General features: G+C 44.7%; 1 protein-coding gene across 1 annotated transcript; it reads left to right on the top strand.

Annotated features, from left to right (window-relative positions):
- Positions 1 to 39,174: 39,174 nt before the first annotated feature.
- LOC138357696 (uncharacterized) lies at positions 39,175 to 41,457 on the top strand. Its single transcript, XM_069314684.1, has 2 exons — positions 39,175 to 39,485; positions 39,603 to 41,457. Exons 1-2 carry the CDS (start codon positions 39,282 to 39,284, stop codon positions 40,659 to 40,661), a joined length of 1,263 nt encoding a protein of 420 aa, XP_069170785.1. The 5' UTR covers positions 39,175 to 39,281; the 3' UTR covers positions 40,662 to 41,457.
- The last annotated feature ends 30,632 nt before the right edge of the window (positions 41,458 to 72,089 follow it).

The following is a 72,089-nucleotide window of genomic DNA, read 5'->3' as shown; positions in this document are numbered from 1 at the left end:
CTGATGTGGGGAAGTGGGTTAAGGCATACTAGTTATAGCAGCTACTGGAAGGTAGTTGTGCTTTTTGGGTTCGAGGCCCATTGGTGGGTGTTGTCCAAAGATTGTTAATCTTCACTTCTGGTTTAAGCAAGTATGGGCTTATAGCATGGACACGAGTTCTCCCACATTAACAGTGGCTTGATGAAAAACGTTTAGTAACCCCTCACTTGTCTGGTGCCTTTGGGAAGTAGGGGTATTTGAGGTGTATATATACCTCAAAATCTCTACTTCTTTTAAGGGTCTGATGTGGTGTAGTGGGTTACAACGTACTAGTTATGGCAGCTACTGGAAGTTAGTTGTGCTTTCTGGGTTCGAAGCCTACTGCCGGGTGTTGTCCAAAGATTGTTAATCTTCACTTGTGATTTATGCAAGTATGGGCTTATAGCATGGACACGAGATCTCCCACATTAACAGTGGCTTGATGAAAAGCGTATAGTAACCCCTCACTTGTCTGGTGCCCTTGGGACGTGGGGATATTTGAGATGTATATATACCTCGAAATCTCTACTTCTTTTAAGGGTCTGATGTGGTGTAGAGGGTTAAGGCGTACTAGTTATGGCAGCTACTGGAAGGTAGTTGTGCTTTCTGGGTTCGAGGCCCTCTGGTGGGTGTTCTCCCAAGATTGTTAACCTTCACTTGTGAATTATGCAAGTATGGGCTTATAGCATGGACACGAATTCTCGCACATTACAGTGGCTTGATGAAAAACGTATAGTAACCCCTAACTTGTCTGGTGCCCTTGGGACGTGGGGATATTTGAGGTGTATATACACCTTAAAATCTCTACTTCTTTTAAGGGTCTGATGTGGTGTAGTGTGTTAAGGCAAACTAGTTATGGCAGCTACTGGAAGGTAGTTGTGCTTTCTGGGTTCGAGACCCACTGGTGGGTGTTGTCCAAAGATTGTTAGTCTTCACTTGTGGTTTAAGCAAGAATGGCTTATAGAATGGACATGAGTTTTCCCACATTAACAGTGGCATGATGAAAAACGTATTGTAACCCCTCACTTGTCTGGTGCCCTTTGGAAGTGGGGATATTTTAGGTGAATATATTCCTCAAAATCACTACTTCTTTTGAGGGTCTGATGTGGTGTAGTGGGTTAAGGCGTACTAGTTATGGTAGCTACTGGAAGGTAGTTGTGCTTTCTGGGTTCGAGGCCCATTGGTGGGTGTTGTCCAGAGATTGGTAATCTTCACTTGTGGTTTAAGTAAGTATGGGCTTATAGCATGGACACGAGTTCTCCCACATTAACAGTGGCATGACGAAAAACGTATAGTCACCCCTCACTTGTCTGGTGCTCTTTGGAAGTGGGGATACTTGAGGTGCATATATACCTCGAAATCTCTACTTGTTTTAAGGGTCTGATGTGGTGTAGTGGGTTAAGGCGTACTAGTTATGGTAGCTACTGGAAGGTAGTTGTGCTCTCTGGGTTCGAGGCCCACTGGTGGGGTGTTGTTCATAGATTGTTAATCTTCACTTGTGGTTTAAGCAGGTATAGGCTTATAGCATGGACATGAGTTCTCCCACATTAACAGTGGCTTGATGAAAAATGTATAGTAACCCCTAACGTGTCTGGTTCCCTTGGGAAGTTTGGATATATGAGGTGTATATATATACCTCGAAATCTCTACTGATTTTAAGGGTCTGATGTGGTGTAGTGGGTTAAGGCGTACTAGTTATGGCAGCTACTGGAAGGTAGTTTTGCTTCTTGTGTTTTAGGCCCACTGGTGGGTATTGTCCAAAGATTGTTAATCTTTACTTGTGATTTATGCAAGAATGGGCTTATAGCACGGACATGAGTTCTCCCACATTAACAGTGGCTTGATGAAAAACGTATAGTAACCCCTCACTTGTCTGGTGCCCTTGGGAATTGGGGATATTTGAGGTGTATATATACCTCAAAATCTATACTTCTTTTAAGGGTCTAATGTGGTGTAGTGGGTTGCAGTGTACTAGTTATGGCAGCTACTGGAAGGTAGTTGTGCTTTATGGGTTCGAGGCCCACAGGTGGGTGTTGTCCAAAGATTGTTAATCTTCACTTATGATTTATGCAAGTATGGACTTATAGCACGGACATGAGTTTTCCCACATTAACAGTGGCTTGATGAAAAACGTATAGTAACCCCTCACTTCTCTGGTGCCCTTGGGAATTGGGGATATTTGAGGTGTATATATACCTCAAAATCTATACTTCTTTTAAGGGTCTAATGTGGTGTAGTGGGTTGCGGTGTACTAGTTATGGCAGCTACTGGAAGGTAGTTGTGCTTTATGGGTTCGAGGCCCACTGGTGGGTGTTGTCCAAAGATTGTTAATCTTCACTTGTGATTTATGCAAGTATGGGTTTATAGCATGGACACGAGTTCTCCCACATTAACAGTGGCTTGATCAAAAGCGTATAGTAACCCCTCACTTGTCTGGTGCCTTTTGGACATGGAGATATTTGAGGTGTATATATACCTCGAAATCTCTATTTCTTTTAAGGGTCTGATGTGGTGTAGTGGGTTAAGGCGTACTAGTTATGGCAGCTATTGGAAGTTAGTTGTGCTTTCTGGGTTCGAGGCCCACTGGTGGAGGTTGTCCAAAGATTGTTAATCTTCACTTGTGATTTATGCAATATGGGCTTATAGCATGGACATGAGTTCTCCCACATTAACAGTGGCTTGATGAAAAACGTATAGTAACCCCTCACTTGTCTGGGGCCCTTGGGAAGTGGGAATATATGAGGTGTATATATACCTCAAAATCTCTACTTCTTTTAAGGGTCTGATGGGGTGAAGTGGGTTAATGCATACTAGTTATGGCAGCTACTGGAAGGTAATTGTGCTTTCTGGGTTCGAAGCCCACTGGTGGGTGTTGCCAAAGACTGTTAGTCTTCACTTGTGGTTTAAGCAGGTATGGGCTTATAGAATGGACAGGAGTTTTCCGACATTAACAGTGGCATGATGAAAAACGAATAAGAACCCCTCACTTGTCTGGTGCCCTTTGGAAGTGGGGATATTTAAGGTGTATATATACTTCGAAATCTCTACTTCTTTTAAGGGTCTGATGTAGTGTAGTGGGTTAAGGCATACTAGTTATGGTAGCTACTGGAAGGTAGTTGTGCGTTCTGGGTTCGATACCCACTGGTGGGTGTAGTCCAAAGATTGTTAATCTTCAATTGTTGTTTAGGCATGTATGGGCTTATAGCAGGGACACGAGTTCTCCCACATTAGCAGTGGCTTGATGAAAAACGTATAGTAAACCCTCACTTGTCTGGGGCCCTTGGGAAGTGGAGATATTTGAGGTGTATATATTCCTCGAAATCTCTACTTCTTTTAAGGGTCTGATGTGGTGTAGTGGGTTAAGGCATACTAGTTATGGCAGCTATTGGAAGGGAGTTGTGCTTTCTGGGTTCGAGGCCCACTGGTGGGTGTTGTCCAAGGATTGTTACTCTTCACATGTGGTTTAGGCAAGTATGGGCTTATAGAATGGACACGAGTTTTCCCACATTAACAGTGGCATGATGAAAAACGTATAGTATCCCCTCACTTGTCTGGTGCCCTTTGGAAGTGGGGATACTTGAGGTGTATATATACCTCGAAATCTCTACTTCTTTTAAGGGTCTGATGTGGTGTAGTGGGTTAAGGCATACTCGTTATGGCAGCTACTGGAAGGTAGTTGTGCTTTCTGGGTTCGAGGCCCACTGGTGGGTGTTGTCCAAAGATTGTTAATCTTCACTTGTGATTTATGCAGGTATGGGCTTATTGCATGGACATGAGTTTTCCTACATTACCAGTGGCTTGATTAAAAACTTATAGAAACCCCTCACTTATCTGGTGCCCTTGGGAAGTGGGGATATTTGAGGTGTATATATACCTCAAAATCTCTACTTCTTTTAAGGGTCTGATGTGGTGTAGTGGGTTAAGGCGTACTAGTTACGGCAGCTATTGGAAGGTAGTTGTGCTTTCTGGATTGGAGGCCCACTGGTGGGTGATGTCCAAGGATTGTTACTCTTCACATGTAGTTTAAGCAAGTATGGGCTTATAGAATGGACACGAGTTTTCCCACATTAACAGTGGCATGATGAAAAACGTATAGTAACCCCTCACTTGTCTGGTGCCCTTTGGAAGTGGGGATACTTGAGGTGCATATATACCCCGAAATCTCAACTTCTTTTAAGGGTCTCATGCGGTGTAGTGGGTTAAGGCGTACTAGTTATGGCAGCTACTGGAAGGTAGCTGTGCTTCTTGGGTTTGAGGCCCACTGGTGGGTATTGTCCAAAGATTGTTAATCTTCATATGTGGTTTAAGCAAGTATGGGTTTATAGCATGGATAAGAGTTCTCCCACATTAACAGTGGCTTGATGAAAAACGTCTAGTAACCCCTCACTTGTCTGGTGCCCTTGGGAATTGGAGATATTTGAGGTGCATATATACCTCGAAATCTCTACTTCTTTTAAGGGTCTAATGTGGTGTAGTGGGTTACGGTGTACTAGTTATGGCAGCTACTGGAAGGTAGTTGTGCTTTCTGAGTTCGAGGCCCACTGGTGGGCGTTGTCCAAAGATTGTTAACCTTCACTTGTAATTTATGCAAGTATGGGCTTATAGCATGGACACGAGTTCTCCCACATTAACAGTGGTTTGATGAAAAGCATATAGTAACCCATAACTTGTCTGGTGCCCTTGGGAAGTGAGGATATTTGAGGTGTATATATACCTCAAAATCTCTACTTGTTTTAAGGGTCTGATGTGGTGTAGTGGGTTAAGGCGTACTAGTTTTGGCAGCTACTGGAAGGTAGTTGGGCTTTCTGGGTTCGAGGCCCACTGGTGGGTGTTGTCCAAAGATTGTTAATCTTCACTTGTGATTTATGCAAGTATGGGCTTTTAGCATGGACACGAGTTCTCCCACATTAACAGTGGCTTGATGAAAAACGTATAGTAACCCATAACTTGTCTGGTGCCCTTGGGAAGTGAGGATATTTGAGGTGTATATATATACCTTGAAATCTCTTCTTCTTTTAAGGGAATGTGGTGTAGTGGGTTAAGGCGTACTAGTTATGGCAGCTTCTGGAAGTTAGTTGTGCTTTTTGGTTTCGAGGCCCACTGGTGGGTGTTGTCGAAAGATTGTTAATCTTCACTTTTGATTTATGCAAGTATGGGCTTATAGGATGGACATGAGTTTTCCCACATTACCAGTGGCTTGATGAAAAACATATAGTAACCCCTCACTTGTCTGGTGCCCTTTGGAAGTGGGGATACTTGTGGTGTATATATACCTCGAAATCTCTACTTCTTTTAAGGGTCTGATGTGGTGTAGTGTGTTAGGTGTACTAGTTATGGCAGCTACTGGAAGGTATTGTGCTTTCTGGGTTCGAGGCCCATTGGTGGGTGTTGTCCAAAGATTGTTAATCTTCACTTGTGGTTTAAGCAAGTATGGGCTTATAGCATGGACACAAGTACTCCCACATTAACAGTGGCTTGATGAAAAACGTATAGTAACACCTAACTTGTCTGGTGCCCTTGGGAAGTGGGGAGTTTTGAGGTGTATATATACCTCGAAATCTCTACTTCTTTTAAGGGAATGTGGTGTAGTGGGTTATGGCATACTAGTTATGGCAGCTACTGGAAGGTACTTGTGCTTTCTGGGTTCGAGGCCCACTGGAGGGTGTTGTCCAAAGATTGTTAATCTTCACTTGTGATTTATGCAAGTATGGGCTTATAGCACGGACATGAGTTCTCCCACATTAACAGTGGCTTGATGAAAAACGTGTAGTAACCCCTCACTTGTCTGGTGCCCTTGGGAAGTGGGGAGTTTTGAGGTGTATATATACCTTGAAATCTCTACTTCTTTTTAGGGTCTGATGTGGTGTAGTGGGTTAAGGCATACTAGTTATGGCAGCTATTGGAAGGTAGTTGTGCTTTCTGAGTTCGAGGCCCACTGGTGGGTGTTGTCCAAAGATTGTTAATCTTCACTTGTGATTTATGCAAGTAAGGGCTTATAGCATGGGCACGAGTTCTCCCACATTAACAGTGGCTTGATGAAAAACGTATAGTAACCCCTCACTTGTATGGTGACCTTTGAAAGTGGGGATATTTGAGGTGTATATATACCTCAAAATCTATACTTCTTTTAAGGGTCTGATGTGGTGTAGTGAGTTAAGGCGTACTAGTTATGGCAGCTACTGGAAGGTAGTTGTGCTTTCTGGGTTCGTGGCCCACTGGTGGGTGTTGTCCAAAGATTGTTAATCTTCACTTGTAATTTATGCAAGTATGGGCTTATAGCATGGACACGAGTTCTCCCACATTAACAGTGGTTTGATGAAAAGCGTATAGTAACCCTCACTTGTCTGGTGCCCTTGGGACATGGGGATATTTGAGGTGTATATATACCTCGAAATCTCTACTTGTTTTAAGGGTCTGATGTGGTGTAGTGGGTTAAGGCTTACTAGTTATGGCAGCTACTGGAAGGTAGTTGGGCTTTCTGGGTTCGAGGCCCACTGGTGGGTGTTGTCCAAACATTGTTAATCTTCACTTGTGATTTATGCAAGTATGGGCTTATAGCATGGACACGAGTTCTCTCACATTAACAGTGGCTTGATGAAAAACGTATAGTAACCCATGACTTGTCTGGTGCCCTTGGGAAGTGGGGATATTTGAGGTGTATATATATACCTTGAAATCTCTTCTTCTTTTAAGGGAATGTGGTGTAGTGGGTAAAGGCGTACTAGTTATGGCAGCTACTGGAAGGTAGTTGTGCTTTTTGGGTTCGAGGCCCACTGGTGGGTGTTGTTGAAAGATTGTTAATCTTCACTTGTGATTTATGCAAGTATGGATTTATAGCATGGACATGAGTTTTCCTACATTAATAGTGGCTTGATGAAAAACGTATAGTAACCCGTCACTTGTCTGGTGCCCTTGGGAAGTGGGGGTATTTGAGGTGTATATATACCTCACAATCTCTACTTCTTTTAAGGGTCTGATGTGGTGTAGTGGGTTACAACGTACTAGTTATGGCAGCTACTGGAAGGTAGTTGTGCTTTCTGGGTTCGAGGCCCACTGGTGGGTGTTGTCCAAAGATTGTTAATCTTCACTTATGATTTATGCAAGTATGGGCTTATAGCATGGACACGAGTTCTCCCACATTAACAGTGGCTTGATGAAAAATGTATAGTAACCCCTAACTTGTCTGGTGCCCTTGGGAAGTGGGGATATTTGAGGTGTATATATATACCTAGAAATCTCTACTTCTTTTAAGGGAATGTGGTGTAGTGGGTTAAGGCGTACTAGTTATGGCAGCTACTGGAAGGTAGTTGTGCTTTCTGGGTTCGAGGCCCACTGGTGGGTATTGTCCAAAGATTGTTAATTTTCACTTGTGATTTATGTAGGTATGGGCTTATAGCATGGACATGAGTTTTCCCACATTACCAGTGGCTTGATGAAAAACGTATATTAACCCCTCACTTGTCTGGTGCCCTTGGGAAGTGGGGATATTTGAGGTGTATATATACCTCGAAATCTCTACTTCTTTTAAGGGTCTAATGTGGTGTAGTGGGTTACAGCGTACTAGTTATGGCAGCTACAGGAAGGTAGTTGTGCTTTCTGGGTTCGAGGCCCACTGGTGGGTGTTGTCCAAAGATTGTTAATCTTCACTTGTGATTTATTCAAGTATGGGCTTATAGCATGGACACGTGTTCTCCCACATTAATAGTGGCTTGATGAAAAACGTATAGTAACCCCTCACTTGTCTGGTGCCCTTTGGAAGTGGGGATATTTGAGGTGTATATATACCTCAAAATCTCTACTTCTTTTAAGGGTCTGATGTGGTGTAGTGGGTTAGGGCGTACTAGTTATGGCAGCTACTGGAAGGTAGTTGTGCTTTCTGGGTTCGAGGCCCACTGGTGGGTGTTCTCCCAAGATTGTTAACCTTCACTTGTGAATTATGCAAGTATGGGCTTATAGCATGGACAAGAGTTCTCGCACATTACAGTGGCTTGATGAAAAACGTATAGTAACCCCTAACTTGTCTGGTGCCCTTGGGACGTGGGGATATTTGAGGTGTATATATACCTTAAAATCTCTACTTCTTTTAAGGGTCTGATGTGGTGTAGTGTGTTAAGGCGTACTAGTTATGGCAGCTACTGGAAGGTAGTTGTGCTTTCTGGGTTCGAGGCCCACTGGTGAGTGTTCTCCCAAGATTGTTAACCTTCACTTGTGAATTATGCAAGTATGGGCTTATAGCATGGACACGAGTTCTCGCACATTACAGTGGCTTGATGAAAAACGTATAGTAACCCCTAACTTGTCTGGTGCCCTTGGGACGTGGGGGTATTTGAGGTGTATATATACCTCGAAATCTCTTCTTCTTTTAAGGGTCTAATGTGGTGTAGTGGGTTACAGCGCACTAGTTATGGCAGCTACTGGAAGGTAGTTGTGCTTTCTGGGTTTGAGGCCTACTGGTGGGTGTTGTCCAAAGATTGTTAATCTTCACTTGTGATTTATGCAAGTATGGGCTTACAGCACGGACATGAGTTCTCCCACATTAACAGTGGCTTGATAAAAAACGTATAGTAACCACTCACTTGTCTGGTGCCCTTTGAAAGTGGGGATATTTGAGGTGTATATATACCTCAAAATCTATACTTCTTTTAAGGGTCTGATGTGGTGTAGTGGGTTAAAGCATACTAGTTATGGCAGCTACTGGAAGGTAGTTGTGCTTTCTGGGTTCGAGGCCCACTGGTGGGTGTTGTCCAAAGATTGTTAATCTTCACTTGTGATTTATGCAAGTATGTGCTTATAGCATGGACATGAGTTTTCCCACTTTAACAGTGGCTTGATGAAAGGCGTATAGTAATCCTTCACTTGTCTGCCCTTTGTACGTGGGGATATTTGAGGTGTATATATACCTCGAAATCTCTACTTCTTTTAAGGGTCTGATGTGGTGTAGTGGGTTAAGGCATACTCGTTATGGAAGGCATACTCGCACAACTACAGGAAGGTAGTTGTGCTTTCTGGGTTCGAGGCCCACTGGTGGGTGTTGTCCAAAGATTGTTAATCTTCACTTGTGATTTATGCAAGTAAGAACTTATAGCATGGACACGAGTTCTCCCACATTAACAGTGGCTTGATGAAAAACGTATAGTAACCCCTCACTTAATGTGGGAGAACTCGTGTCCATGCTATAAGCCCATACTTGCATGAATTACAAGTGAAGATTAACAATCTTTGGACAACACCCACCAGTGGGCCTTGAACCCAGAAAGCACAACTACCTTCCAGTAGCTGCCATAACTAGTACGCCTTAACCCACTACACCACATCAGACCCTTAAAAGAAGTATAGATTTTGAGGTATATATACACCTCAAATATTCCCACTTCCAAAGGGCACAAAACAAGTGAGGGGTTACTATACGTTTTTCATCAAGCCACTGTTAATGTGGGAGAACTCGTGTCCATGCTATAAGTTCTTACTTGCATAAATCACAAGTGAAGATTAACAATCTTTGGACAACACCCACCAGTGGGCCTCGAACTCAGAAAGCACAACTACCTTCCAGTAGCTGCCATAACTAGTACACTGTAACCCACTACACCACATTAGACCCTTAAAAGAAGTAGAGATTTCGAGGTATATATACACCTAAAATATCCCCACTTCCCAAGGGCACCAGATAAGTGAGGGGTTACTATACGTTTTTCATCAAGCAACTCTTAATGTGGGAGAACTCATGTCCGTGCTATAAGCCCATACTTGCTTAAACCACATATGATGATTAACAATCTTTGGACATTAACCACCAGTGGGCCTCAAACCTAAGAAGCACAGCTACCTTCCAGTAGCTGCCATAACTAGTACGCCTTAACCCACTACACCACATTAGACCCTTAAAAGAAGTAGAGATTTCGAGGTATATATGCACCTCAAGTATCACCACTTCCAAAGGGCACCAGACAAGTGAGGGGTTACTATATGTTTTTCATCAAGCCACTGGTAATGTGGGAAAACTCATGTCCATGCTATAAGCCCAAACTTGCATAAATCACAAGTGAAGATTAACAATCTTTCGACAACACCCACCAGTGGGCCTCGAACCCAAAAAGCACAACTACCTTCCAGTAGCTGCCATAACTAGTACGCCTTAAACCACTACACCACATTCCCTTAAAAGAAGAAGAGATATCAAGGTATATATATACACCTCAAATATCCCCGCTTCCCAAGGGCACCAGACAAGTTATGGGTTACTATACGTTTTTCATCAAGCCACTGTTAATGTGGGAGAACTCGTGTCCATGCTATAAGCCCATACTTGCATAAATCACAAGTGAAGATTAACAATCTTTGGACAACACCCACCAGTGGCCCTCGAACCCAGAAAGCCCAACTACCTTCCAGTAGCTGCCATAACTAGTACGCCTTAACCCACTACACCACATCAGACCCTTAAAACAAGTAGAGATTTCAAGGTATATATACACCTCAAATATCCCCATGTCCCAAGGGCACCAGACAAGTGAGGGGTTACTATGCGCTTTTCAACAAACCACTGTTAATGTGGGAGAACTCGTGTCCATGCTATAAGCCCATACTTGCATAAATTACAAGTGAAGATTAACAATCTTTGGACAACACCCACCAGTGGGCCTCGAACCCAGAAAGCACAACTACCTTCCAGTAGCTGCCATAACTAGTACGCCTTAACCCACTACACCACATCAGACCCTTAGAAGAAGTATAGATTTTGAGGTATATATACACCTTAAATATCCCCACTTCCAAAGGGCACCAGACAAGTGAGGGGTTACTATACGTTTTTCATCAAGCCACTGGTAATGTGGGAGAACTCATGCCCATGCTATAAGCCCTTACTTGCATAAATCACAAGTGAAAATTAACAATCTTTGGACAACACCCACCAGTGGGCCTCGAACTCAGAAAGCACAACTACCTTCCAGTAGCTGCCATAACTAGTACACTGTAACCCACTACACCACATTAGACCCTTAAAAGAAGTAGAGATTTCGAGGTATATATACACCTAAAATATCCCCACTTCCCAAGGGCACCAGATAAGTGAGGGGTTACTATACGTTTTTCATCAAGCAACTCTTAATGTGGGAGAACTCATGTCCGTGCTATAAGCCCATACTTGCTTAAACCACATATGAAGATTAACAATCTTTGGATATTAACCACCAGTGGGCCTCAAACCTAAGAAGCACAGCTACCTTCCAGTAGCTGCCATAACTAGTACGCCTTAACCCACTACACCACATTAGACCCTTAAAAGAAGTAGAGATTTCGAGGTATATATGCACCTCAAGTATCACCACTTCCAAAGGGCAACAGACAAGTGAGGGGTTACTATATGTTTTTCATCAAGCCACTGGTAATGTGGGAAAACTCATGTCCATGCTATAAGCCCAAACTTGCATAAATCACAAGTGAAGATTAACAATCTTTCGACAACACCCACCAGTGGGCCTCGAACCCAAAAAGCACAACTACCTTCCAGTAGCTGCCATAACTAGTACGCCTTAAACCACTACACCACATTCCCTTAAAAGAAGAAGAGATATCAAGGTATATATATACACCTCAAATATCCCCGCTTCCCAAGGGCACCAGACAAGTTATGGGTTACTATACGTTTTTCATCAAGCCACTGTTAATGTGGGAGAACTCGTGTCCATGCTATAAGCCCATACTTGCATAAATCACAAGTGAAGATTAACAATCTTTGGACAACACCCACCAGTGGCCCTCGAACCCAGAAAGCCCAACTACCTTCCAGTAGCTGCCATAACTAGTACGCCTTAACCCACTACACCACATCAGACCCTTAAAACAAGTAGAGATTTCAAGGTATATATACACCTCAAATATCCCCATGTCCCAAGGGCACCAGACAAGTGAGGGGTTACTATGCGCTTTTCAACAAACCACTGTTAATGTGGGAGAACTCGTGTCCATGCTATAAGCCCATACTTGCATAAATTACAAGTGAAGATTAACAATCTTTGGACAACACCCACCAGTGGGCCTCGAACCCAGAAAGCACAACTACCTTCCAGTAGCTGCCATAACTAGTACGCCTTAACCCACTACACCACATCAGACCCTTAGAAGAAGTATAGATTTTGAGGTATATATACACCTTAAATATCCCCACTTCCAAAGGGCACCAGACAAGTGAGGGGTTACTATACGTTTTTCATCAAGCCACTGGTAATGTGGGAGAACTCATGCCCATGCTATAAGCCCTTACTTGCATAAATCACAAGTGAAAATTAACAATCTTTGGACAACACCCACCAGTGGGCCTCGAACTCAGAAAGCACAACTACCTTCCAGTAGCTGCCATAACTAGCACACCGTAACCCACTACACCACATTAGACCCTTAAAAGAAGTAGAGATTTCGAGGTATATATACACCTAAAATATCCCCACTTCCCAAGGGTACCAGATAAGTGAGTGGTTACTATACGATTTTCATCAAGCCACTGTTAATGTGGAAGAACTCATGTCCATGCTATAAGCCCATACCTGCTTAAACCACATATGAAGATTAACAATCTTTGGACAATACCCACCAGTGGGCCTCAAACCCAAGAAGTACAGCTACCTTCCAGTAGCTGCCATAACTAGTACGCCTTAACCCACTGCACCACATTAGACCCTTAAAAGAAGTAGAGATTTCGAGGTATATGTGCACCTCATGTATCCCCACTTCCAAAGGTCACCAGACAAGTGAGGGGTTACTATATGTTTTTCATCAAGCCACTGGTAATGTGGGAAAATTCATGTCCATGCTATAAGCCCATACTTGCATAAATCACAAGTGAAGATTAACAATCTTTGGACAACACCCACCAGCGGGCCTCGAACCTAAAAAGCACAACTACCTTCCAGTAGCTGCCATAACTAGTACGCCTTAACCCACTACACCACATTCCCTTAAAAGAAGAAGAGATTTCAAGGTATATATATACACCTCAAATATCCCCACTTCCCAAGGGCACCAGACAAGTTATGGGTTACTATACGTTTTTCATCAAGCCACTGTTATTGTGGGAGAACTCGTGTCCATGCTATAAGCCCATACTTGCATAAATCACAAGTGAAGATTAACAATCTTTGGACAACACCCACCAGTGGGCCTCGAACCCAGAAAGCCCAACTACCTTCCAGTAGCTGCCATAACTAGTACGCCTTAACCCACTACACCACATCAGACCCTTAAAACAAGTAGAGATTTTGAGATATATATACACCTCAAATATCCCCATGTCCCAAGGGCACCAGACAAGTGAGGGGTTACTATATGCTTTTCATCCAAAAACTGTTAATGTGGGAGAACTCGTGTCCATGCTATAAGCCCTTACTTGCATAAATCACAAGTGAAGATTAACAATCTTTCGACAACACCCACCAGTGGGCCTCGAACTCAGAAAGCACAACTACCTTCCAGTAGCTGCCATGACTAGTACACTGTAACCCACTACACCACATTAGACCCTTAAAAGAAGTTGAGATTTCGAGGTATATATGTACCTCAAATATCTCCAATTCCCAAGGGCACCAGACAAATGAGGGGTTACTATACGTTTTTCATCAAGCCACTGTTAATGTGGGAGAACTCTTATCCATGCTATAAACCCATACTTGCTTAAACCACATATGAAGATTAACAATCTTTGGACAATACCCACCAGTGGGCCTCAAACCCAAGAAGCACCGCTACCTTCGACAATCCTTCAACTGCCACTTCACTGGCAGGGCAACACCACAGTGATCCTCCGGGAGGCGACTCACAGCTGCTGCAGCAAAGCACTTGGTATGGGGACGGCGGCCTTGGGTAGACTGACTCAACTTCCCTTACAGCAGTCCCAGGTCGACTCTGTAAGCAGACACGTCATCAATAACAGGGACACAGTAAAGCACCTCACTTACAGGCTCAGACACAAACGCCCGACGTATCCACTCCATAGATGGCGTTGTTGTCCGAGCACCACCTCACCAGAGGTCAGCAGCGGCGGTGTTGTGAGCTGAACAGGACTGGAAACTGGCCCTTGTGGCCAGTACACTTCGTCCTTGCCAGGTGTCGTCGTCCATTTGGAGGGGGTTTCGGGAGCTGACCCACAGATGGCGTGGTTGTCACTGCTCCGTGCTCGGACGTCGGATCCGGGTCCGTAACACCTCCCCACCAAAAAGAATTTGGTTTGGGTTTCTATAAAAGAGAAGACAAACCAAATTAGTACGGGGACACAACTCCAAATGGACTCACATGCTTTATAAACTGGAGCGGCGAGGCTGCCTTGTCCACAGAACTGTCCTACTGGGCAATTCCGGCACAACGGGAACTTGCAGATAGAAGGCAATGACCTGCCAGATGTAATCGTCCGCATCTCCACTGCGATGCCAAGCAGGGGCATATTCTCACTTCTCTCTAGTAAGGGTTGGTATCGACACGATCTGGGTCGACTCGACACTTCCCTGTGTCGTGACACCAATGATGGCTGGTTACAAACGGCATTTCTGGTACCGTTCCAGCGGTCCTTCAGGGAGTCGGGCACCTGGAATACAGGGGTCTGATAATTTAGAGTGACATCGACAGCGGGTAAAACAGTACTTACAGCATACTCTACTAGGTCCACACCTAGTTCCAACGGGGCTGTTCGTACATCGAAGATGGCATTCGCTCTGCCACCGTCAGGTCGACCAACGTTCCGCACAACGCTGCATTGAGGCTCAGCTATCACGCGGGGGGTGTCAACCTGTCGGAAACAGTCACTCATATTATCGTATCGCGTACCTCCTGTATCTACCATCACCTTCCAGGTCCCCTCTTCGACTGCAACACTCACAGTGCACGTCTCTAATCCCTGGGATCTCTTCACGATGTTCAAGGGAGCCATCATCCTTCTGGTCGTCCACTGGTCCTTACTGAGAACAAGAATCAAACAAAATACCGCTAGGAAACATTTGGTCAACTGAGGGATAAGCTTCCTGAGCCTGTAATGTCCATAGCCGGCTACATCCATTAGCCTGGTTTGGACCAAAGAGGGCACTAGACCTTTCGAACACACCTCACATACCTCTGACGTCTGGGGAATCTCTGGTCGGTTCAATGAACGCTGTACCTTGCCATACCGCAAGTACACATCCGCCTTCGCTCCAGACTCGTTGGTATCCGTGGGTGCCTGCACACAAGGCCTCTCTTCTAGCTCAGGTACTTCTGCCTCCTTAACCGCATGTTCCTTATCGGGCGAAGAATCGGGAGACACTGCTAGAAAACTGTCTACTCTGTCGTCAATCTGTAGGCGAGAGGAAGGATTAAACATACCTAAATCCGGGTCTGTCTTTACCTGGACATTACCATTGCCTGTTGTTACCTCAGACCTTGCTGTTCCGACTGACTCGTCCGCGACCTTGGGAAGATTGTCGCTCCAACCTGTCACCAAGTCGTTGGCTAGTACCACGTCAATCCCAGCTACAGGGAGGGTATCGACTACTGCCAACACACATGTGCCGCTGAAGTAAGGCGAGTCGAGATGTACTGGCACTAAGGGGGCGATGTACTGCGTCCTAGGAAACCCAACCAGGACAACCTGTTGTCTCCCGTCCGCACTTACTCCCTCGGGCAACGAGTTTTTCACGATCAGGGACTGGGCTGCTCCACTATCTCTGAGCACTACAACTGCTCTACCAGTATGATCACTCGATACATACCCGCCTGAAGTGTGAGGGGAAAACAATCTGGGTTCTTCCTGCGTAATCGCCGACTGGCTTCCTGCTGGTGGTGTTACACAGCTCATCATCATCACCTCCCTACGTGCGCCGCCACCTCTTCTGCCTCGGCACATAGCAGCTACATGCCCTTTCTGCCCACAAGTCCAGCACACCATATTCCTCCTCGGACTCCGGTGTTTCGGACTGCTAGGACTAGTCCTTCGAGGGCTACTTGGGGGCGTCTTCTTAGCGCTTTGTGGGACGGGTCTTTCCTCTTCGTCATGAGGTCTGTCAAACCGGCGTTGGTAATTCCTCAGGACGTACTTAGCAGACGGCCTATGAGTCAGGATGTATTCCTCAGCCATGGTGGCTGCCGCGCTCAAGGTCTCCACCTGCTGCTCCTCTAAGTACGTCTTCAGGTCTCCAGACAAACAATCCTTGAAGTCCTCTAGCAGTATGAGCTGCTCGAGGTCTTCTTTGGTCTCCACCTTCCGAGAGGCACACCATTCTTGGAAAAGTCGCTCCTTGATAGTGGCGAATTCGGTGAAAGTGTGCTCTGAGGTCTTCTTCAGGTTTCTGAACCTCTGCCTGTACGCCTCCGGTACCAATTGGTATGCCATGAGCACGACCTTTTTCACCTTGTCATAATCGCCGGAGTCGTCAAGGGATAACGTGGAGTAGGCGATTTGGGCCTTCCCAGTCAAGACTGACTGTATCATGATGGCCCAATTCTCCCTTGGCCACTCCAAAGAGGCAGCGACTTTCTCGAAGGCTGCAAAGAACTTTGAAACTTCCCTCTCGTTGAATTTTGGGACCATTTTGATGTTCCTTACCGGATCGAAACTGCTGGTTTCCGTCGTTGGCCTCCGACCACCGCCTAACCGCAATACTTCTAGTTCATGTTGTCTCTGTCTTTCGTTTTCTTCTCTCTTTCGCTGTTCTCTTTCTCGTTTCTCTTCTCTCTCTCGCTCTTCTCTTTCTCGTTTCTCTTCTCTTTCTCGCTCTTCTCTTTCTCGTTTCTCTTCTCTTTCTCGCTCTTCTCTTTCTCGTTTCTCTTCTCTTTCTCGCTCTTCTCTTTCTCGTTTCTCTTCTCTTTCTCTTTCTTCTCTTTCTCTTTCTCGTTTCTCTTCTCTTTCTCTTTCTGCCTTCCTTTCTTCTAATTCTAAACGCCTCATCTCTAATTCTTTATCTTGTCTCTCTCTTTCCATTTCTAATTTCTTCCATTCTATCTCACGATTTATCTCTAAGGCGCGCATTTTGACTGTAAGCAAGCTAATATTCAGCTCACCTGCATCACTGTCAATGTCACTGCCTTTATCTTCCTTTTCAGTATAAGCAACTTCTTCACTTTCTTTTATACTTGGTACCTCACCTTCCTGTTTTTCCTCGGCCTTCAAATGCCGGTGAACCTTTGACAAGATCTCCACACGGGAATCACTGGCACGGATCTTGATCTCCAGGTAGGCGCTCACCAGTACGAGTTCCTGTTTGTTCAGATATTTTAATCTGGCAAGACAGTCCTCTCTGTTCAGAAAAGCCTGAACATCGTCCAGATCATCGATGGTAGCTTTTTCTGCCATTGTCACAGATGGAACACTTAGCACTTAACACACCGCTTTCACGTTAGCACTTAACGCACCGAGCACTGTTCTACGTCAATATTGCACTTTATCGCACCTGGCGCCTCACTTGCCAATATTGCACGTAATTACTTCGGGCACCCCACTACACAATATTGCACTGAATCCCAGCGAACACTTCGCTCTACAATATTGCACTGAATCACGCCGAGTACCGCACTGCACAATATTGCACTTAATCGCTTAATCACAGCGAGCACCACACTGCACAATATCGCACTTAGTCACTCTGAGCACAGCACAGGACGTATAACGTCCCAATCGTCACACACAGGGGGAATTATATACAGGGATTACGCCACTTCACCACCCCTGTCAAACATACTTAACAAGGGGACGGATCCCGCTGGGGATGTCAATTATGTTACGGCCCTCTCGGGTCGCAACTGGGTTCTTACTCTGATGTCGTTAGAGGAAGGGTATCCGGCCCCAAGCCAGTAGTGGCTTTCAAGGGATGTGATCCGTAACGCAAGTAACTTAAAGGGGAAGGGAAATAAAGTCAAGAACTTAATACTATAATTAGCACTGCCACCAATAAATAATATATAAAAAGATTACACAGGGGGAGGGGTATTAACACTGCACAGGGGATGTATATACAAGGTCGTCTTCTCCTGAAGACGCTGGATCCTCTCGGTGCCAAGTCCTCGGTGCTCTCATGGTCTCTTGACGAATCCTTCGATCAAGCTGAGTCTACCACTAACACAGGCCAGCCAAAACACAGTTTCACTGGGGCACCACCGTGGAGGCCGTCAACCACAAGTCCAGCAAGCTGCTGGCAGGTTCCGGATCAGCAACGCTGTTCAGGCCACTCCACAAGCGATACTAGGGTAGCGCCCTAGTCAGGAGCCTCGTGTGATACCACAGATCACTCTCCTGTCCACAATACCCCAGTGGTCAATCGTCTCCAGCAGTTGGTCCCGGGTACGACAATCCTTCAACTGCCACTTCACTGGCAGGGCAACACCACAGTGTTCCTCCGGGAGGCGACTCACAGCTGCTGCAGCAAAGCACTTGGTATGGGGACGGCGGCCTTGGGTAGACTGACTCAACTTCCCTTACAGCAGTCCCAGGTCGACTCTGTAAGCAGACACGTCATCAATAACAGGGACACATTAAAGCACCTCACTTTCAGGCTCAGACACAAACGCCCGACGTATCCACTCCATAGATGGTGTTGTTGTCCGAGCACCACCTCACCAGAGGTCAGCAGCGGCGGTGTTGTGAGCTGAACAGGACTGGAAACTGGCCCTTATGGCCAGTACACTTCGTCCTTGCCAGATGTCGTCGTCCATTTGGAGGGGGTTTCGGGAGCTGACCCACAGATGGCGTGGTTGTCACTGCTCCATGCTCGGACGTCGGATCCGGGTCCGTAACACCCACCAGTGGGCCTCGAATCCAGAAAGCACAACTACCTTCCAATAGCTGCCATAACTAGTACGCCTTAACCCACTACACCACATCAGACCCTTAAAAGAAGTAGAGATTTTGAGGTATATATACACCTCAAATATCCCCACTTCCCAAGGGCACCAGACAAGTGAGGGGTTACTATACGTTTTTCATCAAGCCACTGTTAATGTGGGAGAACTCATGTCCGTGCTATAAGCCCATACTTGTATAAATCACAAGTGAAGATTAACAATCTTTGGACAACACCCACCAGTGGCCTCGAACCCAGAAAGCACAACTACCTTCCAGTTGCTGCCATAACTAGTACGCTGTAACCCACTACACCACATGAGACCCTTAAAAGAAGTAGAGATTTCGAGGTATATATATACCTCAAATACCCCCTTCTTCCCAAGGGCACCAGACAAGTGAGGGGTTACTATACATTTTTCATCAAGCCACTGGTAATGTGGGAAAACTCATGTCCATGCTATAAGCCCATACCTGCATAAATCACAAGTGAAGATTAACAATCTTTGGACAACACCCACCAGTGGGCTTCGAACCCAGAAAGCACAACTACCTTCCAGTAGCTGCCATAACTAGTACGCCTTAACCCACTACATCACATTCCCTTAAAAGAAGTAGAGATTTCAAGGTATATATATACACCTCAAATATCCCCACTTCCCAAGGGCACCAGACAAGTTAGGAGTTACTATACGTTTTTCATCATGCCAGTGTTAATGTGGGAGAACTCGTGTCCATGCTATAAGCCCATACTTGCTTAAACCACAAGTGAAGATTAACAATCTTTGGACAACACCCACCAATGGGCCTCGAACCCAGAAAGCACAACTACCTTCCAGTAGCTGCCATAACTGGTACGCCTTAATCCACTACACCACATCACACCCTTAAAAGAAGTAGAGATTTCGAGGTATATATACACCTCAAATATCCCCACTTCCCAAGGGCCCCAGACAAGTGAGGGGTTACTATACGTTTTTCATCAAGCCACTGTTAATGTGGGAGAACTCGTTTCCATGCTATAAGCCCATACTTGCATAAATCACAAGTGAAGATTAACAATCTTTGGACAACACCCACCAGTGGGCCTCGAACCCAGAGAGCACAACTACCTTCCAGTAGCTGCTATAACTAGTACGCCTTAACCCACTACACCACATTAGACCCTTAAAAGAAGTAGAGATTTCGAGATATATATGCACCTCAAATATCCCCAATTCCCAAGGGCACCAGACAAGTGAGGGGTTACAATACATTTTTCATCAAGCCACTGTTAATGTGGGAGAACTCTTATCCATGCTATAAACCCATACTTGCTTAAACCACATATGAAGATTAACAATCTTTGGACAAAACCCACCAGTGGGCCTCAAACCCAAGAAGCACAACTACCTTCCAGTAGCTGCCATAACTAGTATGCCTTAACCCACTACACCACATGAGACCCTTAAAAGAAGTAGAGATTTTGAGGTATATATGCACCTCAAGTATCCCCACTTCCAAAGGGCACCAGACAAGTGAGGGGTTACTATACGTTTTTCATCATGCCACTGTTAATGTGGGAAAACTCGTGTCCATACTATAAGCCCATACCTGCTTAAACCACATGTGAAGAGTAACAATCCTTGGACAACACCCTCCAGTGGGCCTCGAATCCAGAAAGCACAACTACCTCCTAATAGCTGCCATAACTAGTACGCCTTAACCCACTACACCACATCAGACCCTTAAAAGAAGTAGAGATTTTGAGGTATATATACACCTCAAATATCCCTACTTCCCAAGGGCACCATACAAGTGAGGGGTTACTATACGTTTTTCATCAAGCCACTGTTAATGTGGAAGAACTCATGTCCGTGCTATAAGCCCATACTTGCATAAATCACAAGTGAAGATTAACAATCTTTGGACAACACCCACCAGTGGGCCTCGAAGCCAGAAAGCACAACTACCTTCCAGCAGCTGCCATAACTAGTACGCCTTAACCCACTACACCACATTCCCTTAAAAGAAATAGAGATTTCAAGGTATATATATATACACCTCAAATATCCCCACTTCCCAAGGGCACCAGACAAGTTAAGGGTTACTGTACGTTTTTCATCAAGCCTCTGTTAATGTGGGAGAACTCGTGTCCATGCTATAAGCCCATACTTGCTTAAACCACAAGTGAAGATTAACAATCTTTGGACAACACCCACCAGTGGGCCTCGAACCCAGAGAGCACAACTACCTTTCAGTAGCTGCCATAACTAGTATGCCTTAACCCACTACACCACATCAGACCCTTAAAACAAGTAGAGATTTTGAGGTATATATACACCTCAAATATCCCCACGTCCCAAGGGCACCAGACAAGTGAGGGGTTACTATACGCTATTCATCAAGCCACTGTTATTGTGGGAGAACTCGTGTCCATGCTATAAGCCCATACTTGCATAAATCACAAGTGAAGATTAACAATCTTTGGACAACACCCACCAGTGGGCCTCGAACCCAGAAAGCACAACTACCTTCCAGTTGCTGCCATAACCAGTACGCCTTAACCCACTACACCACATCAGACCCTTAAAATAAGTAGAGATTTCGAGGTATATATATACACCTCATTTATCCCCACTTCCCAAGGGCACCAGACAAGTTAGGGGTTACTATACATTTTTCATCAAGCCACTGTTAATGTGGGAGAACTCATGTCCATGCTATAAGCCCATACTTGCTTAAACCACATGTGAAGAGTAACAATTCTTGGACAACACCCACCAGTGGGCCTCGAACCCAGAAAGCACAACTACCTTCCAATAGCTGCCATAACTAGTACGCCTTAACCCACCTTACCACATCAGACCCTTAAAAGAAGTAGAGATTTCGAGGTATATATACACCTCAAATATCCCCACTTCCCAAGGGCACCAGATAAGTGAGGGTTTACTATACGTTTTTCATCAAGCCACTATTAATGTGGGAGAACTCATGTCCGTGCTATAAGCCCATACTTGCATAAATCACAAGTGAAGATTAATAATCTTTGGAAAACACCCACCAGTGGGCCTCGAACCCAGAAAGCACAACTACCTTCCAGTAGCTGCCATAACTAGTATGCTGTAAATCACTACACCACATCAGACCCTTAAAAGAAGTAGAGATTTCGAGGTATATATACACCTCAATTACCCCAACTTCCCAAGGGCACCAGACAAGTGAGGGGTTACTATATGTTTTTTATCAAGCCACTGGTAATGTGGGAAAACTCATGTCCATGCCATAAGCCACATCAGACCCTTAAAAGAAGTAGAGATTTCGAGGTATATATACACCTAAAATATCCCCACTTCCCAAGGGCACCAGATAAGTGAGGGATTACTATACGTTTTTCATCAAGCCACTGTTAATGTGGGAGAACTCATGTCCGTGCTATAAGCCCATACTTGCATAAATCACAAGTGAAGATTAACAATCTTTGGACAACACCCACCAGTGGGCCTCGAAGCCAGAAAGCCCAACTTCCTTCCAGTAGCTGCCATAACTAGTACGCCTTAACCCACTACACCACATCAGACCCTTAAAAGAAGTAGAGATTTTGAGGTATATATACACCTCAAATATCCCCACTTCCCAAGGGCACCAGATAAGTGAGGGTTTACTATATGTTTTTCATCAAGCCACTTTTAATGTGGGAGAACTCATGTCTGTGCTATAAGCCCATACTTGCATAAATCACAAGTGAAGATTAACAATCTTTGGACAACACCCACCAGTGGGCCTCAAACCCAGAAAGCACAACTACCTTCCAGTAGCTGCCATAACTAGTATGCTGTAACCCACTACACCACATCAGACCCTTAAAAGAAGTAGAGATTTCGAGGTATATATACACCTCAAATACCCCCACTTCCCAAGGGCACCAGACAAGTGAGGGGTTACTATATGTTTTTCATCAAGCCACTGGTAATGTGGGAAAACACATGTCCATGCTATAAGCCCATACTTGCATAAGTCACAAGTGAAGATTAACAATCTTTGGACAACACCCACCAGTGGGCCTCGAACCCAGAAAGCCCAACTTCCTTCCAGTAGCAGCCATAACTAGTACGCCTTAACCCACTACACCACATCAGACCCTTAAAAAAAGTATAGATTTTAAGGTATATATACACCTCAAATATTCCCACTTCCAAAGGGCACCAGACCTCACTTGTCTGGTGCCCTTGGGATATGGGGATATTTGAGGTGTATATATACCTCGAAATCTCTACTTGTTTTAAGGGTCTGATGTGGTGTAGTGGGTTAAGGCGTACTAGTTATGGCAGCTACTGGAAGGAAGTTGGGCTTTCTGGGTTCGAGGCCCACTGGTGGGTGTTGTCCAAAGATTGTTAATCTTCACTTGTGACTTATGCAAGTATGGGCTTATAGCATGGACATGTGTTTTCCCACATTACCAGTGGCTTGATGAAAAACATATAGTAACCCCTCACTTGTCTGGTGCCCTTGGGAAGTGGGGGTATTTGAGGTGTATATATACCTCGAAATCTCTACTTCTTTTAAGGGTCTGATGTGGTGTAGTGGGTTAAGGCATACTAGTTATGGCAGCTATTAGGAGGTAGTTGTGCTTTCTGGATTCGAGGCCCACTGGTGGGTGTTGTCCAAGGATTGTTACTCTTCACATGTGGTTTAAGCAAGTATGGGCTTATAGTATGGACACGAGTTTTCCCACATTATCAGTGGCATGATGAAAAACGTATAGTAACCCCTCACTTGTCTGGTGCCCTTTGGAAGTGGGGATACTTGAGGTGCATATATACCTCGAAATCTCTACTTCTTTTAAGGGTCTCATGTGGTGTAGTGGGTTAAGGCGTACTAGTTATAGCAGCTACTGGAAGGTAGTTGTGCTCTCTGGGTTCGAGGCCCACTGGTGGGTGTTGTCCAAAGATTGTTAATCTTCACTTGTGATTTATGCAAGTATGGGCTTATAGCATGGACACGAGTTCTCCCACATTAACAGTAGCTTGATGAAAAACGTATAGTAACCCTCACTTGTCTGGTGCCCTTGGGAAGTGGGGATATTTGAGGTGTATATATACCTCAAAATCTCTACTTCTTTTAAGGGTCTGATGTGGTGTAGTAAGTTAAGGCGTACTAATTATGGTAGCTACTGGAAGGTAGTTGTGCTTTATGGGTTCGAGGCCCACTGGTGGGTGTTGTCCAAATATTGTTAATCTTCAATTGTTGTTTAGGCATGTATGGGCTTTTAGCAGGGATACGAGTTCTCCCACATTAACAGTGGCTTGATGAAAAACGTATAGTAACCCCTCACTTGTCTGGGGCCCTTGGGAAGTGGGGATATTTGAGGTGTATATATACCTCGAAATCTCTACTTCTTTTAAGGGTGTGATGTGGTGTAGTGGGTTAAGGCGTACCAGCTATGGCAGCTACTCGAAGGTAGTTGTGCTTTCTGGGTTCGAGGCCCATTGGTGGGTGTTGTCCAAAGATTTTTAATCTTCACTTGTGGTTTAAGCAAGTATGGGCTTATAGCATGGACACGAGTTCTCCCACATTAACAGTGGCATGATGAAAAACGTATAGTAACTCCTAACTTGTCTGGAGCCCTTGGGAAGTGGGGATATTTGAGGTGTATATATATACCTTGAAATCTCTACTTCTTTTAAGGGAATGTGATGTAGTGGGTTAAGGCGTACTAGTTATGGCAGCTACTGGAAGGTAGTTGTGCTTTCTGGGTTCGAGGCCCACTGGTGGGTGTTGTCCAAAGATTGTTAATCTTCACTTGTGATTTATGCAGGTATGGGCTTATAGCATGGACATGAGTTTTCCCACATTACCAGTGGCTTGATGAAAAACGTATAGTAACCCCTCACTTGTCTGGTGCCCTTGGGAAGTGGGAGTATTTGAGGTATATATATACCTCGAAATCTCTACTTCTTTTAAGGGTCTCATGTGGTGTAGTGGGTTACAGCGTACTAGTTCTGGCAGCAACTGGAAGGTAGTTGTGCTTTCTGGGTTCGAGGCCCACTGGTGGGTGTTGTCCAAAGATTGTTAATCTTCACTTGTGATTTATGCAAGTATGGGCTTATAGCATGGACATGAGTTCTCCCACATTAACAGTGGCTTGATGAAAAACGTATAGTAACCCCTCACTTGTCTGGTGCCCTTGGGAAGTGGGGATATTTGAGATGTATATATACCTCAAAATCTCTACTTCTTTTAAGGGTCTGATGTGGTGTAGTGGGTTAAGGCGAACTAGTTATGGCAGCTATTGGAAGGTAGTTGTGCTTTCTGGATTCGAGGCCCACTGGTGGGTGTTACGGAGCCGGTACCGACGTCTGAGCACGGAGCAGTGACAACCACGCCATCTGTGGGTCAGCTCCTGAAACCCCCTCCAAATGGACGACGACACCTGGCAAGGACGAAGTGTACTGGCCACAAGGGCCAGTTTCCAGTCCTGTTCAGCTCACAACACTGCCGCTGCTGACCTCTGGTGAGGTGGTGCTCGGACAACAACGCCATCTATGGAGTGGATACGTCCGGCGTTTGTGTCTGAGCCTGTAAGTGAGGTGCTTTACTGTGTCCCTGTTATTGATGACGTGTCTGCTTACAGAGTCGACCTGGGACTGCTGTAAGGGAAGTTGAGTCAGTCTACCCATGGCCGCCGTCCCCATACCAAGTGCTTTGCTGCAGCAGCTGTGAGTCGCCTCCCGGAGGAACACTGTGGTGTTGCCCTGCCAATGAAGTGGCAGTTGAAGGATTGTCGTACCCGGGACCGACTGCTGGAGACGATTGACCACTGGGGTATTGTGGACAGGAGAGTGATCTGTGGTATCACACGAGGCTCATGACTGGGGCGCTACCCTAGTATCGCTCGTGGAGTGGCCTGAACAGCGTTGCTGATCCGGAACCTGCCACCAGCTTCCTGGACTTGTGGTTGACGGCCTCCACGGCGGTGCCCCAGTGAAACTGTGTTTTGGCTGGCCTGTGTAAGGGGTAGACTCAGCTTGATCGAAGGATTCGTCAAGAGACCACGAGAGCACCGAGGACTTGGCACCGAGAGGATCCAGCGTCTTCAGGAGAAGACGACCTTGTATATACATCCCCTGTGCAGTGTTAATACCCCTCTCCCTGTGTAATCTTTTTATATATTATTTATTGGTGGCGGTGCTAATTATAATATTAAGTTCTTGACTTTATTTCCCTTCCCCTTTAAGTTACTTGCGTTACGGATCACATCGCTTGAAAGCCACTACAGGGTTGGGGCCGGATACCCTTCCTCTAACGACATCAGAGTAAGAACCCAGTTGCGCCCCGAGAGGGCCGTAACATAATTGGCATCTCCAGCGGGATCCGTCCCCTTGTTAAGTATGTTTACAGGGGTGGTGAAGTGGCGTAATCCCTGTATATAATTCCCCCTGTGTGTGACGATTGGGACGTTATACGTCCTGTGCGGTGCTCAGAGTGACTAAGTGCGATATTGTGCAGTGCGGTGCTCGCTGTGATTAAGCGATTAAGTGCAATATTGTGCAGTGCGGTGCTCGGCGTGATTCAGTGCAATATTGTAGAGCGAAGTGTTCGCTGGGATTCAGTGCAATATTGTGTAGTGCGGTGCCCGAAGTAATTACGTGCAATATTGGCAAGTGAGGCGCCAGGTGCGATAAAGTGCAATATTGACGTAGAACAGTGCTCGGTGCGTTAAGTGCTAACGTGAAAGCGGTGTGTTAAGTGCTAAGTGTTCCATCTGTGACAATGGCAGAAAAAGCTACCATCGATGATCTGGACGATGTTCAGGCTTTTCTGAACAGAGAGGACTGTCTTGCCAGATTAAAATATCTGAACAAACAGGAACTCGTACTGGTGAGCGCCTACCTGGAGATCAAGATCCGTGCCAGTGATTCCCGTGTGGAGATCTTGTCAAAGGTTCACCGGCATTTGAAGGCCGAGGAAAAACAGGAAGGTGAGGTACCAAGTATAAAAGAAAGTGAAGAAGTTGCTTATACTGAAAAGGAAGATAAAGGCAGTGACATTGACAGTGATGCAGGTGAGCTGAATATTAGCTTGCTTACAGTCAAAATGCGCGCCTTAGAGATAAATCGTGAGATAGAATGGAAGAAATTAGAAATGGAAAGAGAGAGACAAGATAAAGAATTAGAGATGAGGCGTTTAGAATTAGAAGAAAGGAAGGCAGAAAGAGAAAGAGAAGAGAAACGAGAAAGAGAAAGAGAAGAACGAGAAAGAGAAGAGAAACGAGAAAGAGAAGAGCGAGAAAGAGAAGAGAAACGAGAAAGAGAAGAGAAACGAGAAAGAGAAGAGAAACGAGAAAGAGAAGAGCGAGAAAGAGAAGAGCGAGAAAGAGAAGAGAAACGAGAAAGAGAAGAGCGAGAGAGAGAAGAGAAACGAGAAAGAGAACAGCGAAAGAGAGAAGAAAACGAAAGACAGAGACAACATGAACTAGAAGTATTGCGGTTAGGCGGTGGTCGGAGGCCAACGACGGAAACCAGCAGTTTCGATCCGGTAAGGAACATCAAAATGGTCCCAAAATTCAACGAGAGGGAAGTTTCAAAGTTCTTTGCAGCCTTCGAGAAAGTCGCTGCCTCTTTGGAGTGGCCAAGGGAGAATTGGGCCATCATGATACAGTCAGTCTTGACTGGGAAGGCCCAAATCGCCTACTCCACGTTATCCCTTGACGACTCCGGCGATTATGACAAGGTGAAAAAGGTCGTGCTCATGGCATACCAATTGGTACCGGAGGCGTACAGGCAGAGGTTCAGAAACCTGAAGAAGACCTCAGAGCACACTTTCACCGAATTCGCCACTATCAAGGAGCGACTTTTCCAAGAATGGTGTGCCTCTCGGAAGGTGGAGACCAAAGAAGACCTCGAGCAGCTCATACTGCTAGAGGACTTCAAGGATTGTTTGTCTGGAGACCTGAAGACGTACTTAGAGGAGCAGCAGGTGGAGACCTTGAGCGCGGCAGCCACCATGGCTGAGGAATACATCCTGACTCATAGGCCGTCTGCTAAGTACGTCCCGAGGAATTACCAACGCCGGTTTGACAGATCTCATGACGAAGAGGAAAGACCCGTCCCACAAAGCGCTAAGAAGACGCCCCCAAGTAGCCCTCGAAGGACTAGTCCTAGCAGTCCGAAACACCGGAGTCCGAGGAGGAATATGGTGTGCTGGACTTGTGGGCAGAAAGGGCATGTAGCTGCTATGTGCCGAGGCAGAAGAGGTGGCGGCGCACGTAGGGAGGTGATGATGATGAGCTGTGTAACACCACCAGCAGGAAGCCAGTCGGCGATTACGCAGGAAGAACCCAGATTGTTTTCCCCTCACACTTCAGGCGGGTATGTATCGAGTGATCATACTGGTAGAGCAGTTGTAGTGCTCAGAGATAGTGGAGCAGCCCAGTCCCTGATCGTGAAAAACTCGTTGCCCGAGGGAGTAAGTGCGGACGGGAGACAACAGGTTGTCCTGGTTGGGTTTCCTAGGACGCAGTACATCGCCCCCTTAGTGCCAGTACATCTCGACTCGCCTTACTTCAGCGGCACATGTGTGTTGGCAGTAGTCGATACCCTCCCTGTAGCTGGGATTGACGTGGTACTAGCCAACGACTTGGTGACAGGTTGGAGCGACAATCTTCCCAAGGTCGCGGACGAGTCAGTCGGAACAGCAAGGTCTGAGGTAACAACAGGCAATGGTAATGTCCAGGTAAAGACAGACCCGGATTTAGGTATGTTTAATCCTTCCTCTCGCCTACAGATTGACGACAGAGTAGACAGTTTTCTAGCAGTGTCTCCCGATTCTTCGCCCGATAAGGAACATGCGGTTAAGGAGGCAGAAGTACCTGAGCTAGAAGAGAGGCCTTGTGTGCAGGCACCCACGGATACCAACGAGTCTGGAGCGAAGGCGGATGTGTACTTGCGGTATGGCAAGGTACAGCGTTCATTGAACCGACCAGAGATTCCCCAGACGTCAGAGGTATGTGAGGTGTGTTCGAAAGGTCTAGTGCCCTCTTTGGTCCAAACCAGGCTAATGGATGTAGCCGGCTATGGACATTACAGGCTCAGGAAGCTTATCCCTCAGTTGACCAAATGTTTCCTAGCGGTATTTTGTTTGATTCTTGTTCTCAGTAAGGACCAGTGGACGACCAGAAGGATGATGGCTCCCTTGAACATCGTGAAGAGATCCCAGGGATTAGAGACGTGCACTGTGAGTGTTGCAGTCGAAGAGGGGACCTGGAAGGTGATGGTAGATACAGGAGGTACGCGATACGATAATATGAGTGACTGTTTCCGACAGGTTGACACCCCCCGCGTGATAGCTGAGCCTCAATGCAGCGTTGTGCGGAACGTTGGTCGACCTGACGGTGGCAGAGCGAATGCCATCTTCGATGTACGAACAGCCCCGTTGGAACTAGGTGTGGACCTAGTAGAGTATGCTGTAAGTACTGTTTTACCTGCTGTCGCTGTCACTCTAAATTATCAGACCCCTGTGTTCCAGGTGCCCGACTCCCTGAAGGACCGCTGGAACGGTACCAGAAATGCCGTTTGTAACCAGCCATCATCGGTGTCACGACACAGGGAAGTGTCGAGTCGACCCAGATCGTGTCGATACCAACCCTTACTAGAGAGAAGTGAGAATATGCCCCTGCTTGGCATCGCAGTGGAGATGCGGACGATTACATCTGGCAGGTCATTGCCTTCTATCTGCAAGTTCCCGTTGTGCCGGAATTGCCCAGTAGGACAGTTCTGTGGACAAGGCAGCCTCGCCGCTCCAGTTTATAAAGCATGTGAGTCCATTTGGAGTTGTGTCCCCGTACTAATTTGGTTTGTCTTCTCTTTTATAGAAACCCAAACCAAATTCTTTTTAATGGGGAGGTGTTATGGACCCGGATCCGACGTCCGAGCACGGAGCAGTGACAACCACGCCATCTGTTGGTCAGCTCCCGAAACCCCCTCCAAATGGACGACGACACCTGGCAAAGACGAAATGTACTGGCCACAAGGGCCAGTTTCCAGTCCTGTTCAGCTCACAACACCGCCGCTGCTGACCTCTGGTGAGGTGGTGCTCGGACAACAACGCCATCTATGGAGTGGATACGTCAGGCGTTTGTGTCTGAGCCTGTAAGTGAGGTGCTTTACTGTGTCCCTGTTATTGATGACGTGTCTGCTTACAGAGTCGACCTGGGACTGCTGTAAGGGAAGTTGAGTCAGTCTACCCAAGGCCGCCGTCCCCATACCAAGTGCTTTGCTGCAGCAGCTGTGAGTCGCCTCCCGGAGGAACACTGTGGTGTTGCCCTGCCAGTGAAGTGGCAGTTGAAGGATTGTCGTACCCGGGACCGACTGCTGGAGACGATTGACCACTGGGGTATTGTGGACAGGAGAGTGATCTGTGGTATCACACGAGGCTCCTGACTAGGGCGCTACCCTAGTATCGCTCGTGGAGTGGCCTGAACAGCGTTGCTGATCTGGAACCTGCCACCAGCTTGCTGGACTTGTGGTTGACGGCCTCCACGGCGGTGCCCCAGTGAAACTGTGTTTTGGCTGGCCTGTGTCAGGGGTAGACTCAGCATGATCGAAGGATTCGTCAAGAGACCACGAGAGCACCGAGGACTTGGCACCGAGACAATCCAGCGTCTTCAGGAGAAGACGACCTTGTATATACAACCCCTGTGCAGTGTTAATACCCCTCCCCCTGTGTAATCTTTTTATATATTATTTATTGGAGGCGGTGCTAATTATAGTATTAAGTTCTTGACTTTATTTCCCTTCCCCTTTAAATTACTTGCGTTACGGATCACATCCCTTGAAAGCCACTACTGGCTTGGGGCCGGATACCCTTCCTCTAACGACATCAGAGTAAGAACCCAGTTGCGACCCGAGAGGGCCGTAACAGATGTGGTGTAGTGGGTTAAGGCGTACTAGTTATGGCAGCTATTGGAAGGTAGTTGTGCTTTCTGGATTCGAGGCCCACTGGTGGGTGTTGTCCAAGGATTGTTACTCTTCACATGTGGTTTAAGCAAGTATGGGTTTATAGCATGGATAAGAGTTCTCCCACATTAACAGTGGCTTGATGAAAAACGTATAGTAACTCCTCACTTGTCTGGTGCCCTTGGGAATTGGGGATATTTGAGGTGCATATATACCTCGAAATCTCTACTTCTTTTAAGGGTCTAATGTGGTGTAGTGGGTTACAGTGTACTAGTTATGGCAGCTACTGGAAGGTAGTTGTGCTTCTTGGGTTCGAGGCCCACTGGTGGGTATTGTCCAAAGATTGTTAATCTTCATATGTGGTTTAAGCAAGTATGGGTTTATAGCATGGATAAGAGTTCTCCCACATTAACAGTGGCTTGATGAAAAACGTATAGTAACTCCTCACTTGTCTGGTGCCCTTGGGAATTGGGGATATTTGAGGTGCATATATACCTCGAAATCTCTACTTCTTTTAAGGGTCTAATGTGGTGTAGTGGGTTACAGCATACTAGTTATGGCAGCTACTGGAAGGTAGTTGGGCTTTCTGGGTTCGAGGCCCACTGGTGGGTGTTGTCCAAAGATTGTTAATCTTCACTTGTGATTTATGCAAGTATGGGCTTATAGCATGGACACGAGTTCTCCCTCATTAACAGTGGCTTGATGAAAAACGTATAGTAACCCATAACTTGTCTGGTGCCCTTGGGAAGTGGGGATATTTGAGGTGTATATATATACCTTGAAATCTCTTCTTCTTTTAAGGGAATGTGGTGTAGTGGGTTAAGGCGTACTAGTTATGGCAGCTACTGGAAGGTAGTTGTGCTTTTTGGGTTCGAGGCCTACTGGTGGGTGTTGTCAAAAGATTGTTAATCTTCACTTGTGATTTATGCAAGTATGGGCTTATAGCATGGACATGAGTTTTCCCACATTACCAGTGGCTTGATGAAAAACATATAGTAACCCCTCACTTGTCTGGTGCCCTTGGGAAGTGGGGGTATTTGAGGTGTATATATACCTCGAAATCTCTACTTCTTTTAAGGGTCTGATGTGGTGTAGTGGGTTACAGCATACTAGTTATGGCAGCTACTGGAAGGTAGTTGTGCTTTCTGGGTTTGAGGCCCACTGGTGGGTGTTGTCCAGAGATTGTTAATCTTCACTTGTGATTTATGCAAGTATGGGCTTATAGCACGGACATAAGTTCTCCCATATTAACAGTGGCTTGATGAAAAACGTATAGTAACCCCTCACTTATCTGGTGCCCTTGGGAAGTGGGGATATTTTAGGAGTGTATATACCTCGAAATCTCTACTTATTTTAAGGGTCTGATGTGGCTTATAGCATGGACATGAGTTTTCCCACATTACCAGTGGCTTGATAAAAAACATATAGTAACCCCTCACTTGTCTGGTGCCCTTGGGAAGTGGGGGTATTTGAGGTGTATATATACCTCGAAATCTCTACTTCTTTTAAGGGTCTGATGTGGTGTAGTGGGTTACAGCATACTAGTTATGACAGCTACTGGAAGGTAGTTGTGCTTTCTGGGTTCGAGGCCCACTGGTGGGTGTTGTCCAAAGATTATTAATCTTCACTTGTGATTTATGCAAGTATGGGCTTATAGCACGGACATGAGTTCTCCCATATTAACAGTGGCTTGATGAAAAACGTATAGTAACCCCTCTCTTATCTGGTGCCCTTGGGAAGTGGGGATATTTGAGGTGTATATATACCTCGAAATCTCTACTTCATTTAAGGGTCTGATGTGGTAAGGTGGGTTAAGGCATACTAGTTATGGCAGCTATTGGAAGGTAGTTGTGCTTTCTGGGTTCGAGGCCCACTGGTGGGTGTTGTCCAAGGATTGTTACTCTTCACATGTGGTTTAAGCAAGTATGGGCTTATGGCATGGACATGAGTTCTCCCACATTAACAGTGGCTCGATGAAAAATGTATAGTAAACCCTAACTTGTCTGGTGCCCTTGGGAAGTGGGGATATATGAGGTGTATATATACCTCAAAATTTCTACTTGTTTTAAGGGTCTGATGTGGTGTAGTGGGTTAAGGCGTACTAGTTATGGCAGCTACTGGAAGGTAGTTGTGCTTCTTGGGTTTGAGGCCCACTGGTGGGTTTTGTCCAAAGATTGTTAATCTTCATATGTGGTTTAAGCAAGTATGGGTTTATAGCATGGATAAGAGTTCTCCATGAGTATAGCATGGATAATGTTCTCCCACATTAACAGTGGCTTGATGAAAAACGTATAGTAACGAGTCACTTGTCTGGTGCCCTTGGGAATTGGGGATATTTGAGGTGCATATATATCTCGAAATCTCTACTTCTTTTAAGGGTCTAATGTGGTGTAGTGGGTTAAGGTTTTTGTCCAAAGATTGTTAATCTTCATATGTGGTTTAAGCATGTATGGGTTTATAGCATGGATAAGAGTTCTCCCACTTTAACAGTGGCTTGATGAAAAACGTATAGTAACCCGTCACTTGTCTGGTGCCCTTGGGAATTTGGGATATTTGAGGTGCATATATATCTCGAAATCTCTACTTCTTTTAAGGGTCTAATGTGGTGTAGTAAGGTAAGGCGTACTAATTATGGTTGCTACTGGAAGGTAGTTGTGCTTTCTGGGTTCGAGGCCCACTGGTGGGTGTTGTCCAAAGATTGTTAATCTTCACTTGTGATTTATGCAAGTATGGGCTTATAGCATGGACACGAGTTCTCCCACATTAACAGTGGTTTGATGAAAAGCGTATAGTAACCCCTCACTTGTCTGGTGCCCTTGGGACATGGGGATATTTGAGGTGTATATATACCTCAAAATCTCTACTTCTTTTAAGGGTCTGATGTGGTGTATTGGGTTAAGGCGTACTAGTTATGGCAGCTACTGGAAAGTAGTTGTGCTTTCTGGGTTCGAGGCCCACTGGTGGGTGTTGTCCAAAGATTGTTAGACTTCACTTGTGGTTTAAGCAAGTATGGGCTTATAGAATGGACACGAGTTCTCCCACATTAACAGTGGCTTGATGAAAAACGTATATTAACCCCTCACTTGTCTGGGGCCCTTGGAAAGTGGGGATATTTGAGGTGTATATATATACCTCGAAATCTCTACTTCTTTTAAGGGTCTGATGTGGTGTAGTGGGTTAAGGCGTACTAGTTATGGCAGCTACTGGAAGGTAGTTGTGCTTTCTATGTTCGAGGCCCATTGGTGGGTGTTGTCCAAAGATTGTTAATCTTCACTTGTGGTTTAGGCAAGTATGGGCTTATAGCATGGACACGAGTTCTCCCACATTAACAGTGGCTTGATGAAAAACGTTTAGTAACCCCTAACTTGTCTGGTGCCCTTGGGAAGTGGGGATATTTGAGGTGTATATATATATACCTTGAAATCTCTTCTTCTTTTAAGGGAATGTGGTGTAGTGGGTTAAGGCGTACTAGTTATGGGAGCTACTGGAAGGTAGTTGTACTTTTTGGGTTCGAGGCCCACTGGTGGGTGTTGTCCAAAGATTGTTAATCTTCACTTGTGATTTAAGCAAGTATGGGCTTATAGAATGGACACGAGTTTTCCCACATTACCAGTGGCTTGATGAAAAACATATAGAAACCCCTCACTTGTCTGGTGCCCTTGGGAAGTGGGGGTATTTGAGGTGTATATATACCTCGAAATCTCTACTTTTTTTAAGGGTCTGATGTGGTGTAGTGGGTTACAGCATACTAGTTATGGCAGCTACTGGAAGGTAGTTGGGCTTTCTGGGTTCGAGGCCCACTGGTGGGTGTTGTCCAAAGATTGTTAATCTTCACTTGTGATTTATGCAAGTATGGGCTTATAGCATGGACACGAGTTCTCCCACATTAACAGTGGCTTGATGAAAACGTATAGTAACCCATAACTTGTCTGGTGCTCTTGGGAAGTGGGGATATTTGAGGTGTATATATATACCTTGTAATATCTTCTTCTTTTAAGGGAACGTGGTGTAGTGGGTTAAGGCGTACTAGTTATGGCAGCTACTGGAAGGTAGTTGTGCTTTTTGGGTTCAATGCCCACTGGTTGGTGTTGTCGAAAGATTGTTAATCTTCACTTGTGATTTATGCAAGTATGGGCTTATAGCATGGACATGAGTTTTCCCACATTACCAGTGGCTTGATGAAAAACATATAGTAACCCCTCACTTGTCTGGTGCCCTTAGGAAGTGGGGGTATTTGAGGTGTATATATACCTCGAATTCTCTACTTCTTTTAAGGGTCTGATGTGGTGTAGTGGGTTACAGCATACTAGTTACGGCAGCTACGGGAAGGTAGTTGTGGTTTCTGGGTTTGAGGCACACTGGTGGGTGTTGTCCAAAGATTGTTAATCTTCACTTGTGATTTATGCAAGTATGGGCTTATAGCACGGACATGAGTTCTCCCACATTAACAGTGGCTTGATGAAAAATGTATAGTAACCCTTCACTTATGTGGTGCCCTTGGGAAGTGGGGATATTTTAGGTGTATATATACCTCGAAATCTCTACTTCTTTTTAGGGTCTGATGTGGCTTATAGCATGGACATGAGTTTTCCCACATTACCAGTGGCTTGATGAAAAATGTATAGTAACCCCTAACTTGTCTGGTGCCCTTGGGAAGTTGGGATATATGAGGTGTATATATATACCTCGAAATCTCTACTTATTTTAAGGGTCTGATGTGGTGTAGTGGGTAAGGCGTACTAGTTATGGCAGCTACTGGAAGGTAGTTGTGCTTTCTGGGTTTGAAGCCCACTGGTGGGTATTGTCCAAAGATTGTTAATCTTAAAATGTGGTTTAAGCAAGTATGGGTTTATAGCATGGATAAGAGTTCTCCCACATTAACAGTGGCTTGATGAAAAACGTATAGTATCCCCTCACGTGTCTGGTGCCCTTGGGAATTGGGGATATTTGAGGTGTATATATACCTCGAAATCTCTACTTCTTTTAAGGGTCTAATGTGGTGTAGTGGGTTACGGTGTACTAGTTATGGCAGCTACTGGAAGGTAGTTGTGCTTTATGGGTTCGAGGCCCACTGGTGGGTGTTGCCAAAGATTGTTAATCTTCACTTGTGATTTATGCAAGTATGGGCTTATAGCATGGACACGAGTTCTCCCACATTAACAGTGGCTTGATGAAAAGCGTATAGTAACCACTCACTTGTCTGGTGCCCTTGGGACGTGGGGGTATTTGAGGTGTATATATACCTCGAAATCTCTACTTCTTTTAAGGGTCTGATGTGGTGTAGTGGGTTACAACGTACTAGTTATAGCAGCTACTGGAAGGTAGTTGTGCTTTCTGGGTGCGAGGCCCACTGGTGGGTGTTGTCCAAAGATTGTTAATCTTCACTTATGATTTATGCAAGTATGTGCTTATAGCATGGACACGAGTTCTCCCACATTAACAGTGGCTTGATGAAAAGCGTATAGTAACCCCTCACTTGTCTGGTGCCCTTGGGACGTGGGGATATTTGAGGTGTATATATACCTCAAAATCTCTACTTGTTTTTAGGGTCTGATGTGTTGTAGTGGGTTAAGGCGTACTAGTTATGGCAGCTACTTAAAGGTAGTTGTGCTTTCTGGGTTCGAGGCCCACTGGTGGGTGTTGTCCAATGATTGTTAATCTTCACTTGTGGTTTAAGCAAGTATGGGCTTATACCATGGACACGAGTTCTCCCACATTAACAGACGCTTGATGAAAAACGTATAGTAACCCTAACTTGTCTGGTGCCCTTGTGAAGTGAGGATATTTGAGGTGTATATATACCTCGAAATCTCTACTTCTTTTAAGGGAATGTGGTGTAGTGGGTTAAGGCGTACTAGTTATGGCAGCTACTGGAAGGTAGTTGTGCTTTCTGGGTTCGAGGCCCACTGGGGGGTGTTGTCTAAAGATTGTTACTCTTCACATGTGGTTTAAGCAAGTATGGGCTTATAGAATGGACACGAGTTTTCCCACATTAACAGTGGCATGATGAAAAACGTATAGTAACCCCTCACTTGTCTGGTGCCCTTTGGAAGTGGGGATACATGAGGTGCATATATTCCTCGAAATCTCTACTTCTTTTAAGGGTCTCATGTGGTGTAGTGGGTTAAGGCGTACTAGTTATGGCAGCTACTGGAAGGTAGTTGTGCTTCTTGGGTTTGAGGCCCACTGGTGGGTTTTGTCCAAAGATTGTTAATCTTCAATTGTTGTTTAGTCATGTATGGGCTTTTAGCAGGGACAAGAGTTCTCCCACATTAACAGTGGCTTGATGAAAAACGTATAGTAACCCCTCAATTGTCTGGGGCCCTTCGGAAGTGGGGATATTTTTGGTGTATATATACCTCTAAATCTCTACTTCTTTTAAGGGTGTGATGTGGTGTAGTGGGTTAAGGCGTACCAGTTATGGCAGCTACTGGAAGGTAGTTGTGCTTTCTGAGTTCGAGGCCCATTGGTGGGTGTTGTCTAAAGATTGTTAATCTTCACTTGAGGTTTAAGCAAGTATGGGCTTATAGCATGGACACGAGTTCTCCCACATTAACAGTGGCATGATGAAAAACGTATAGTAACCCCTAACTTGTCTGGTGCCCTTGGGAAGTGGGGATATTTGAGGTGTATATATATACCTTGAAATCTCTACTTCTTATAAGGGAATGTGATGTAGTGGGTTAAGGCGTACTAGTTATGGCAGCTACTGGAAGGTAGTTGTGCTTTCTGGGTTTGAGGCCCACTGGTGGGTGTTGTCCAAAGATTGTTAATCTTCACTTGTGATTTATGCAGGTATGGGCTTATAGCATGGACATGAGTTTTCCCACATTACCAGTGGCTTGATGAAAAACGTATAGTAACCCCTCACTTGTCTGGTGCCCTACGGAAGTGGGGGTATTTGACGTGTATATATACCTCGAAATCACTACTTCTTTTAAGGGTCTCATGTGGTGTAGTGGGTTACAGTGTACTAGTTATGGCAGCTACTGGAAGGTAGTTGTGCTTTCTGGGTTCGAAGCCCACTGGTGGGTGTTGTCCAAAGATTGTTAATCTTCACTTGTGATTTATGCAAGTATGGGCTTATAGCATGGACATGAGTTCTCCCACATTAACAGTGGCTTGATGAAAAACGTATAGTAACCCCTCACTTGTCTGGTGCCCTTGGGAAGTGGGGATATTTGAGGTGTATATATTCCTCAAAATCTCTACTTCTTTTAAGGGTCTGATGTGGTGTAGTGGGTTAAGGCGTACTAGTTATGGCAGCTATTGGAAGGTAGTTGTGCTTTTTGGATTCGAGGCCCACTGGTGGGTGTTGTCCAAGGATTGTTACTCTTCATATGTGGTTTAAGCAAGTATGGGCTTAAAAAAAAAAAAAAAAAAAAAAAAAAAAAAAAAAAAAAAAAAAAAAAAAAAAACAACGCCGCCACTCACGTCTCTCCACACGACTCCTCGTGGATTGTATTCCACGATAGCCAAAGTTGTTCCGAAGATACCACAGCCCGAAGCTAAGTAAACTATAGCTGGTACACACTGTGCTATACAATAATTGCGATTTAATAAGGAAATAACCCTGTATATCAAATATTCTTTCCTCCAGTGACTTGATAAGAGGAATTAGCTGCCCATTCCTCACTCAATTCCTTTTTTGTGGTGTTTGGAGCTACAAGTTCCATTGTTCATTAGTAATGTTATGTTAAGTGATTCCAAGTACATTCTGGTGCAGTGTATTAAGTATAAATAATATTGTTTTTTTTTCAGCAGTTGAAGTGCATTATAGACAAATTTTATGTTTTCCCCAGACCTTAATCTGAAGTTTCCTTTAGCATTTTATATTAAATGTTACAGTATGTGTTTATAGTACTGTACTCTATAACTTTATTATAAGCTAATTACAGCAGTTGCTATAACATTGCAGAATATTCTTGTATTCTTTCCACAGTGATTATTATTATTATTATTATTATTATTATTATTTACACATTTACAGAAAGTTAATTTGTTTTAAATTCTTGATGCCTTATTGCTACATGTTCTGCATTACATGTTAATTCTTTTGTGTAAATTTTCTACATATTATCCATTATTAAGTATCATATTGTACTACATGTTGAGTGTTGTATACTTGTGTAATTATTTTCATGAAATTTACATCTCTCAGTTTCAGGAAAAAAATTTACTATGCTTTACCTGATCCAATTAATTTACATAACTCCAGTTTCAAGTCATGTGCATACCAGATTGCATATTTAATTTATAATTTTGCTGATTCATATATTTAGTGTGTGTGTGTGTGTGTGTGTGAGGGGTGGAGGCCAGCACAACCACAGGCCTCCCCACCACCGATGGAGACTCAGTCACCAGAAGAACTGGCTACTTCCCACGGCAATATTAACATGGACTCAGAAAACAGCCAGTCAGTCGAGGAGGGTGAGTATCAAGACGTTCTAACAAGGCAACAGAAGAAACGGTTAAGACAGGATGCAAGGCGTAGTGTTGACAGTAATGGTACACTTAACGGAAACGACAAGAGAATGAAGAACGACGCCGAGACTGATGTCGACAAACGGACGGAACGATGTCAGGAAGGTGAGGGTCAGCGGAGATGGAGGCTTCTCTTCCCTGCCTCATGCACGCTGGCCTATCATCAGAAGCTGCTGTGGACAGTCACACTTGGAAGAGAACACCGCAAGTTCGAGCCCCTGCTGAAGGAAGGTGTAAACAGACCTTACTTAACGGTAGGTTCTATGGAGGCAGTGGAGTATCTTACCCAGCAAGGATATGATGGAATTGTTATGGAAATACCGGAGGGGAACGAGAAGCTGACGAAGGTAATTATCTATAAATACCCTCAGATTCTGGACCCCGAATTCATCCTCGACGACCAACGATTTGTGTGGGCCAAGCGTCACCTTATTAAAGGTGAAGCTAGGAGTCAGGTGGTGGCTTTAGTGAGAGGTGAAGTTCCCGAGAAAGTGTTCATCACCGGGGCTGGCTACAGGCATGTAGCAAAGTATGTGGAAGAGCCCATAATATGCCTGAAATGCTGCAGATGGGGGCATAAATCCTGGAGCTGTCAAAATGATCCACGATGTCGTTTCTGCGGAAAGTCTCACCTCTCTATTGTGTGTAGAAACAGACTTAATCTGGGTGAGAAAATAGTTCCCAGATGCTGCAACTCTGGAGGCGTTCACAATGCCAGCTCGGCTGTGTGTAGCAAGAGGCCGAGTATGGGTGTTATCCGGCCGGTGAATGTTACAGAGCAGGCAAGAGCTCTTACCCAGACACCGGGAGCACAGCAAAACAGTCTGCCCCAAACAGCACCAGTGAACCGGACGAATGCGTGGGTAAAGGAGTCTCCTTTACTTCGTCAGGCTCAAGCAACAAGCAGCCACGCCACCACTCAGGACTCCGGCAGTGACAGTGTAACGGTGAGTGAAGTGGCTACTGTGGCTCAGAAAGAGGGTCATAATAATATGGCCAAGGAGGTGTGGGCTGAACTAAGAAAAGTTGGTGAGTTCCTCCAAAATCTTGGGCAGAGAATCGAGTCCATCGAGGCGAAATTAAACGTTCAGGAGGTCAAGGAAATTCACAAAACTGTGAAAGAAAATCAGGATATAGTGGTTGAGGGCAATAATGAAATATTGAGTGCTGAAATGAAAGAAAGTGAAGTGTGTGTGAATGATGGTAGTCGTAGTGAAAGGAAGAACCCTATAATTACACATAAAATGAAGGAATCATTTGGGCCAATAATGGACATCTCAGGGCTGAAAAAATCTCTTGAGAATCGCAATGTCGCTTTTACTGGTGAACTTGGGAGGAGGTGGGAGATGTTATGCCAGGTATGGCTATCATTTAGTGAATTTATAGGGAATGACTTAGGCAGTGAATTGATTAATAATGGATCACCCTAGACTGAAAGTTTTGTCATGGAATGTTAATGGTTTAAGAAACAGGGTTACAGATGTTCATTGTTATGTGATGGGAAATGATATTGATGTTGTAGCTCTCCAGGAGACAGGGGATAGGAATGAAGGCTTATTGAAATTAAATGGTTATAAAGGGTTTCACCTCTTCGCCGCAAATAACATCAGAGGCACGTCAATTTATGTAAAGAACTCCATACCAGCAGAGTTAGTAGAACCGCCATCAAAAACGCAAGGTATAGAGAGTGTCTGTGTTAAATTATCATTAAGGGAAGGGGAATTTATTGTAGTTAATTTGTATGTATCCAGGAACTGCTTCGACGCCAACTATCTACCTGACTGCATTTATACTGATCCTTCACTGGTCATTGGGGACCTTAATGCTCGGCACACAAGCCTTGGGACAGTGGGTAGCATTAGTACTAATGGGGTCAAGTGGTTACAGTTTCTACAAGATCATCCAGATACCTGTCTATTGGGAAACAATGAACCAACTCACATCAGGGGAGGACGGCTTTACTATGCCTGCATTTTAAACTCTCAGGGGATTATGGGGGAAGCTCGGGTTGTTCGGGAACTACTTAGTGACCACTTTGCCTTGAACGTTGAATTACCACTGGGGAAAAAACAAGTCCACTTTCAAAGGAAAAGGCTAAATATTAATAAAGATATGAAAAATTATTTTATTCAAAATATGGGAGATTGGTATCAACAATACACGCCGCTCTGCGTTGATAGTTTTTACGAGGATATGGTCGAGAACATAGAGAAATTAGTACAGAGGGAAAATAACGAGGGCAGGGGAAGCAAGACGCATGGACCTAAGAAATTTAAATATTCCAATGATCAGCAAGTCAAGGGGTGGGAGAGAATGCTACGGAGTGCACATAAAGAATGCATAAAAAATGGAATGAGGGATGAAGAGAAAAATACAATGTTGGAAGTGGCTAGGGAATGCAGTCAGGTGAGGAAGGAGGCGCGGAACAGATACTGGCAAGACTTTGCTCAGTCCATTGGTAATACTAAGAACCTTAAAGACATATGGAGAGCAGTAAATAAAGTCAGGGGTTGTAAGACCAAATTCATTGCTCACTCAGATCCAGGGAAGGTTGCTAATGAGTTAGTAGATAAATGGGCTAGTGCTGCTGGTATGGAGTCCTTACCTGCAGACACGAGAATCACCATTGAGTCATGGGAAAATATTAGAAATGGAGTAACTTTATGTGCCTTAAATACAAGATCTATAGCGTGCACTGAGATAACTCACGATGAGCTACTGGATGCTATAAAAAGTGGCAGCTCTACTGCTCCTGGGAAAGATGGAGTAACGTATGACATTCTTAATTATTTAGCCGGTATGAAACCTAGTCCCTTACTTGATTTGTTTAATATGAGTTATAGAGAGGGAAAGTTACCAAGAAAATGGAAAGAGGCAGTCATCATTCCTATCCCTAACTCAAACGGTGGCTACAGACCTGTCTCCTTAATATCCTGCTTTTGTAAAATGATGGAAAGGATTTTGTTAAATAGGCTACTCTACCTTGTAGGTGATAACATGTCCAGTAATCTCTTTGGTTTTATCAAAGGCAAAAGTACTGCGGATTGTCTCTTAAAGTGTTTGTCTAATATGGATGACAATTGTAGAGTTTTTGTTGATCTACAAGGAGCATTTGATAAAGCCAATGGGGAAGTAATCTTATACGAATTAGCCAATCTGGGAATAACAGGGAGATTGTTACACTGGATAAGGGATTATCTACAAGGCAGAAAAGGTCAGGTGTATTATCAGGGATGCATGTCTGAGGAACGGAGGTTTCAGTTAGGTACCCCACAAGGGGGAGTATTAAGTCCCACCTTATTCAATGTATTAATGAACAGATTAGCATCAGAAATGTATCCTCCAGGGGTCACGACGATCATATATGCTGATGACATTCTTATACAAGGCACTTCCGGGAACAAAATTCAAACTGCTCTTAACATACTTGGTACAACCTGTCACAAGTTAGGCTTAGTTATAAATGCAGATAAAACCAAATATGAGTATAGGAAACGAAGAAATATAACACTTACTCTAAATGGTGTGGAACTGAGCCGTGTTCAGAAGTACAAGTATCTGGGCATGTATGTTGGATACACATGTGAGAGTAAGAATGCTGAAATAAATCATATCAGCACCTTATGTAAAGCCCGTCTGCATCCTCTAAAAGCACTAGCTTTTTCTGGTAAAGGTGTTGGGGTACCTATCTTACGGATGTTATACATAAGCACTGTTCGGTCCCCGATAGACTACGCAGCACCCGTTTTGTCTTACACAGGCCAAGGCAGAATTCAAAAAATAGAGCTGATACAGAACGAGGCTATGAGGATTATTCTTGGATGACAAAGAAATGCAATGATTGAAATAATGAGAATGGAATTAAATTTACAGAGTGTGTGTGATAGAGTCCGTGACATTAACACTAGAGTAGCTATTCGTTTCATGCGGAGAAAAGGAGGGGATAAGCTGTTTGAGAGTGTTCAGATCTGCTTGAGTGACGTACACACTTCCAGGAAACTGAGGGAGACACGCTACACGAGGGGATTAGCTCATGACCTCAGGGAATACGATGTACTTGACTGTTGTAAACCCTCTCGACAGGGTAATATGTCTGCTCCCTGGAAAGTACAGAAAATAGACGTCGAAATTGTACCCCTCAATGTGAAAAAGATTCATCATGAACCGGGACAATTACGGTGTATGTATGGAAGCATGATATCCCGGTTACCAAGAGGCAACAGTTTACATGTATATTGCGACGGGTCGGTGGTGGAGGATGGCAGGGCAGGGTGTGGTGTCCTAATAAGGGAATATACGGAGTTTGGGACTGTGGACAGGAAAATTGAACTCCGGCTTAGTAATTATATATCATCCACACAAGCTGAACTGCAGGCCATTCTGGCGTGTTTGGAGGAAGTACGTCATGACGACAAAAATGTTTTTGTATTTGTCGATAGCCGAGGAGCACTGGAGTCCTTAAACAGTCGAAACCCAGTCTTCATGTCTATAGTTGAGGATTGTAAGAGAAGAATAGCTGAGATACAGCTGAAAGGTTATAGTGTGAAATTCATGTGGATTCCATCTCATGTTGGAATAGTGCTCAACGAGGTGGCGGATGACTTGGCCAAACGTGCCACATCAAAACCACAAATTGACATTGAATGTGAATTCACAATGAGACAAATAAGAAGGAAAATCAGAAATATTCAGGCACAGGCAGGAGTGGAGAGGAGAGGGATAATGTATGAGAGAAGTCTAACCATGCAACACTACATGTATGTGAGTCAAAACACCCTTTTCACTTATGGTAAAAGGAGAAATGCTTGGAGTGACTCTGTGTACATGCGGCTCAGGCTTGGGTACAAATATTACTGGGAATATGGGATAGGCGTTCATGATAATGACACGAAGTGTAAACTATGTGGTATGTTAAGGTCTCACACCCTTGCCCATTATGTTCTTGATTGTCCGTTGATTAATGTATATAGAAACACTGAGATAAGGACTGTTCCTGAGCAAATAGCCTGGATGTGTCACAAAGGAAAGGTTGATGATATTCTTGAGAGATATAAGAATTTTGCACCAAGACTGTAATATTTTGTTGAATTATCCGTATAACTAGGTCATAAAAGTATTTGTGTACGTCTGATACCATACCACTTGTGAAGGAGGAAATGTACATGTTTATCTCTCAGAATGTTTGGTAACAGGTTTATTGTTTGTGATGTGTGTCTATGTATGTACTAACACATTGTACTGAACGGGGTGAGAATAGCTTGAGCTACCTCATCCCTTTGTGTGTATTTTACCTCAATAAACTTATTTCAATTTCAATTTCAATGGGCTTAGAGAATGGACACGAGTTTTCCCACATTAACAGTGGCATGATGAAAAACGTATAGTAACCCCTCACTTGTCTGGTGCCCTTTGGAAGTGGGGATAATTGAGGTGCATATATACCTCGAAATCTCTACTTCTTTTAAGGGTCTCATGTGGTGTAGTGGGTTAAGGCGTACTAGTTATGGCAGCTACTGGAAGGTAGTTGTGCTTTCTGGGTTCGAGGCCCACTGGTGGGTGTTGTCCAAAGATTGTTAATCTTCACTTGTGATGTATGCAAGTATGGGCTTATAGCATGGACACAAGTTTTCCCACATTAATAGTAGCTTGATGAAAAACGTATAGTAACCCCTCACTTGTCTGGTGCCCTAGGGACGTGGGGGTATTTGAGGTGTATATATACCTCAAAATCTCTACTTCTTTTAAGGGTCTGATGTGGTGTAGTGGGTTAAGGCGTACTAGTTATGGCAGCTACTGGAAAGTAGTTGTGCTTTCTGGGTTCGAGGCCCACTGGTGGGTGTTGTCCAAAGATTGTTAATCTTCACTTGTGGTTTAAGCAAGTATGGGCTTATAGCATGGACACGAATTCTCCCACATTAACAGTGGCTTGATGAAAAACGTATAGTAACCCCTAACTTGTCTGGTGCCCTTGGGAAGTGGGGATATTTGAGGTGTATATATATATACCTTGAAATCTCTTCTTCTTTTAAGGGAATGTGGTGTAGTGGGTTAAGGCGTACTAGTTATGGCAGCTACTGGAAGGTAGTTGTACTTTTTGGGTTCGAGGCCCACTGGTGGGTGTTGTCCAAAGATTGTTAATCTTCACTTGTGATTTAAGCAAGTATGGGCTTATAGAATGGACACGAGTTTTCCCACATTACCAGTGGCTTGATGAAAAACATATAGTAACCCCTCACTTGTCTGGTGCCCTTGGGAAGTGGGGGTATTTGAGGTGTATATATACCTCGAAATCTCTACTTTTTTTTAAGGGTCTGATGTGGTGTAGTGGGTTACAGCATACTAGTTATGGCAGCTACTGGAAGGTAGTTGGGCTTTCTGGGTTCGAGGCCCACTGGTGGGTGTTGTCCAAAGATTGTTAATCTTCACTTGTGATTTATGCAAGTATGGGCTTATAGCATGGACACGAGTTCTCCCACATTAACAGTGGCTTGATGAAAAACGTATAGTAACCCATAACTTGTCTGGTGCCCTTGGGAAGTGGGGATATTTGAGGTGTATATATATACCTTGTAATATCTTCTTCTTTTAAGGGAATGTGGTGTAGTGGGTTAAGGCGTACTAGTTATGGCAGCTACTGGAAGGTAGTTGTGCTTTTTGGGTTCGAGGCCCACTGGTGGGTGTTGTCGAAAGATTGTTAATCTTCACTTGTGATTTATGCAAGTATGGGCTTATAGCATGGACAAGAGTTTTCCCACATTACCAGTGGCTTGATGAAAAACATATAGCAACCCCTCACTTGTCTGGTGCCCTTAGGAAGTGGGGGTATTTGAGGTGTATATATACCTCGAAATCTCTACTTCTTTTAAGGGTCTGATGTGGTTTAGTGGGTTACAGCATACTAGTTACGGCAGCTACTGGAAGGTAGTTGTGCTTTCTGGGTTTGAGGCCCACTGGTGGGTGTTGTCCAAAGATTGTTAATCTTCACTTGTGATTTATGCAAGTATGGGCTTATAGCATGGACACGAGTTCTCCCACATTAACAGTGGCTTGATGAAAAACGTATAGTAACCCCTAACTTGTCTGGTGCCCTTGGGAAGTGGGGATATTTGAGGTGTATATATATATACCTTGAAATCTCTTCTTCTTTTAAAGGAATGTGGTGTAGTGGGTTAATGAGTTGTGATTTATGCAAGTATGGGCTTATAGCATGGACATGAGTTCTCCCACATTAACAGTGGCTTGATGAAAAACGTATAGTAACCCTTCACTTATCTGGTGCCCTTGGGAAGTGGGGGTATTTGAGGTGTATATATACCTCGAAATCTCTACTTCTTTTAAGGGTCTGATGTGGTGTAGTGGGTTACAGCATACTAGTTATGGCAGCTACTGGAAGGTAGTTGTGCTTTCTGGGTTCGAGGCCCACTGGTGGGTGTTGTCCAAAGATTATTAATCTTCACTTGTGACTTATGCAAGTATGGGCTTATAGCATGGACATGAGTTCTCTCACATTAACAGTGGCTTGATGAAAAATGTATAGTAACCCCTAACTTGTCTGGTGCCCTATGGAAGTTGGGATATATGAGGTGTATATATATACCTCGAAATCTCTACTTATTTTAAGGGTCTGATGTGGTGTAGTGGGTTAAGGCGTACTAGTTATGGCAGCTACTGGAAGGTAGTTGTGCTTTCTGGGTTTGAAGCCCACTGGTGGGTATTGTCCAAAGATTGTTAATCCTAAAATGTGGTTTAAGCAAGTATGGGTTTATAGCATGGATAAGAGTTCTCCCACATTAACAGTGGCTTGATGAAAAACGTATAGTAACCCCTCACTTGTCTGGTGCCCTTTGGAAGTGGGGATACTTGAGGTGCATATATACCTCGAAATCTCTACTTCTTTTAAGGGTCTCATGTGGTGTAGTGGGTTAAGGCGTACTAGTTATGGCAGCTTCTGGAAGGTAGTTGTGCTTCTTGGGTTTGAGGCCCACTGGTGGGTTTTGTCCAAAGATTGTTAATCTTCAATTGTTGTTTAGGCATGTATGGGCTTTTAGCAGGGACAAGAGTTCTCCCACATTAACAGTGGCTTCATGAAAAACGTATAGTAACCCCTCACTTGTCTGGGGCCCTTGGGAAATGGGGATATTTGAGGTGTATATATACCTCGAAATCTCTACTTCTTTTAAGGGTGTGATGTGGTGTAGTGGGTTAAGGCGTACCAGTTATGGCAGCTACTCGAAGGTAGTTGTGCTTTCTGGGTTCGAGGCCCATTGGTGGGTGTTGTCTAAAGATTGTTAATCTTCACTTGTGGTTTAAGTAAGTATGGGCTTATAGCATGGACACGAGTTCTCCCACATTAACAGTGGCATGATGAAAAACGTATAGTAACACCTAACTTGTCTGGTGCCCTTGGGAAGTGGGGATATTTGAGGTGTATATATAAACCTTGAAATCTCTACTTCTTTTAAGGGAATGTGATGTAGTGGGTTATGGCGTACTAGTTATGGAAGCTACTGGAAGGTAGTTGTGTTCTGGGTTCGAGGCCCACTGGTGGGTGTTGTCCAAAGATTGTTAATCTTCACTTGTGATTTATGCAGGTATGGGCTTATAGCATGGACATGAGTTTTCCCACATTACCAGTGGTTTGATGAAAAACGTATAGTAACCCCTCACTTGTCTGGTGCCCTTGGGAAGTGGGGGTATTTGACGTGTATATATACCTCAAAATCTCTACTTCTTTTAAGGGTCTGATGTGGTGTAGTGGGTTAAGGCGTACTAGTTATGGCAGCTATTGGAAGGTAGTTGTGCTTTCTGGATTCGAGGCCCACTTTTGGGTGTTGTCCAAGGATTGTTACTCTTCACATGTGGTTTAAGCAAGTATGGGCTTATAGAATGGACACAAGTTTTCCCACATTAACAGTGGCATGATGAAAAACGTATAGTAACCCCTCACTTGTCTGGTGCCCTTTGCAAGTGGGAATAATTGAGGTGCATATATACCTCCAAATCTCTACTTCTTTTAAGGGTCTAATGTGGTGTAGTGGGTTAAGGCTTACTAGTTATGGCAGCTACTGGAAGGTAGTTGTGCTTCTTGGGTTTGAGGTCCACTGGTGGGTATTGTCCAAAGATTGTTAATCTTCATATGTGTTTTAAGCAAATATGGGTTTATAGCATGGATAAGAGTTCTCCCACATTAACAGTGGCTTGATGAAAAACGTATAGTAACCCCTCACTTGTCTGGTGCCCTTGGGAATTGGGGATATTTGAGGTGCATATATACCTCGAAATCTCTACTTCTTTTAAGGGTCTAATGTGGTGTAGTGGGTTACGGTGTACAAGTTATGGCAGCTACTGGAAGGTAGTTGTGCTTTCTGGGTTCGAGGCCCACTGGTGGGTGTTGTCCAAAGATTGTTAATCTTCACTTGTGATTTATGCAGGTATGGGCTTATTGCATGGACATGAGTTTTCCTACATTACCAGTGGCTTGATGAAAAACGTATAGTAACCCCTCACTTGTCTGGTGCCCTCGGGAAGTGGGGGTGTTTGAGGTGTATATATACCACGAAATCTCTACTTCTTTTAAGGGTCTGATGTGGTGTAGTGGGTTACAGCGTACTAGTTATGGCAGCTACTGGAAGGTAGTTGTGCTTTCTGGGTTCGAGGCCCCACTGGTGGGTGTTGTCCAAAGACTGTTAATCTTCACTTGTGATTTATGCAAGTATGGGCTTAAAGCACGGACATGAGTTCTCCCACATTAACAGTGGCTTGATTAAAAACTTATAGAAACCCCTCACTTGTCTGGTGCCCTTGGGAAGTGGGGATATTTGAGGTGTATATATACCTCAAAATCTCTACTTCTTTTAGGGGTCTGATGTGGTGTAGTGGGTTATGGCGTACTAGTTACGGCAGCTATTGGAAGGTAGTTGTGCTTTCTGGATTGGAGGCCCACTGGTGGGTGTTGTCCAAGGATTGTTACTCTTCACATGTGGTTTAAGCAAGTATGGGCTTATAGAATGGACACGAGTTTTCCCACATTAACAGTGGCATGATGAAAAACGTATAGTAACCCCTCACTTGTCTGGTGCCCTTTGGAAGTGGGGATACTTGAGGTGCATATATACCCCGAAATCTCAACTTCTTTTAAGGGTCTCATGCGGTGTAGTGGGTTAAGGCGTACTAGTTATGGCAGCTACTGGAAGGTAGCTGTGCTTCTTGGGTTTGGGGCCCACTGGTGGGTATTGTCCAAAGATTGTTAATCGTCATATGTGGTTTAAGCAAGTATGGGTTTATAGCATGGATAAGAGTTCTCCCACATTAACAGTGGCTTGATGAAAAACGTCTAGTAACCCCTCACTTGTCTGGTGCCCATGGGAATTGGAGATATTTGAGGTGCATATATACCTCGAAATCTCTACTTCTTTTAAGGGTCTAATGTGGTGTAGTGGGTTACGGTGTACTAGTTATGGCAGCTACTGGAAGGTAGTTGTGCTTTCTGAGTTCGAGGCCCACTGGTGGGTGTTGTCCAAAGATTGTTAACCTTCACTTGTAATTTATGCAAGTATGGGCTTATAGCACGGACATGAGTTTTCCCACATTAACAGTGGCTTGATGAAAAACGTATAGTAACCCCTCACTTGTCTGGTGCCCTTGAGAAGTGGAGATATTTTAGGTGTATATATACCTCGAAATTTCAACTTCTTTTAAGGGTCTAATGTGGTGTAGTGGGTTACGGTGTACTAGTTATGGCAGCTACTGGAAGGTAGTTGTGCTTTCTGAGTTCGAGGCCCACTGGTGGGTGTTGTCCAAAGATTGTTAATCTTCACTTGTGATTTATGCAAGTAAGGGCTTATAGCATGGGCACGAGTTCTCCCACATTAACAGTGCCTTGATGAAAAACGTATAGTAACCCCTCACTTGTCTGGTGACCTTTGGAAGTGGGGATATTTGAGGTGTATATATACCTCAAAATCTATACTTCTTTTAAGGGTCTGATGTGGTGTAGTGAGTTAAGGCGTACTAGTTATGGCAGCTACTGGAAGGTAGTTGTGCTTTCTGGGTTCGTGGCCCACTGGTGGGTGTTGTCCAAAGATTGTTAATCTTCACTTGTAATTTATGCAAGTATGGGCTTATAGCATGGACACGAGTTCTCCCACATTAACAGTGGTTTGATGAAAAGCGTATAGTAACCCTCACTTGTCTGGTGCCCTTGGGACATTGGGATATTTGAGGTGTATATATACCTCGAAATCTCTGCTTGTTTTAAGGGTCTGATGTGGTGTAGTGGGTTAAGGCGTACTAGTTATGGCAGCTACTGGAAGGTAGTTGGGCTTTCTGGGTTCGAGGCCCACTGGTGGGTGTTGTCCAAACATTGTTAATCTTCACTTGTGGTTTAAGCAAGTATGGGCTTATAGAATGGACACGAGTTTTCCCACATTAACAGTGGCATGATGAAAAACGTATAGTAACCCCTCACTTGTCTGGTGCCCTTTGGAAGTGGGGATACTTGAGGTGCATATATACCCCGAAATCTCAACTTCTTTTAAGGGTCTCATGCGGTGTAGTGGGTTAAGGCGTACTAGTTATGGCAGCTACTGGAAGGTAGCTGTGCTTCTTGGGTTTGAGGCCCACTGGTGGGTATTGTCCAAAGATTGTTAATCTTCATATGTGGTTTAAGCAAGTATGGGTTTATAGCATGGATAAGAGTTCTCCCACATTAACAGTGGCTTGATGAAAAACGTCTAGTAACCCCTCACTTGTCTGGTGCCCATGGGAATTGGAGATATTTGAGGTGCATATATACCTCGAAATCTCTACTTCTTTTAAGGGTCTAATGTGGTGTAGTGGGTTACGGTGTACTAGTTATGGCAGCTACTGGAAGGTAGTTGTGCTTTCTGAGTTCGAGGCCCACTGGTGGGTGTTGTCCAAAGATTGTTAACCTTCACTTGTAATTTATGCAAGTATGGGCTTATAGCATGGACACGAGTTCTCCCACATTAACAGTGGTTTGATGAAAAGCGTATAGTAACCCCTCACTTGTCTGGTGTCCTTGGGACATGGGGATATTTGAGGTGTATATATACCTCAAAATCTCTACTTGTTTTAAGGGTCTGATGTGGTGTAGTGGGTTAAGGCGTACTAGTTATTGCAGCTACTGGAAGGTAGTTGGGCTTTCTGGGTTCGAGGCCCACTGGTGGGTGTTGTCCAAAGATTGTTAATCTTCACTTGTGATTTATGCAAGTATGGGCTTATAGCATGGACACGAGTTCTCCCACATTAACAGTGGCTTGATGAAAAACGTATAGTAACCCATAACTTGTCTGGTGCCCTTGGGAAGTGAGGATATTTGAGGTGTATATATATACCTTGAAATCTCTTCTTCTTTTAAGGGAATGTGGTGTAGTGGGTTAAGGCGTACTAGTTATGGCAGCTTCTGGAAGTTAGTTGTGCTTTTTGGTTTCGAGGCCCACTGGTGGGTGTTGTCGAACGATTGTTAATCTTCACTTTTGATTTATGCAAGTATGGGCTTATAGCATGGACATGAGTTTTCCCACATTACCAGTGGCTTGATGAAAAACATATAGTAACCCCTCACTTGTCTAGTGCCCTTTGAAAGTGGGGATACTTGAGGTGCATATATACCTCGAAATCTCTACTTCTTTTAAGGGTCTCATGTGGTGTAGTGGGTTAAGGCGTACTAGTTATGGCAGCTACTGGAAGGTAGCTGTGCTTCTTTGGTTTGAGGCCCACTGGTGGGTATTGTCCAAAGATTGTTAATCTTCATATGTGGTTTAAGCAAGTATGGGCTTATAGCACGGACATGAGTTCTCCCACATTAACAGTGGCTTGATGAAAAACGTATAGTAACCCCTCACTTATCTGGTGCCCTTGGGAAGTGGGGATATTTTAGGTGTATATATACCTCGAAATCTCTACTTCTTTTAAGGGTCTGATGTGGTGTAGTGGGTTAGGTGTACTAGTTATGGCAGCTACTGGAAGGTATTGTGCTTTCTGGGTTCGAGGCCCATTGGTGGGTGTTGTCCAAAGATTGTTAATCTTCACTTGTGGTTTAAGCAAGTATGGGCTTATAGCATGGACACAAGTTCTCCCACATTAACAGTGGCTTGATGAAAAACGTATAGCACCTAACTTGTCTGGTGCCCTTGGGAAGTGGGGAGTTTTGAGGTGTATATATACCTCGAAATCTCTACTTCTTTTAAGGGAATGTGGTGTAGTGGGTTATGGCATACTAGTTATGGCAGCTACTGGAAGGTAGTTGTGCTTTCTGGGTTCGAGGCCCACTGGAGGGTGTTGTCCAAAGATTGTTAATCTTCACTTGTGATTTATGCAAGTATGGGCTTATAGCACGGACATGAGTTCTCCCACATTAACAGTGGCTTGATGAAAAACGTATAGTAACCCCTCACTTGTCTGGTGCCCTTGGGAAGTGGGGAGTTTTGAGGTGTATATATACCTCGAAATCTCTACTTCTTTTAAGGGTCTGATGTGGTGTAGTGGGTTAAGGCATACTAGTTATGGCAGCTATTGGAAGGTAGTTGTGCTTTTTGGGTTTGAGGCCCACTGGTGGGTGTTGTCCAAGGATTGTTACTCTTCACATGTGGTTTAAGCAAGTATGGGCTTATAGAATGGACACGAGTTTTCCCACATTAACAGTGGCATGATGAAAAACGTATAGTATCCCCTCACTTGTCTGGTGCCCTTTGGAAGTGGGGATACTTGAGGTGTATATATACCTCGAAATCTCTACTTCTTTTAAGGTTCTGATGTGGTGTAGTGGGTTAAGGCATACTCGTTATGGCAGCTACTGGAAGGTAGTTGTGCTTTCTGGGTTTGAGGCCCACTGGTAGGTACTGTCCAAAGATTGTTAATCTTAAAATGTGGTTTAAGCAAATATGGGTTTATAGCATGGATAAGAGTTCTCCCACATTAACAGTGGCTTGTTGAAAAACGTATAGTATCCCCTCACTTGTCTGGTGCCCTTGGGAATTGGGGATATTTGAGGTGTATATATACCTCGAAATCTCTACTTCTTTTAAGGGTCTGATGTGGTGTAGTGGGTTACGGTGTACTAGTTATGGCAGCTACTGGAAGGTAGTTGTGCTTTATGGGTTCAAGGCCCACTGGTGGGTGTTGTCCAAAGATTGTTAATCTTCACTTGTGATTTATGCAAGTATGGGCTTATAGCACGGACATGAGTTTTCCCACATTAACAGTGGCTTGACGAAAAACGTATAGTAACCCCTCACTTGTCTGGTGCCCTTGGGAAGTGGGGATATTTTAGGTGTATATATACCTCGAAATTTCAACTTCTTTTAAGGGTCTAATGTGGTGTAGTGGGTTACGGTGTACTAGTTCTGGCAGCTACTGGAAGGTAGTTGTGCTTTCTGAGTTCGAGGCCCACTGGTGGGTGTTGTCCAAAGATTGTTAATCTTCACTTGTGATTTATGCAAGTAAGGGCTTATAGCATGGGCACGAGTTCTCCCACATTAACAGTGCCTTGATGAAAAACGTATAGTAACCCCTCACTTGTCTGGTGACCTTTGGAAGTGGGGATATTTGAGGTGTATATATACCTCAAAATCTATACTTCTTTTAAGGGTCTGATGTGGTGTAGTGAGTTAAGGCGTACTAGTTATGGCAGCTACTGGAAGGTAGTTGTGCTTTCTGGGTTCGTGGCCCACTGGTGGGTGTTGTCCAAAGATTGCTAATCTTCACTTGTAATTTATGCAAGTATGGGCTTATAGCATGGACACGAGTTCTCCCACATTAACAGTGGTTTGATGAAAAGCGTATAGTAACCCTCACTTGTCTGGTGCCCTTGGGACATTGGGATATTTGAGGTGTATATATACCTCGAAATCTCTACTTGTTTTAAGGGTCTGATGTGGTGTAGTGGGTTAAGGCGTACTAGTTATGGCAGCTACTGGAAGGTAGTTGGGCTTTCTGGGTTCGAGGCCCACTGGTGGGTGTTGTCCAAACATTGTTTATCTTCACTTGTGGTTTAAGCAAGTATGGGCTTATAGAATGGACACGAGTTTTCCCACATTAACAGTGGCATGATGAAAAACGTATAGTAACCCCTCACTTGTCTGGTGCCCTTTGGAAGTGGGGATACTTGAGGTGCATATATACCCCGAAATCTCAACTTCTTTTAAGGGTCTCATGCGGTGTAGTGGGTTAAGGCGTACTAGTTATGGCAGCTACTGGAAGGTAGCTGTGCTTCTTGGGTTTGAGGCCCACTGGTGGGTATTGTCCAAAGATTGTTAATCTTCATATGTGGTTTAAGCAAGTATGGGTTTATAGCATGGATAAGAGTTCTCCCACATTAACAGTGGCTTGATGAAAAACGTCTAGTAACCCCTCACTTGTCTGGTGCCCATGGGAATTGGAGATATTTGAGGTGCATATATACCTCGAAATCTCTACTTCTTTTAAGGGTCTAATGTGGTGTAGTGGGTTACGGTGTACTAGTTATGGCAGCTACTGGAAGGTAGTTGTGCTTTCTGAGTTCGAGGCCCACTGGTGGGTGTTGTCCAAAGATTGTTAACCTTCACTTGTAATTTATGCAAGTATGGGCTTATAGCATGGACACGAGTTCTCCCACATAAACAGTGGTTTGATGAAAAGCGTATAGTAACCCCTCACTTGTCTGGTGTCCTTGGGACATGGGGATATTTGAGGTGTATATATACCTCAAAATCTCTACTTCTTTTAAGGGTCTGATGTGGTGTAGTGGGTTAAGGCGTACTAGTTATTGCAGCTACTGGAAGGTAGTTGGGCTTTCTGGGTTCGAGGCCCACTGGTGGGTGTTGTCCAAAGATTGTTAATCTTCACTTGTGATTTATGCAAGTATGGGCTTATAGCATGGACACGAGTTCTCCCACATTAACAGTGGCTTGATGAAAAACGTATAGTAACCCATAACTTGTCTGGTGCCCTTGGGAAGTGAGGATATTTGAGGTGTATATATATACCTTGAAATCTATTCTTCTTTTAAGGGAATGTGGTGTAGTGGGTTAAGGCGTACTAGTTATGGCAGCTTCTGGAAGTTAGTTGTGCTTTTTGGTTTCGAGGCCCACTGGTGGGTGTTGTCGAAAGATTGTTAATCTTCACTTTTGATTTATGCAAGTATGGGCTTATAGCATGGACATGAGTTTTCCCACATTACCAGTGGCTTGATGAAAAACATATAGTAACCCCTCACTTGTCTAGTGCCCTTTGGAAGTGGGGATACTTGAGGTGCATATATACCTCGAAATCTCTACTTCTTTTAAGGGTCTCATGTGGTGTAGTGGGTTAAGGCGTACTAGTTATGGCAGCTACTGGAAGGTAGCTGTGCTTCTTTGGTTTGAGGCCCACTGGTGGGTATTGTCCAAAGATTGTTAATCTTCATATGTGGTTTAAGCAAGTATGGGCTTATAGCACGGACATGAGTTCTCCCACATTAACAGTGGCTTGATGAAAAACGTATAGTAACCCCTCACTTATCTGGTGCCCTTGGGAAGTGGGGATATTTTAGGTGTATATATACCTCGAAATCTCTACTTCTTTTAAGGGTCTGATGTGGTGTAGTGTGTTAGGTGTACTAGTTATGGCAGCTACTGGAAGGTATTGTGCTTTCTGGGTTCGAGGCCCATTGGTGGGTGTTGTCCAAAGATTGTTAATCTTCACTTGTGGTTTAAGCAAGTATGGGCTTATAGCATGGACACAAGTTCTCCCACATTAACAGTGGCTTGATGAAAAACGTATAGCACCTAACTTGTCTGGTGCCCTTGGGAAGTGGGGAGTTTTGAGGTGTATATATACCTCGAAATCTCTACTTCTTTTAAGGGAATGTGGTGTAGTGGGTTATGGCATACTAGTTATGGCAGCTACTGGAAGGTAGTTGTGCTTTCTGGGTTCGAGGCCCACTGGAGGGTGTTGTCCAAAGATTGTTAATCTTCACTTGTGATTTATGCAAGTATGGGCTTATAGCACGGACATGAGTTCTCCCACATTAACAGTGGCTTGATGAAAAACGTATAGTAACCCCTCACTTGTCTGGTGCCCTTGGGAAGTGGGGAGTTTTGAGGTGTATATATACCTCGAAATCTCTACTTCTTTTAAGGGTCTGATGTGGTGTAGTGGGTTAAGGCATACTAGTTATGGCAGCTATTGGAAGGTAGTTGTGCTTTTTGGGTTTGAGGCCCACTGGTGGGTGTTATCCAAGGATTGTTACTCTTCACATGTGGTTTAAGCAAGTATGGGCTTATAGAATTGACACGAGTTTTCCCACATTAACAGTGGCATGATGAAAAACGTATAGTATCCCCTCACTTGTCTGGTGCCCTTTGGAAGTGGGGATACTTGAGGTGTATATATACCTCGAAATCTCTACTTCTTTTAAGGTTCTGATGTGGTGTAGTGGGTTAAGGCATACTCGTTATGGCAGCTACTGGAAGGTAGTTGTGCTTTCTGGGTTTGAGGCCCACTGGTAGGTACTGTCCAAAGATTGTTAATCTTAAAATGTGGTTTAAGCAAATATGGGTTTATAGCATGGATAAGAGTTCTCCCACATTAACAGTGGCTTGTTGAAAAACGTATAGTATCCCCTCACTTGTCTGGTGCCCTTGGGAATTGGGGATATTTGAGGTGTATATATACCTCGAAATCTCTACTTCTTTTAAGGGTCTGATGTGGTGTAGTGGGTTACGGTGTACTAGTTATGGCAGCTACTGGAAGGTAGTTGTGCTTTATGGGTTCAAGGCCCACTGGTGGGTGTTGTCCAAAGATTGTTAATCTTCACTTGTGATTTATGCAAGTATGGGCTTATAGCACGGACATGAGTTTTCCCACATTAACAGTGGCTTGATGAAAAACGTATAGTAACCCCTCACTTGTCTGGTGCCCTTGGGAAGTGGGGATATTTTAGGTGTATATATACCTCGAAATTTCAACTTCTTTTAAGGGTCTAATGTGGTGTAGTGGGTTACGGTGTACTTGTTATGGCAGCTACTGGAAGGTAGTTGTGCTTTCTGAGTTCGAGGCCCACTGGTGGGTGTTGTCCAAAGATTGTTAATCTTCACTTGTGATTTATGCAAGTAAGGGCTTATAGCATGGGCACGAGTTCTCCCACATTAACAGTGGCTTGATGAAAAACGTATAGTAACCCCTCACTTGTCTGGTGACCTTTGGAAGTGGGGATATTTGAGGTGTATATATACCTCAAAATCTATACTTCTTTTAAGGGTCTGATGTGGTGTAGTGTATTACGGTGTACTAGTTATGGCAGCTACTGGAAGGTATTGTGCTTTCTGGGTTCGAGGCCCATTGGTGGGTGTTGTCCAAAGATTGTTAATCTTCACTTGTGGTTTAAGCAAGTATGGGCTTATTGCATGGACACAAGTTCTCCCACATTAACAGTGGCTTGATGAAAAACGTATAGTAACACCTAACTTGTCTGGTGCCCTTGGGAAGTGGGGAGTTTTGAGGTGTATATATACCACGAAATCTCTACTTCTTTTAAGGGAATGTGGTGTAGTGGGTTATGGCATACTAGTTATGGCAGCTACTGGAAGGTAGTTATGCTTTCTGGGTTCGAGGCCCACTGGAGGGTGTTGTCCAAAGATTGTTAATATTCACTTGTGATTTATGCAAGTATGGGCTTATAGCACGGACATGAGTTCTCCCACATTAACAGTGGCTTGATGAAAAACGTATAGTAACCCCTCACTTGTCTGGTGCCCTTGGGAAGTGGGGAGTTTTGAGGTGTATATATACCTCGAAATCTCTACTTCTTTTAAGGGTCTGATGTGGTGTAGTGGGTTAAGGCATACTAGTTATGGCAGCTATTGGAAGGTAGTTGTGCTTTTTGGGTTTGAGGCCCACTGGTGGGTGTTGTCCAAGGATTGTTACTCTTCACATGTGGTTTAAGCAAGTATGAGCTTATAGAATGGACATGAGTTTTCCCACATTAACAGTGGCTTGATGAAAAACGTATAGTAACCCCTCACTTGTCTGGTGCCCTTGAGAAGTGGAGATATTTTAGGTGTATATATACCTCGAAATTTCAACTTCTTTTAAGGGTCTAATGTGGTGTAGTGGGTTACGGTGTACTAGTTATGGCAGCTACTGGAAGGTAGTTGTGCTTTCTGAGTTCGAGGCCCACTGGTGGGTGTTGTCCAAAGATTGTTAATCTTCACTTGTAATTTATGCAAGTATGGGCTTATAGCATGGACACGAGTTCTCCCACATTAACAGTGGTTTGATGAAAAGCGTATAGTAACCCTCACTTGTCCGGTGCCCTTGGGACATGGGGATATTTGAGGTGTATATATACCTCGAAATCTCTACTTGTTTTAAGGGTCTGATGTGGTGTAGTGGGTTAAGGCGTACTAGTTATGGCAGCTACTGGAAGGTAGTTGGGCTTTCTGGGTTCGAGGCCCACTGGTGGGTGTTGTCCAAACATTGTTAATCTTCACTTGTGATTTATGCAAGTATGGGCTTATAGCATGGACACGAGTTCTCCCACATTAACAGTGGCTTGATGAAAAACGTATAGTAACCCATAACTTGTCTGGTGCCCTTGGGAAGTGGGGATATTTGAGGTGTATATATATACCTTGAAATCTCTTCTTCTTTTAAGGGAATGTGGTGTAGTGGGTTAAGGCGTACTAGTTATGGCAGCTACTGGAAGGTAGTTGTGCTTACTGGGTTCGAGGCCCACTGGTGGGTGTTGTCGAAAGATTGTTAATCTTCACTTGTGATTTATGCAAGTATGGGCTTATAGCATGGACATGAGTTTTCCCACATTAACAGTGGCTTGATGAAAAACGTATAGTAACCCCTCACTTGTCTGGTGCCCTTGGGAAGTGGGGGTATTTGAGGTGTATATATACCTCAAAATCTCTACTTCTTTTAAGGGTCTGATGTGGTGTAGTGGGTTACAACGTACTAGTTATGGCAGCTACTGGAAGGTAGTGGTGCTTTCTGGGTTCGAGGCCCACTGGTGGGTGTTGTCCAAAGATTGTTAATCTTCACTTATGATTTATGCAAGTATGGGCTTATAGCATGGACACGAGTTCTCCCACATTAACAGTGGCTTGATGAAAAACGTATAGTAACCCCTAACTTGTCTGGTGCCCTTGGGAAGTGGGGATATTTGAGGTGTATATATATATACCTAGAAATTTCTACTTCTTTTAAGGGAATGTGGTGTAGTGGGTTAAGGCGTACTAGTTATGGCAGCTACTGGAAGGTTTTTGTGCTTTCTGGGTTTGAGGCCCACTGGTGGGTATTGTCCAAAGATTGTTAATTTTCACTTGTGATTTATGTAGGTATGGGCTTATAGCATGGACATGAGTTTTCCCACATTACCAGTGGCTTGATGAAAAACGTATATTAACCCCTCACTTGTCTGGTGCCCTTGGGAAGTGGGGATATTTGAGGTGTATATATACCTCGAAATCTCTACTTCTTTTAAGGGTCTAATGTGGTGTAGTGGGTTACAGCGTACTAGTTATGGCAGCTACAGGAAGGTAGTTGTGCTTTCTGGGTTCGAGGCCCACTGGTGGGTGTTGTCCAAAGATTCTTAATCTTCACTAGTGATTTATGCAAGTATGGGCTTATAGCATGGACACGTGTTCTCCCACATTAATAGTGGCTTGATGAAAAACGTATAGTAACCCCTCACTTGTCTAGTGCCCTTTAGAAGTGGGGATATTTGAGGTGTATATATACCTAAAAATCTATACTTCTTTTAAGGGTCTGATGTGGTGTAGTGGGTTAAGGCGTACTTGTTATGGCAGCAACTGGAAGGTAGTTGTGCTTTCTGGGTTCGAGGCCCACTGGTGGGTGTTGTCCAAAGATTCTTAATCTTCACTAGTGATTTATGCAAGTATGGGTTTATAGCATGGACACGAGTTCTCCCACATTAACAGTGGCTTAATGAAAAGTGTATAGTAACCCCTCACTTGTCTGGTGCCCTAGGGACGTGGGGATATTTGAGGTGTATATATACCTCGAAATCTCTACTTCTTTTAAGCATCTGATGTGGTGTAGTGGGTTAAGGCGTACTAGTTATGGCAGCTACTGGAAGGTAGTTGTGCTTTCTGGGTTCGAGGCCCACTGGTGAGTGTTCTCCCAAGATTGTTAACCTTCACTTGTGAATTATGCAAGTATGGGCTTATAGCATGGACACGAGTTCTCCCACATTAACAGTGGCTTGATAAAAAACGTATAGTAACCACTCACTTGTCTGGTGCCCTTTGAAAGTGGGGATATTTGAGGTGTATATATACCTCAAAATCTATACTTCTTTTAAGGGTCTGATGTTGTGTAGTGGGTTAAAGCGTATTAGTTATGGCAGCTACTGGAAGGTAGTTGTGCTTTCTGGGTTCGAGGCCCACTGGTGGGTGTTGTCCAAAGATTGTTAATCTTCACTTGTGATTTATGCAAGTATGTGCTTATAGCATGGACATGAGTTTTCCCACTTTAACAGTGGCTTGATGAAAGGCGTATAGTAATCCCTCACTTGTCTGGTGCCCTTGGTACGTGGGGATATTTGAGTTGTATATATACCTCGAAATCTCTACTTCTTTTAAGGGTCTGATGTGGTGTAGTGGGTTAAGGCATACTCGTTATGGCAGCTACAGGAAGGTAGTTGTGCTTTCTGGGTTCGAGGCCCACTGGTGGGTGTTGTCCAAAGATTGTTAATCTTCACTTGTGATTTATGCAAGTAAGAACTTATAGCATGGACACGAGTTCTCCCACATTAACAGTGGCTTGATGAAAAACGTATAGTAACCCCTCACTTAATGTGGGAGAACTCGTGTCCATGCTATAAGCCCATACTTGCATAAATTACAAGTGAAGATTAAAAATCTTTGGACAACACCCACCAGTGGGCCTTGAACCCAGAAAGCACAACTACCTTCCAGTAGCTGCCATAACTAGTACGCCTTAACCCACTACACCACATCAGACCCTTAAAAGAAGTACAGATTTTGAGGTATATATACACGTCAAATATTCCCACTTCCAAAGGGCACCAGACAAGTGAGGGGTTACTATACGTTTTTCATCAAGCCACTGTTAATGTGGGAGAACTCGTGTCCATGCTATAAGTTCTTACTTGCATAAATCACAAGGGAAGATTAACAATCTTTGGACAACACCCACCAGTGGGCCTCGATCTCAGAAAGCACAACTACCTTCCAGTAGCTGCTATAACTAGTACACTGTAACCCACTACACCACATTAGACCCTTAAAAGAAGTAGAGATTTCGAGGTATATATACACCTAAAATATCCCCACTTCCCAAGGGCACCAGATAAGTGAGGGGTTACTATACGTTTTTCATCAAGCAACTCTTAATGTGGGAGAACTCATGTCCGTGCTATAAGCCCATACCTGCTTAAACCACATATGAAGATTAACAATCTTTGGACAATACCCACCAGTGGGCCTCAAACCAAAGAAGCACAGCTACCTTCCAGTAGCTGCCATAACTAGTACGCCTTAACCTACTACACCACATTAGACCCTTAAAAGAAGTAGAGATTTCGAGGTATATATGCACCTCAAGTATACCCACTTCCAAAGGGCACCAGACAAGTGAGGGGTTACTATATGTTTTTCATCAAGCCACTGGTAATGTGGGAAAACTCATGTCCATGCTATAAGCCCATACTTTCATAAATCACAAGTGAAGATTAACAATCTTTCGACAACACCCACCAGTGGGCCTTGAACCCAAAAAGCACAACTACCTTCCAGTAGCTGCCATAACTAGTACGCCTTAACCCACTACACCACATTCCCTTAAAAGAAGAAGAGATTTCAAGGTATATATATACACCTCAAATATCCCCACTTCCCAAGGGCACCAGACAAGTTATGGGTTACTATACGTTTTTCATCAAGCCACTGTTAATGTGGGAGAACTCGTGTCCATGCTATAAGCCCATATTTGCATAAATCACAAGTGAAGATTAACAATCTTTGGACAACACCCACCAGTGGGCCTCGAACCCAGAAAGCCCAACTACCTTCCAGTAGCTTCCATAACTAGTACGACTTAACCCACTACACCACATCAGACCCTTAAAACAAGTAGAGATTTTGAGGTATATATACACCTCAAATATCCCCATGTCCCAAGGGCACCAGACAAGTGAGGGGTTACTATACGCTTTTCAACAAACCACTGTTAATGTGGGAGAACTCGTGTCCATGCTATAAGCCCATACTTGCATAAATTACAAGTGAAGATTAACAATCTTTGGACAACACCCACCAGTGGTCCTCGAACCCAGAAAGCACAACTACCTTCCAGTAGCTGCCATAACTAGTACGCCTTAACCCACTACACCACATCAGACCCTTAGAAGAAGTATAGATTTTGAGGTATATATACACCTCAAATATCCCCACTTCCAAAGGGCACCAGACAAGTGAGGGGTTACTATACGTTTTTCATCAAGCCACTGTTAATGTGGGAGAACTCGTGCCCATGCTATAAGCCCTTACTTGCATAAATCACAAGTGAAGATTAACAATCTTTGAACAACACCCACCAGTGGGCCTCGAACTCAGAAAGCACAACTACCTTCCAGTAGCTGCCATAACTAGCACACCGTAACCCACTACACCACATTAGACCCTTAAAAGAAGTAGAGATTTCGAGGAATATATACACCTAAAATATCCCCACTTCCCAAGGGCACCAGATAAGTGAGTGGTTACTATACGTTTTTCATCAAGCCACTGTTAATATGGGAGAACTCATGTCCATGCTATAAGCCCATACCTGCTTAAACCACATATGAAGATTAACAATCTTTGGACAATACCCACCAGTGGGCCTCAAACCCAAGAAGCACAGCTACCTTCCAGTAGCTGCCATAACTAGTACGCCTTAACCCACTACACCACATTAGACCCTTAAAAGAAGTAGAGATTTCGAGGTATATATGCACCTCAAGTATCCCCACTTCCAAAGGGCACCAGACAAGTGAGGGGTTACTATATGTTTTTCATCAAGCCACTGGTAATGTGGGAAAACTCATGTCCATGCTATAAGCCCATACTTGCATGAATCACAAGTGAAGATTAACAATCTTTCGACAACACCCACCAGTGGGCCTTGAACCCAAAAAGCACAACTACCTTCCAGTAGCTGCCATAACTAGTACGCCTTAACCCACTACACCACATTCCCTTAAAAGAAGAAGAGATTTCAAGGTATATATATACACCTCAAATATCCCCACTTCCCAAGGGCACCAGACAAGTTATGGGTTACTATACGTTTTTCATCAAGCCACTGTTAATGTGGGAGAACTCGTGTCCATGCTATAAGCCCATACTTGCATAAATAACAAGTGAAGATTAACAATCTTTGGACAACACCCACCAGTGGGCCTCGAACCCCGAAAGCCCAACTACCTTCCAGTAGCTGCCATAACTAGTACGCCTTAACCCACTACACCACATCAGACCCTTAAAACAAGTAGAGATTTTGAGGTATATATACACCTCAAATATCCCCATGTCCTAAGGGCACCAGACAAGTGAGGGGTTACTATATGCTTTTCATCCAAAAACTGTTAATGTGGGAGAACTCGTGTCCATGCTATGAGCCCATACTTGCATAAATTACAAGTGAAGATTAACAATCTTTGGACAACACCCACCAGTGGGCCTCGAACCCAGAAAGCACAACTACCTTCCAGTAGCTGCCATAACTAGTACTCCTTAACCCACTACACCACATCAGACCCTTAAAAGAAGTATAGATTTTGAGGTATATATACACCACAAATATCCCCACTTCCAAAGGGCACCAGACAAGTGAGGGGTTACTATACGTTTTTCATCAAGCCACTGTTAATGTGGGAGAACTCGTGTCCATGCTATAAGCCCTTACTTGCATAAATCACAAGTGAAGATTAACAATCTTTCGACAACACCCACCAGTGGGCCTCGAACTCAGAAAGCACAACTACCTTCCAGTAGCTGCCATAACTAGTACACCGTAACCCACTACACCACATTAGACCCTTAAAAGAAGTAGAGATTTCGAGGTATATATGTACCTCAAATATCTCCAATTCCCAAGGGCACCAGACAAGTGAGGGGTTACTATACGTTTTTCATCAAGCCACTGTTAATGTGGGAGAACTCTTATCCATGCTATAAACCCATACTTGCTTAAACCACATATGAAGATTAACAATCTTTGGACAATACCCACCAGTGGGCCTCAAACCCAAGAAGCACAGCTACCTTCGACAATCCTTCAACTGCCACTTCACTGGCAGGGCAACACCACAGTGATCCTCCGGGAGGCGACTCACAGCTGCTGCAGCAAAGCACTTGGTATGGGGACGGCGGCCTTGGGTAGACTGACTCAACTTTCCTTACAGCAGTCCCAGGTCGTCTCTGTAAGCAGACACATCATCAATAACAGGGACACAGTAAAGCACCTCACTTACAGGCTCAGACACAAACGCCCGACGTATCCACTCCATAGATGGCGTTGTTGTCCGAGCACCACCTCACCAGAGGTCAGCAGCGGCGGTGTTGTGAGCTGAACAGGACTGGAAACTGGCCCTTGTGGCCAGTACACTTCGTCCTTGCCAGGTGTCGTCGTCCATTTGGAGGGGGTTTCGGGAGCTGACCCACAGATGGCGTGGTTGTCACTGCTCCGTGCTCAGACGTCGGATCCGGGTCCGTAACACCTCCCCACCAAAAAGAATTTGGTTTGGGTTTCTATAAAAGTGAAGACAAACCAAATTAGTACGGGGACACAACTCCAAATGGACTCACATGCTTTATAAACTGGAGCGGCGAGGCTGCCTTGTCCACAGAACTGTCCTACTGGGCATTTCCGGCACAACGGGAACTTGCAGATAGAAGGCAATGACCTGCCAGATGTAATCGTCCGCATCTCCACTGCGATGCCAAGCAGGGGCATATTCTCACTTCTCTCTAGTAAGGGTTGGTATCGACACGATCTGGGTCGACTCGACACTTCCCTGTGTCGTGACACCAATGATGGCTGGTTACAAACGGCATTTCTGGTACCGTTCCAGCGGTCCTTCAGGGAGTCGGGCACCTGGAATACAGGGGTCTGATAATTTAGAGTGACAGCGACAGCGGGTAAAACAGTACTTACAGCATACTCTACTAGGTCCACACCTAGTTCCAACGGGGCTGTTCGTACATCGAAGATGGCATTCGCTCTGCCACCGTCAGGTCGACCAACGTTCCGCACAACGCTGCATTGAGGCTCAGCTATCACGCGGGGGTGTCAACCTGTCGGAAACAGTCACTCATATTATCGTATCGCGTACCTCCTGTATCTACCATCACCTTCCAGGTCCCCTCTTCGACTGCAACACTCACAGTGCACGTCTCTAATCCCAGGGATCTCTTCACGATGTTCAAGGGAGCCATCATCCTTCTGGTCGTCCACTGGTCCTTACTGAGAACAAGAATCAAACAAAATACCGCTAGGAAACATTTGGTCAACTGAGGGATAAGCTTCCTGAGCCTGTAATGTCCATAGCCGGCTACATCCATTAGCCTGGTTTGGACCAAAGAGGGCACTAGACCTTTCGAACACACCTCACATACCTCTGACGTCTGGGGAATCTCTGGTCGGTTCAATGAACGCTGTACCTTGCCATACCGCAAGTACACATCCGCCTTCGCTCCAGACTCGTTGGTATCCGTGGGTGCCTGCACACAAGGCCTCTCTTCTAGCTCAGGTACTTCTGCCTCCTTAACCGCATGTTCCTTATCGGGCGAAGAATCGGGAGACACTGCTAGAAAACTGTCGACTCTGTCGTCAATCTGTAGGCGAGAGGAAGGATTAAACATACCTAAATCCGGGTCTGTCTTTACCTGGACATTACCATTGCCTGTTGTTACCTCAGACCTTGCTGTTCAGACTGACTCGTCCGCGACCTTGGGAAGATTGTCGCTCCAACCTGTCACCAAGTCGTTGGCTAGTACCACGTCAATCCCAGCTACAGGGAGGGTATCGACTACTGCCAACACACATGTGTCGCTGAAGTAAGGCGAATCAAGATGTACTGGCACTAAGGGGGCGATGTACTGCGTCCTAGGAAACCCAACCAGGACAACCTGTTGTCTCCCGTCCGCACTTACTCCCTCGGGCAACGAGTTTTTCACGATCAGGGACTGGGCTGCTCCACTATCTCTGAGCACTACAACTGCTCTACCAGTATGATCACTCGATACATACCCGCCTGAAGTGTGAGGGGAAAACAATCTGGGTTCTTCCTGCGTAATCGCCGACTGGCTTCCTGCTGGTGGTGTTACACAGCTCATCATCATCACCTCCCTACGTGCGCCGCCACCTCTTCTGCCTCGGCACATAGCAGCTACATGCCCTTTCTGCCCACAAGTCCAGCACACCATATTCCTCCTCGGACTCCGGTGTTTCGGACTGCTAGGACTAGTCCTTCGAGGGCTACTTGGGGGCGTCTTCTTAGCGCTTTGTGGGACGGGTCTTTCCTCTTCGTCATGAGGTCTGTCAAACCGGCGTTGATAATTCCTCGGGACGTACTTAGCAGACGGCCAATGAGTCAGGATGTATTCCTCAGCCATGGTGGCTGCCGCGCTCATGGTCTCCACCTGCTGCTCCTCTAAGTACGTCTTCAGGTCTCCAGACAAACAATCCTTGAAGTCCTCTAGCAGTATGAGCTGCTCGAGGTCTTCTTTGGTCTCCACCTTCCGAGAGGCACACCATTCTTGGAAAAGTCGCTCCTTGATAGTGGCGAATTCGGTGAAAGTGTGCTCTGAGGTCGTCTTCAGGTTTCTGAACCTCTGCCTGTACGCCTCCGGTACCAATTGGTACGCCATGAGCACGACCTTTTTCACCTTGTCATAATCGCCGGAGTCGTCAAGGGATAACGTGGAGTAGGCGATTTGGGCCTTCCCAGTCAAGACTGACTGTATCATGATGGCCCAATTCTCCCTTGGCCACTCCAAAGAGGCAGCGACTTTCTCGAAGGCTGCAAAGAACTTTGAAACTTCCCTCTCGTTGAATTTTGGGACCATTTTGATGTTCCTTACCGGATCGAAACTGCTGGTTTCCGTCGTTGGCCTCCGACCACCGCCTAACCGCAATACTTCTAGTTCATGTTGTCTCTGTCTTTCGTTTTCTTCTCTCTTTCGCTGTTCTCTTTCTCGTTTCTCTTCTCTCTCTCGCTCTTCTCTTTCTCGTTTCTCTTCTCTTTCTCGCTCTTCTCTTTCTCGTTTCTCTTCTCTTTCTCGCTCTTCTCTTTCTCGTTTCTCTTCTCTTTCTCGTTCTTCTCTTTCTCTTTCTCGTTTCTCTTCTCTTTCTCTTTCTGCCTTCCTTTCTTCTAATTCTAAACGCCTCATCTCTAATTCTTTATCTTGTCTCTCTCTTTCCATTTCTAATTTCTTCCATTCTATCACACGATTTATCTCTAAGGCGCGCATTTTGACTGTAAGCAAGCTAATATTCAGCTCACCTGCATCACTGTCAATGTCACTGCCTTTATCTTCCTTTTCAGTATAAGCAACTTCTTCACTTTCATTTATACTTGGTACCTCACCTTCCTGTTTTTCCTCGGCCTTCAAATGCCGGTGAACCTTTGACAAGATCTCCACACGGGAATCACTGGCACGGATCTTGATCTCCAGGTAGGCGCTCACCAGTACGAGTTCCTGTTTGTTCAGATATTTTAATCTGGCAAGACAGTCCTCTCTGTTCAGAAAAGCCTGAACATCGTCCAGATCATCGATGGTAGCTTTTTCTGCCATTGTCACAGATGGAACACTTAGCACTTAACACACCGCTTTCACGTTAGCACTTAACGCACCGAGCACTGTTCTACGTCAATATTGCACTTTATCGCACCTGGCGCCTCACTTGCCAATATTGCACGTAATTACTTCGGGCACCGCACTACACAATATTGCACTGAATCCCAGCGAACACTTCGCTCTACAATATTGCACTGAATCACGCCGAGCACCGCACTGCACAATATTGCACTTAATCGCTTAATCACAGCGAGCACCGCACTGCACAATATCGCACTTAGTCACTCTGAGCACCGCACAGGACGTATAACGTCCCAATCGTCACACACAGGGGGAATTATATACAGGGATTACGCCACTTCACCACCCCTGTCAAACATACTTAACAAGGGGACGGATCCCGCTGGGGATGCCAATTATGTTACGGCCCTCTCGGGGCGCAACTGGGTTCTTACTCTGATGTCGTTAGAGGAAGGGTATCCGGCCCCAACCCTGTAGTGGCTTTCAAGGGATGTGATCCGTAACGCAAGTAACTTAAAGGGGAAGGGAAATAAAGTCAAGAACTTAATATTATAATTAGCACCGCCACCAATAAATAATATATAAAAAGATTACACAGGGAGAGGGGTATTAACACTGCACAGGGGATGTATATACAAGGTCGTCTTCTCCTGAAGACGCTGGATCCTCTCGGTGCCAAGTCCTCGGTGCTCTCGTGGTCTCTTGACGAATCCTTCGATCAAGCTGAGTCTACCCCTTACACAGGCCAGCCAAAACACAGTTTCACTGGGGCACCGCCGTGGAGGCCGTCAACCACAAGTCCAGGAAGCTGGTGGCAGGTTCCGGATCAGCAACGCTGTTCAGGCCACTCCTCGAGCGATACTAGGGTAGCGCCCCAGTCATGAGCCTCGTGTGATACCACAGATCACTCTCCTGTCCACAATACCCCAGTGGTCAATCGTCTCCAGCAGTCGGTCCCGGGTACGACAATCCTTCAACTGCCACTTCATTGGCAGGGCACCACCACAGTGTTCCTCCGGGAGGCGACTCACAGCTGCTGCAGCAAAGCACTTGGTATGGGGACGGCGGCCTTGGGTAGACTGACTCAACTTCCCTTACAGCAGTCCCAGGTTGACTCTGTAAGCAGACACGTCATCAATAACAGGGATACAGTAAAGCACCTCACTTACAGGCTCAGACACAAACGCCCGACGTATCCACTCCATAGATGGTGTTGTTGTCCGAGCACCACCTCACCAGAGGTCAGCAGCGGCGGTGTTGTGAGCTGAACAGGACTGGAAACTGGCCCTTGTGTCCAGTACACTTCGTCCTTGCCAGATGTCGTCGTCCATTTGGAGGGGGTTTCGGGAGCTGACCCACAGATGGCGTGGTTGTCACTGCTCCGTGCTCGGACGTCGGATCCGGGACCGTAACACCCACCAGTGGGCCTCGAATCCAGAAAGCACAACTACCTTCCAATAGCTGCCATAACTAGTACGCCTTAACCCACTACACCACATCAGACCCTTAAAAGAAGTAGAGATTTTGAGGTATATATACACCTCAAATATCCCCACTTCCCAAGGGCACCAGACAAGTGAGGGGTTACTATACGTTTTTCATCAAGCCACTGTTAATGTGGGAGAACTCATGTCCGTGCTATAAGCCCATACTTGCATAAATCACAAGTGAAGATTAACAATCTTTGGACAACACCCACCAGTGGGCTTCGAACCCAGAAAGCACAACTACCTTCCAGTAGCTGCCATAACTAGTATGCCTTAACCCACTACATCACATTCCCTTAAAAGAAGTAGAGATTTCAAGGTATATATATACACCTCAAATATCCCCACTTCCCAAGGGCACCAGACAAGTTAGGAGTTACTATACGTTTTTCATCATGCCAGTGTTAATGTGGGAGAACTCGTGTCCATGCAATAAGCCCATACTTGCTTAAACCACAAGTGAAGATTAACAATCTTTGGACAACACCCACCAGTGGCCTCGAACCCAGAAAGCACAACTTCCTTCCAGTAGCTGCCATAACTGGTACGCCTTAATCCACTACACCACATCACACCCTTAAAAGAAGTAGAGATTTCGAGGTATATATACACCTCAAATATCCCCACTTCCCAAGGGCCCCAGACAAGTGAGGGGTTACTATACGTTTTTCATCAAGCCACTGTTAATGTGGGAGAACTCGTGTCCATGCTATAAGCCCAGACTTGCATAAATCACAAGTGAAGATTAACAATCTTTGGACAACACCCACCAGTGGGCCTCGAACCCAGAGAGCACAACTACCTTCCAGTAGCTGCTATAACTAGTACGCCTTAACCCACTACACCACATTAGACCCTTAAAAGAAGTTGAGATTTCGAGATATATATGCACCTCAAATATCTCCAATTCCCAAGGGCACCAGACAAGTGAGGGGTTACTATATGTTTTTCATCAAGCCACTGTTAATGTGGGAGAACTCTTATCCATGCTATAAACCCATACTTGCTTAAACCACATATGAAGATTAACAATCTTTGGACAAAACCCACCAGTGGGACTCAAACCCAAGAAGCACAACTACCTTCCAGTAGCTGCCATAACTAGTACGCCTTAACCCACTACACCACATGAGACCCTTAAAAAAGTAGAGATTTTGAGGTATATATGCACCTCAAGTATCCCCACTTCCAAAGGGCACCAGACAAGTGAGGGGTTACTATACGTTTTTCATCATGCCACTGTTAATGTGGGAAAACTCGTGTCCATACTATAAGCCCATACCTGCTTAAACCACATGTGAAGAGTAACAATCCTTGGACAACACCCTCCAGTGGGCCTCGAATCCAGAAAGCACAACTACCTCCTAATAGCTGCCATAACTAGTACGCTTTAACCCACTACACCACATCAGACCCTTAAAAGAAGTAGAGATTTTGAGGTATATATACACCTCAAATATCCCCACTTCCCAAGGGCACCATACAAGTGAGGGGTTACTATACGTTTTTCATCAAGCCACTGTTAATGTGGAAGAACTCATGTCCATGCTATAAGCCCATACTTGCATAAATCACAAGTGAAGATTAACAATCTTTGGACAACACCCACCAGTGGGCCTCGAACCCAGAAAGCACAACTACCTTCCAGCAGCTGCCATAACTAGTACGCCTTAACCCACTACACCACATTCCCTTAAAAGAAGTAGAGATTTCAAGGTATATATATATACACCTCAAATATCCCCACTTCCCAAGGGCACCAGACAAGTTAGGGGTTACTATACGTTTTTCATCAAGCCTCTGTTAATGTGGGAGAACTCGTGTCCATGCTATAAGCCCTACTTGCTTAAACCACAAGTGAAGATTAACAATCTTTGGACAACACCCACCAGTGGGCCTCGAACCCAGAAAGCACAACTACCTTCCAGTTGCTGCCATAACCAGTACGCCTTAACCCACTACACCACATCAGACCCTTAAAACAAGTAGAGATTTCGAGGTATATGTACACCTCAAATATCCCCACTTCCCAAGGGCACCAGATAAGTGAGGGTTTACTATACGTTTTTCATCAAGCCACTATTAATGTGGGAGAACTCATGTCCGAGCTATAAGCCCATACTTGCATAAATCACAAGTGAAGATTAATAATCTTTGGACAACACCCACCAGTGGGCCTCGAACCCAGAAAGCACAACTACCTTCCAGTAGCTGCCATAACTAGTATGCTGTAACCCACTACACCACATCAGACCCTTAAAAGAAGTAGAGATTTTGAGGTATATATACACCTCAAATACCCCAACTTCCCAAGGGCACCAGACAAGTGAGGGGTTACTATATGTTTTTTATCAAGCCACTGGTAATGTGGGAAAACTCATGTCCATGCTATAAGCCACATCAGACCCTTAAAAGAAGTAGAGATTTCGAGGTATATATACACCTAAAATATCCCCACTTCCCAAGGGCACCAGATAAGTGAGGGATTACTATACGTTTTTCATCAAGCCACTGTTAATGTGGGAGAACTCAT

Source organism: Procambarus clarkii, chromosome 79 (genome assembly GCF_040958095.1).
Source record: "Procambarus clarkii isolate CNS0578487 chromosome 79, FALCON_Pclarkii_2.0, whole genome shotgun sequence".
Taxonomy (NCBI): Eukaryota; Metazoa; Arthropoda; class Malacostraca; order Decapoda; family Cambaridae; genus Procambarus; species Procambarus clarkii.
Note: the sequence above shows the minus strand (reverse complement) of the source record. Positions and strands in the feature narration are given on the sequence as shown.

Excerpts from the sequence above, each read along its gene's own strand:
- LOC138357696 (XM_069314684.1), top strand. The coding sequence starts at position 39,282 with ATGAAGAACGACGCCGAGACTGATGTCGACAAACGGACGGAACGATGT. Across the intron at positions 39,486-39,602 it reads TAAACAGACCTTACTTAACG|ATTCTGGACCCCGAATTCAT; the intron begins GTAGGTTCTATG and ends AAATACCCTCAG.